At 39.4% G+C, this 72089-nt stretch overlaps 3 protein-coding genes across 11 annotated transcripts in view; 2 read left to right on the top strand and 1 right to left on the bottom strand.

The window, feature by feature from the left end:
• Positions 1-934, top strand: part of LOC131244390 (uncharacterized) — a 1271-nt gene extending 337 nt beyond the window's left edge. The window contains exon 1 of the mRNA XM_058244003.1: positions 1-934. This exon is cut by the window's left edge and continues 337 nt beyond it. Coding sequence (XP_058099986.1) covers positions 1-731 — 731 coding nt within the window. The 3' untranslated portion in view covers positions 732-934.
• Positions 935-21962: 21028 nt separating this feature from the next.
• On the top strand, positions 21963-45291 carry LOC131242646 (E3 ubiquitin-protein ligase RGLG3). Of its 9 annotated transcripts, none has more exons than XM_058241413.1 (12): positions 21963-22099; positions 27312-27501; positions 28578-28662; positions 28783-28923; positions 29006-29119; positions 41271-41368; positions 41456-41535; positions 41614-41719; positions 43449-43576; positions 43674-43809; positions 43888-43944; positions 44667-45291. In XM_058241413.1, the coding sequence occupies exons 2-12, from the start codon at positions 27349-27351 to the stop codon at positions 44748-44750; spliced, it is 1182 nt and encodes a 393-aa protein (XP_058097396.1). In that variant the 5' UTR covers positions 21963-22099; positions 27312-27348; the 3' UTR covers positions 44751-45291. The 9 variants fall into 9 exon arrangements, with proteins under 9 accessions (XP_058097396.1, XP_058097397.1, XP_058097399.1 ...); XM_058241414.1 differs by having other exon boundaries at positions 21994-22094; XM_058241416.1 differs by having other exon boundaries at positions 22036-22094; positions 27403-27501.
• A 13966-nt stretch (positions 45292-59257) lies between these two features.
• Positions 59258-66337, bottom strand: LOC131242645 (probable methyltransferase PMT26). The gene is made up of 9 exons (XM_058241412.1): positions 66132-66337; positions 64022-65109; positions 63751-63900; positions 62748-63018; positions 62556-62666; positions 62268-62442; positions 61902-62174; positions 59885-60079; positions 59258-59757 (listed from the first exon to the last, which is right to left on the bottom strand). The coding sequence occupies exons 2-9, from the start codon at positions 65075-65077 to the stop codon at positions 59535-59537; spliced, it is 2454 nt and encodes an 817-aa protein (XP_058097395.1). The 5' UTR covers positions 65078-65109; positions 66132-66337; the 3' UTR covers positions 59258-59534.
• Positions 66338-72089: the final 5752 nt, after the last annotated feature.

Here is a 72089-nt window from a genome sequence, read left to right as displayed (position 1 = left end):
CATTTTCCAATGAGTTTTTGTGGTCATGCATCAAAGAAAATCCCCACATAATTCAAGTCGATCCAATCCCTCTGGATCTAGGACCCACTAAAGCTTCTATCCGGAACACCCAAGAACGGCAATCTAAAACCGACATTGCAGTAGGAAAACAACCCATTCCTAGACGCACCCAATCACAACCGACCCAGATAGCTCGGCAGAAAAGCTTTAGAGAGGAAAAGGAAAAGGAAAGGAGGTCCCGAGCCTCTCTCCCCAGGCGAAATGTAGGCACACAATCTCCTAGTCGAAGATTCAATGGAGTTACTTATCGAGATCCTTTGAAGAATCCAGTAGAGGAGAGTCGCAACCATGGGGCTAATTATCGTGGTCTTTCTCCGTCTCCTAGTCGAAGATTCAATGGAGCTAATCGGGGTCTCTCTCCATCTCCTAGTCGAAGATTCAACGGTCAAGATCTTCCCAGGAATCCACAAGATGAGACTTGCAAGAATACCATTTCTCGTCGGGGTCTCTCTAAGTCTCCTAGTAGAAAATTAAATGGAGATGCTTGTAAGAGCATCACAAAGGATCAGCTAAAGGAGAACATTCGGCCCACGAGTTGTACGCACCAGATCAAATCTCAAATTGATCAGAGTGTTGTGGAAGATGTGGTATCTGACCAGGAATCCAATTCTCTTCCAATGGAAGACATTGATAACCCACTCATTTCTTTAGATTGCTTCATCTTTCTTTGAAGGGGCGTGTTTGGACATTGGTGTGTTGTGTGTATTGTATTACAGAAGGTTTTGTGATTGTTTGATTGATTAATCAAAATAACAAAAAGATTTGTGATTGCTTATCTAAGAATGGTGTGGTTTTCTTTTGTGGGTCTCGAATGATCTACGGTTCAAATGAAAAATAAGGCATTTCTCTGAATTGCCAATGGCGCATGTGTAGTGGGACCCGTGACAATTGGAAATGTAGGTAGACTGCTGTGGCCGACTTACAATAAAATATGTAGAGAGTTCGTCTGTTTTTGTGTTTAGTTCAGTTCTCTATTTTAAGAACACTGATCCAACCATCAAGACCGTCCATTATATGTACTTTGATCCGTTTGATGAAGAGAGACAGAGAGGATAAGGGGGGGATTTCACATGATGTTCATGGTGGGGCCACCCTAGCCGCCGGCCCATTTCCTCGCATGACCCACCCAAGCCACCTTAAAAAATCTAACGGAAAATACTGCTCTTGAGAATTTAACGGAAAGTGCTCTAATGATGATTACTCAAATGAGGTAGCTTATTGAAAATTTTTTTGAAAAAGCACTAGAATGCCTGGTCTCTAGACCTCGGGCAGATCAGGCTCACACTAACGACAATGAATTAGAAGTGTTTGTGGTTAAAAATGTTATATTTGACTAAAGTCGCCACTAACTAATTAATTTGATTCCACAATTAGGTATACCTTATAGAAACGTTGGGATGGAGAATCCAATGATTCCATGCCCTAAGATGATTCTTTGATCTACGACTGGAATTTTGAGAAGGAATTACAATTACAGAGAGGTAAGGTGTCGGGCACCCACTCTACCCGTACGAACGTATGTTCTCTACTTCATATGATCACTCGAACTTTTGATAATTGGATTAGTTCTTGCGCACTAATGATATAAGGGTGTGTAATATTGTGTCGAATGTAATGCTTATAACAAGCTGTAATTTTGGCTAGTTAAGTCAGTCCAGATTGTTCACTTGCTAAAGCAATGAACCTACTAGTCGAAGTTTTTGATAGACAATATCCAATTAACTTGATGAGTCATGGAGCATATGTTTAAACTGGTCGAGTGTTTAGTGTTATGTACGTGATGTGGTGTATAGGATATAGTGTATGATGTTGTGTTAGATGCAACACATATGACATCCTTTGGTTTGGGCTAGATAAATATACCCTGACTCCTCCACTTGCAAAAGGGATTAATTAATCGATACAAGTTTTTAATGGCCAGAATCTAATTATGTCAACAAGCCACAGAGCATACGTTTAAACTAGGGGTGTACATGAACCGAGCTAGCTCGATTAGCTCACTCGACTCGACTCAAAAAAGCTCGGTTCGAAGCTAAGTTCGAGCCGAGTCGAGCTGATTTTTTGAGCTCGAAAGTGAGTTTGAGCCGAGTTCGAGCAGGCCCCAGCTCGACTCAACTCGGAGTAAACTAGTTTGGTGAATCGGTTACTTTGCCATTGATGTTACTCACCAACTGTTTAATAAAATGCCTCAACAAAATGTGGTTGGTGGCAAGGAAGGTTTGGCTGGTGGTAAGGAAGGTTTGGTTGGTGGCAAGGTGGCAAGGAAGGTTTGGCTGGTGGCAAGGAAGGTATGTACATGAAACAAATACCTTTTTTCTTTTTGGTTTTTTTGGTTTTTATGTTACTTAGAAGGTGTTTGAGAAAATACCTGTAAAACCATTGCCCCTGTTTGTAAAACAGTGGGATTTTGAAGTTGTAGTTCAGGTGTTTGTGGAAATGCCTCAATGGCGAACTCGGCTCAATCTTGGCTCAAACTCAGCCCAAGCTGGCCCGAGCTGCTGACTGAACCGAGCCGAGCTAGCCAGTCAGGGTCGAGGACCGAGTTGAGCCGAGTTCGAGCTGAGGTCAGCCACTATTTGAGCCGAGTCAAGCTAAGGCCAGCTTGACTCGGTTCGACTCGATGTACACCCCTAGTTTAAACTGACTAGGTGAAAGATTTAATTCAATGCAGAAGTGATGAGTAAGGGGGTTGAGAAGTGAATAAGTATTGCACAACGCTAATGCTGTAATTGATGGAAGATTGGATGATTGGATGGACGGTAGTATCACAAGGATTGGGTTAAGCGGCCTTGATCGAGGTCTTGATGGCTTGAGGGTAGGGACCGGGCTGGACTAGGCTTGACTTGGGCTAAACTCTTTCCTATGGCCTCTCCTTGTTGGAGGGATAGAATGGCTAGGCTAATGGTTTAAGGGGTTTCTTAGACTCTTGGGTGATTTTCCAATGCTTGGTTCAGGATGTTTGAAACAGGAAGGGGATGTGGCTATTTATAGCCTCCTAGCCCTATTTTCTGGTAATTCTTGCAAAGTTTGGGGTTAAGAATGGCCTGAATGGTTTAGATTTGATATTGCTATGTGGCAAGATCTCAATGGTTGAATTAAATGGCATGGGTCGTAATTTTGGGTGTAAGAGATGGGCATGGGATTCCATTTACCGAGTTACATGGATGGGGGGGGATCTCCCTCAAGTGTGTGGAGGGTTGGAATGGGACTGTTGATTTGGTTTGCACCTTGGGTTAGTTTTGGGTTTGTTCGGACAAGGTAAGTTAGCTTGATATATAGGCTAAGTAGGTGAGTTGATTGAGTGAGTCGACTCAGTGGGTTGACTCAGTTTTTGGATTTAGACTGGGTTTAGGTCTTGGATTAGGTTTAGGCTTTCCATCCAACTTGATTAGCTTGTCGGCATAGGGTTTGGTGTGTACAGGATATAAATTCTATATTAATTAGGTAGTTTGTTTTGGTAAAATTCTTTATTTTTTATTTACAAAGATGAGACTTACTCAAATTTATTCAAAAGTATTATAAAGATGGACTATATGTTGACCTGGGTCTTGTATAATATTAGTAATAAAATTAAATAGACTTGAGCCTATGCCCGACTTGAACATTAATCCAATTAAGCCCAGGCAAGAAACCCACCTAGATCCGATTTTAAACTGGGTCCAAAATAGAAGAGCTAAACCTCACTTGATTTCTTAATGATACCGAGTCTAACCCACATGTTGACAGCAGGGAGCAGAGTAGGTGCGGCTTTTATCATGGAGCCCACCTCAACATATGTATTCTATATCCATGCCGTCCATCTGTTTTGCCATATCATTTAAGGGCATAATTCCAAAAACGAAGAAGATCCAAATATCAGGTGGACTATAATATAGGAAATTGAGGTGATTGAATGTCCTACCATTAAAAACTTCCTAGGCCCACGTTAATGTTTTTATAGTGTTTATTTGCCATCCAACCTGTTGATAAGGTCATGTAAAACTGGATGAAAAGAAAAAGAAAAAAAAAAAAACAAAAAACAAATATCAGCTTGATCCAAAACTTATGAGGCCCATTAATGGTCAGTCACCATTGTTTCCTATTGTATGGACCACCTGAGAACTGGATCTTCGTATTTTGGGATCACACTAAACGATTTGACAAAATGGATGGATGGTGTAGATATAGAATACATACACCAAGGTGGGTCCTACGGTAATGGCTGCACTGTCTTAGGTGAGGCCAGGGCACCACCAAATCTGCTCCCCTCTCCTTTACTCCCCCAACAGACCTGATAATCGCATATATTATACATTGGCAGGACAAGCACTTGTACTAATCTACCACAGGTTTAGATTTTTTTTAGATTTTACGAGGAGACTGACTATTGACAAAGTGAACTTACATTTACACACGGCAATACGAAGAACTCGTCCTTGTCCACCACTGGTTTAGATTTCAAGAGGAGATGTCCTTGTCTACCACTGGTTTAGATTTCCAGAGTAGATTGGCTATTGACGATGTGAACTTATATATTATACACAAAGCACTCGTCCCCATCTGCCACACAGGTTTTGATTTTAAAAGGATATGACCATTGACGAAGTGAACTTACATATCATACGGTAGCAATATGAATCACTCGTCCTCGTCTGCCACAGGTTAAGATTTTAATAACAGGCTGACCATTGACGAAGTGAACTTATATACCGTACACTGGCAATACAAAGGCACTCGGGTCCACCATAAGTTTAGATCTTAAGAGGAAACTGATCATTGCCGAAGTGAACTTATACATCATACACTAGCGGTACAAAACACTGGAGCTGGGCATCGAGTCGAGTCGGACTGAGTTAGGGCTGACCCGACTAGATCCGGTTTTGAAATAGGCCTGACCCGAACTCGACTCGACTCGATACCGAGTCTAGTATGCCTGAACCGATCCGAATCTGGGTCTAGCCTAGACTAATCCAAACCGAGTCCGACCCGGTAAAAAGTACCAAGTCGGTTTGAGTTGGCACCAATTCAAATTGAGAGATAAGGGAGGGAGGGAGTGGAGAGGAGAGAGAAGAGGAAGAGGAGGGTGGTGATGGTGGTGGGTGGTTGTCGGGCTTAGAAGAGGAAGGTAGGAGGGAGGAGAGAGAGAGAGTGTGTGGTAATGGTGGTAGGTGGTTGTCGGGCTTAGAAGAGGAGGGTGAGAGAGGAAGAGAGAGTTTGGGATCGGGTCGGGGTGCGGTTGGGTGGGCATATAGGGTTAGAGATACTTAAAAAATTAAGATATTTTTATTTTATATATACCTAAATTCAAGTCGAGTCGATTTCAGATCGCGTTGAGTTACTAGGTAGCTCGAACTCAACTCGGTTTAAGTTTGAATTGGGCGAAGCCTACTCGGTTCAGATCGACTCACACATTCAGTTCAGATTGAGTCGAGTCCGAACGAGTCGAGTTAGTCGAGTCGAGTCGTCCCCTACCCAACTCTATAAAACACTCGCCCATGTATACATACCAAGCACTTGTCCTCACCCACTACAAGTTTAGATTTTAAGTGGAGACTGACCATTGAAGAACTGAACTGATATATTATACACCAGCAATATGAAGCACTCGTCCTCACTCACCAAAGTAGGGCTATCAATGGGCCAGGAAGTCCCGACGGGCCTTCGTGCTTGGCCGTACTCGGCCAAGTTTGGGTGGTGTATCAAGCCCGACTGTCGAGCTCGGGATTAAATCAAGAGTCCGATTGTAAATCGGGCCGGACTCGGGCTTAGCTCCCCAAAAGCCTATAAACCTAGCTAGACGCGATGGATCTTTTCTTAACCTAATTTTCTATATTTTCTTTCATTCTCTCCCTCTCTCACACATGAGTCACGCCAAAATATCATTTATCTACAACGATATTCAAGGCTAGGCTCTGGTGGACTCGGGTCAGGCTTTGTGTAAATATCTCGAGCCGGACTATTTTAGCCTATCATGGCCCAGGCTGGATTTGGGATTAGGTTAATAATTGCAGGCTGGCCTTGGACAGAGCTCGACCCGACCCTAACCCAGCCCACTGACAACCTTATACTAAAAGTTTAAAGGGAATTTGACCGTACTAGCCTCAATGTATGGTCAATTTCCCTAAAGAGATTCAACCTTTCAAATATTCCGAGGGTGGCCTTTCGACAAGCTTCTAAAAATTACTTGAACCAAAATGCCCTTGTCCTTAGTTCAGTAGTTGTAGGATTTTTCAGTGAATAAGAAGTTATGTCATATTTGATGTCAAGAAAGTGGTGTATATACCATTTTTGGGGCATGGCAAGGCCCAACTTGTGTGGCCTACATTGATGTATGTGTATAATCCATGCCGCCTATCCTTCTTGCCATGTCATTTTAGGCCTAGGACCCAAATATAAGCCTGATCCAAAGATAGTGTGGGCCACTTAATAGAAAATAATGTTGATAGTGTCACCCATTGTTGATACTTTCCGGGCTCACCGTGATGTTTGTTAGAAGTTGACACTGAACAAGGTAAGACTTTTTGGGCCCATGGTGAGCTGGCCAACAAGGTGAATGGAACGAATCACCCCATTGTGGGCCTTAGGTTATTATACCAATGGTTATCCTTTCATTTGATAGTAAAGGAAGTGAACATGTAACAACTACGACCCATATAATATGAAAACCATGACCCATATAACATGAAAACTACAACCTATGAAAATCACGACCTATATAACATGACAACCACGACCCATGACAACTACAATCCATGACAATCGCGACCCATATAACATGACAACCACGACCTTTGCAGCATTACAACCACGACCCATATAACACGATAACCTCGACCCTTGCCACATTATAATGACCCATATAACATGACAACAACGACCTTGACCATTACTCAATTACAACCACAACCTTAATTTGTAGCTTTTGATCTATTTTTTAGTAGTGTATGCAGTGAAGAAGTAGCAATCCATCCCTTAACACATTACAACCACGACAACCCCGACCCATATAAATTGAAAACCTACCATTGAAAACCTTTTAGGGGCCATAAAATTTTTGGATATAACTCTTTTTTGGCCCATGAAGTTAAATTAAATTCTAACTCCAATGGACGGATTGTTACTTGTTCACTCCGTACACTACTAAAAATGGATCAAAGGCTACATATTAAGGTTGTGGTTGTAATGGAGTAAGCGTCAAGGTGGTGGTTGTTATGTTATAAAGGTCGTGGTTGTCATGTTATATGGGTCATGGTTGTCATAGGTCGTAGTTGTTATGGGTCATGGTTGTCATGCTATATGGGTCGTAATTGTCATGGGTCGTAGTTGTCATGTTATATGGGTCGTGGTTGTAATGTGGCAAGGGTCGTAGTTGTCATGTTATATGGGTCATAGTTGTCATGGGTTGTGGTTGTAATGTGACAAGGGTCATGATTGTCATAGGTCGTAGTTGTCATGTTATATGGGTCGTGATTGTCATGTTATATGGGGTCGCAGTTGTTATATGTTCATTTCATTTACTATCAAATGAAATGATAGTCATTGGTCCAGTAGCCTAAGGCCCACAATGGAGTGATCCGTTCCGTCCACTTTGTCAGCTAACTCACCGTGGGACCAAAAAGCCCCACCTTGTGCAGTGTCCGCTTCTAAGAAAAATCACAGTGAGCCTGTAACAACCCATTTTTTTGTGGGAACCAACCCCACCGTCCGCTTATGTGTGGCCCACCTGAGTTTTGGATCAGCCTCATTTTTGACCTTATATCCTCTCATGGCCAGGCCGAGATGATGGACGAAGTAGATTTATATCATCGTTAGTGGGACCCACCATATCTAAAAATAATAATAAAATAAAAATAAAAATTTTATCTTCCACACGTCTCCACCGCCTAACCCACCTTCTCCATTCTTCCTTCCTTTTCGTACGGTAATGGGCACCGAACCCTCCCACGAAACGAAACTACCCACATTCCTCATTCTTCCGCCTCATTCTTCACATCCATTAAAAAGGAAAGAAAAATATAAATAAAGATTCAATCATATCGAAAAGGGAGAGAGAGAAAACCCGGTACATCAAGAGAGAGAAAGAAAGAGAGAGAGCTCTGCAGATCAAGAGAGAGAGAGAGAGTAAAGCGAGGCCGAATCATCAGACTTTTAATGTAGGTGATATTATCTTGAAGTTTATTATTTTCAGTTAATTATTATGCTTATTTATTCTAAAATTTTGATAGGAATATTATTGTCAGTTGATTATTATGTAAGAAATCTTACTCATTTATGAATTTCTATTTTATATATTTCTGATATTTAATGTTGAAATAATTTATATATATATATAAAATAAAATAAATTTAAAGAATAAAATAAACAATTTATCTGAGTTTATATTTTAATTTAGAAATTTTATATATAAAAATTATTTGTTATATTAAAATTAAAATGAGTTATTTCTAAATTTTAAAATTCATTTATATAAAGGTAAATTATTAAAAATAGAACATGTTTAATTAAGTTATGAATTTTTTTAGTCAGATATAATATAGTTGTAACGCCCTGAAAATCGAGAGTCGAGCAAATGCTCAACCCCGAGTTCTAACGCATCACTTATGCAACATAGATAATGATGATTAAATGTTGTGTATTAAACATGAGTGAGATTATACCAAATCAACATATCATACTCCAGAGGCGATTAAATTAAGCAAGCGGAAGACTGCGATAGATAATAAAGTGTAGAAGTGGATATAAACCCCAGAGTATGATCATGTCACCAGGCTGAATAATTACATGTATAGTTCCAAAATATACAAAATGATAAAATGTAATGTCATCTAATCCATATCCCTGTAGTCCCGGTGATGCAACTTCAGGTCTACATAGACCCGCCAAAGAGTTGCAAGTAGGAGAACTCCTCCTCGTCGTCGCAGAAGGCCGACTCCAACTCGTAAGCCTTGCCATCATCTGAAACTACAACAGAGTCTGGTTGATGTTTTAAAACACCATCCCAGAGTGGGAGTGAGTGATTAACTCAGTGGAGCTATAAGGCAAAGGTTAACATGTTATCAATTCAGTCAAGCAGTAATGATAAAGTAGTACAACAAGCATTCCTAAGTACTCTAGTTAATACAAGGATGATATGTATTAATGATGCATACCCTCGCTTGTACTCCCTCTACGACATCATCTCACGGTCGCGCATGCTAAACTTCCACTGTGCTCAACACCCACACCAAAGGCACATGCAATGCGGTGCATGGTTGTGTTAGCCAAGTTCTTAATTAGACCTATTCATACAGCAGATTTGAAAATTTAAGGTACCTCCTTTTATATCATTTACCCAAACAATGATCCATCTAGGGTCGTCAATCCTAGTTAATCACATACGATAGGCAAGTTCGCGATTTTACACTATAAGTTATTATAAAAGGCTCGTCACCTCAGCGTAGGCTTAATTCACACTTAAAGTCACTACGAGGGGCTCGTCACCCGATCGTAGGCCTATTTTATACTCGAGGTCACTACGGGAAAGGCTCGTCACCTTAATGTAGGCCAACATCTCGAATACAGTGTCTCATACCACCGTATTCGGCTCACGAGTTCGGTTTGCTCACTGGATACTACAAGGAGGCTTGTCACCCCAGCATAGGCCGACAGCTCGATCACAGTGTCTCATACCATCATGCCTGGCTCATGAGTCTTAGCGGATCGTAGTACCAAGGTTAAACGAATTTTTCAATGGTAAGTGGTACCTTAAATTCAAACAGTAACGTCCATACATGTTGAACATATATTAGGTTAATCGGGTTACTTAACAAGCTCGACCGGTACGAGCGTAAGTTGAATTAATCGACATGGAGCGACACACACTCCTTATGGCTTAACCACTGTCGATAATCACCCTACAACTCGGATTCATCGAACATATCCATCGTGGCGAAACTAGTTCGGCCACTGATCGTAAACCATTACCGATTGCCTGGACAAAGTATTAGTCCCAATGTACTCAAACATAATAGGCATTCATATGTGATAGTCCAAGCAGCATGTGACAACCAATTTAAACATAAATCTCATTTAAGCCTTTCAACAAACACATAGTGCACATGTTATTATACATAAATATTTCATCCATAAATCACATAATAGTAAGAGAGGTTACATAAAGGAAACTGTAGCTATAGATAAGGTAATTAAGAATCCTATCTCAACACCCTCATTAAATACATTTCAACAAACATTTTCTCATTTAGGCATTTTATCAAACACTTATATTACACATATCAACATACATGTAATAAATTAGTTATAACGTATATTATAGCAAATCCTTTCAAAGAGAGTTGCCACACGTACAACAATCATGTATTCCCAAACAACAATCATGGAAAGCACAAATCATAATTTCATATTCATACAAACATTTCAACAAACACATGGAATGCATTAATTTCAACATAGTTTACATATATATATGTAATACGTGGAAAACATCGCATCTAGGCATATGTGATAGCAATCAAGTCATTCATAAATCATTAACTGACATTGAAAGCCTTGAAAACCATAACCTATTGTTTATAGTCTGCACCTTCCGTCGATAAACTCGTATCGAACTTAGTTCGAACACTACGCTTTTGTCTATGGCACAACGACTACCTAAATCGTGAAATAGGTTAGCTATTTCACTGATTTACCTATCTGGATACATAAAGTAGATTAGGGTTAGGATTCCTTACCCAAAAGTGGAGTCGAAATAGCCAGTATAGTGACACGAAAGAGGTGATTCAGCACGTGGAGTGGCGGGAACGAATCCCAACAACTATCTCTCACTCTCTCTCTCTTCTCCTCACTCTTTCCTTCTCTTTTCTCTCTTCTCTCTTCTAGGGTTAGAAAATTCATATGGAATGAGAGAGGGGTAGGTTAAGGCCCTTATATAGGCCCAAAACTGATGTCAATGGCCTTAGGGCCATGGTATACTTAGGTTATAGCCAAAAGTTGTCTGTTTCGGGATAACGGAGCTCATCTGGAGGTCCATTTCCTACATATGGTCCCGAGAAAGTTCCTTGGCAATGGATCTATGCCAGGTTAAAGTTTCGATCCGATCAGGTTTGTAGATTGACTGCGGAGGACCAGTTTCAGTTTCACGGTCATCGTCACTCGATCAGGATCACGAGTACACTGACATGTGTAGGGAATTTTCCCTGATCTAAGGGTGTAGTTGGGTCAGAATCTGACGGTCTAAAACCTTAAATTGGCTTGCAAGCGAACGGCCCAATTCACTTAAGCTTGAGTCTATTTCTTGAAGATATTCGCGTTTCTCACATACTTCGCTCCGGGCTCAAGTTGTGCGTTTCTGGATACTATTTGGACTTGATTTTCAAGATGGTTGTCAAGCCCAGTAAGGAGGTCATAATCGTATAGTTTCGCGTTAATCGGGCTTTCGACGCGCGATTCAGGTCCGATACGAAATTTCAAGACGCTTCTGAAAGTAACTGAGTTTTGAGATTGATCCTACGTTTTTAAAAGATGTAAAGTTAGCGATTCTGCTGGTTTTGGGTCTTGCAGTTCGTATAGAAAGTGATTCGAGCTAATTCGCTGATTAATTCAGTTTAGTACTTAATTAATTTTCATCTAATTTCTACATGATTCGATCCTTAGCGATTTCGGCCTGAGGTGGTACTCGGGTCTTTGTACGGATTTTTCTGAAACTTTACAATAGTATATGCAGATAGATTTTATTATTTTATATTAGAATTGTTGAATTTAACTCCAAATTATTTTTAGTAAAAAAATAGAATTAATAACTTAAATTAATTTGTAAATTTTAAGCTTTGTTTAATATATGTATTTAATTTTATAAGTAATAATTAATTAAATTAAATTAATCTAGATCGAGTGAAATTTCAAATTTTAAAGTGATTTGTTAATTTAATTTAAAAGAAAGTGGTTACAATTAAATTGTTAACAAGCAGTTAAATGAAAATTTTAATTTTTAAAGTTTGAGAATTAATATTAATTATACTAATTGGGAATTAAAATTTATTAATATTATTATTATTATTGTTGTTGTTGTTGTAAGAATTAAATTAATGTAAATCTAAATTTAAAATGACTTTGAAGGCTTTAAAAATAATTAATTATAATTTAAAATTTTAGTTATTTGGTAAGTATTATGAACTCTGACTTGTATGATTTCTTAAATTAATTAAGTCGAAATTTAATATGATATTAATTCAAACTTCTAATTATTATTCTAATTTAAACTCTAGTTTAAGTTATAAAAATAAAATAATAATAGTAATAATAATAATTTAAATATAAGGTACAACTAAACTTTTATAAATTAATAAATAGGAATTTAAATTTCGAATAAAATAAATTATTTACATTGCAAATAAGTAAATAAATTCAAATTTCAAATTTTGAGACAAAATTGGTATTTCAGCATTTTCAGAGTTCTTGTAAATTTTCCAGCACTATTATAAAAATCAACTTGATATTTTAACAAATTTCATAAACTAAATTTTAATAACATCGAATTTATGCACCTCGTATTGCATTATAGTGTAGAAATTTGATTTATTAAATTATTATTTATTTATTTTTGTTGATTTTAGAATTGTTCGTGTTATTCATGCTTTTCTATTGATTATTTAATTGTGAGAAAAATATATATGTAGTTGTATCAGCAAGTAGGGTGATTGTGTCCTTTGAGTGAGAGACCATAAAGCCAGCAAGTAGGGCATTCGTGTCCCTTAGGTAAAAGACCCTAGAACCCACTGAACCCTTTGAAGACTCCTTTGTGTACGGCGTATGAGTATAATTGTGTGTGTAGATATACGTCAGAGGTATAACTGGAGCAGTAGTCTGATTAGCTAATATATAAATGGGTCCATACCATGAGGTACCAGTGCGTGGGCGTTAATGCAACGTGACCATCTACTTGGATACACTGTTGTAAGAAATGATATAAATGTTATGAGTATTCATGGAAAATATCACATGCATCGCATTTTTACAATTCTGTTGCTTAAATTCATTATCTGTATTCTATTTTTCCTTATTATTTTAAAAAATTGATTTTATCTGAATATGTTAAATTTTGAGGAAGAAATGACCCTACTGGGCTGTTATGCTCACCCAACTATAAAAAAATGCACAGGCGCAGAGCTGGAATACTACGAGCAGGCGAGCCTCTATCATTAGTTTTATTTTCTAGAAAATTAAGTTTAGTTTTAATTCAATTCAGTTTTTTGTTATTTAGGTTTAGTTTATGTTCAAATTTCGATGTAGAAAGGGAAAATTATCAAGAGAGTTGAATTTAATAAACATTTCAGCAGTATGTTCTTTTAGATGACGTTGAATATTTATTGAATTTGATTGAAGCATGTGGATTGTAATAAATATCATTATATTATAACTCACAAACCTTGGGATTCGGGTCCCGAAGACCTTATTTGGGTACTCGAATTTCGGGACGTGACAATTTTTATATTATAAAAATAAATTATCTTTTTATTCTGTAAATTTATTTTATAATATTAAATTTTTATATTAAAAATAAATTTATAAAAATAATAAATTCTGAAAAGTATCAACAGTGAGTGACACTATCAACATTTTTTTCTATCATGTGACCCACACTAGATCTAAATTAGGCTAATATTTGGGCCCTAGCCCTGAAATGACATGGCAAGAAGGATGAGTAGCATGGATTATACACATACATCAGTGTGGGCCCCATAAGTTAGGCCTTGTCCAAGCCCAAAAAAGGGTTCCGTACACCTCACTTTCTTGACATTAAATACGAAGTAACTTCTTATTCACTGAAGAACCGTACAACTACTGAACCAAGGACAATGACATTTTGGTCCAAGTTATTTTCGAAAGCTTGTCAGAAGGCTACCCTCAGAATATTTGAAAGATTGAATCTCTTTAGAAAATTTAACCATACATTGAGGCTAGTACAGTAAAATTCCCAAGTTTAAATTTTAAGAGAAGACTGACCATTGACTAATTGAACTTTGAAGGCTTTCCTAATTCACTCACTGGAGGAAAGAATGACGAGGTGATTCGGTGAACGCGTGATTACAGGCCACACTTGGGACAGATCCATGCAATCCATTAGAGGGGCCCACAATTAACTCGCGCCCTCCAGAAGAAACAGACTACTCCGTCATTAGGTGGGCCACATCCGTAAATTGAATATAGAACGTTGATCCATAGGACCAGGATTGAACGATCCTCATAACTTTTTCTGACGCTCGCTATCTTTGGTGGGCCAATCTGATCAGCCCAAGGCATGACCCAAAATTCACTAAACTGTAGGGTCGAGGATACTGCAAATATCCTACCTCGTTCATAATTATAGCTTCGCCTGCTAACTTGGAAATCCTGTGGGAGAATATAGCAGTGCTTAAGAAGTCTTGATCATGAAGATCAACGGCTCGTGTTACATTTATCAAGCGGTCAGTACATATTGAATGTGAATTGGCGAGTTCTTTCCAACTATCAAACCATTTGGCACAGGCATGGCCCAGGGTGCATAGCCCAATTTTTATCTTTATATTATATATATAGAGTAATATGCATACGCAATTAGGTGGACGTACAGCCAGATTTTCGGGGGCATCTCATTTTCGAAAGCGGATTGGCTGATGTACCCCACACCACCGGCCTCGCTGGTGTACGTGTCGTCCGAAGACGAGGGCTGACACTCAACCGTTAAAAGGAGATCAAAGTTATATAGGCCCAAAAATGATGTATTTATTATATCCACAACATTCATTTATATGGAGAGATCATTTTAGAGTATTATCCAAAAAATTATCATATACAAAGCTCAAGTGAACACACCACAAATAGCAGTGGTTAGAATGATTCTCACCGTTAAAACCTATGTATGGCCCACGTAACGTTTATTTTCCATAAAAATCTGTTCATGAGGTCACACAGACCTAGATGAGGACCCTCAAATGCTTTCAATGATAGATGTTCGAGTCTCCACTGGTTTTTGCAGTGGTCCACTTTATATCTTGATCTGTCTTAATTTTTTGGATCAAGCCTTAAAACGAGCTCACCAAATGGACCGATGGTTTGGATATAACACATGCCTCCCATTGAGACCCACATAACTTGGTGACGTAAATACACCAGCAAATTCGGTAGTGTACGGTACACCAGCCAATCCGCTTCCCTCATTTTCATAGACGCGGATTAGATACTGACACGTTGAGGAGAGACTCGTTACTACTCGTTACTAAAAAGATGTCACCAACTTCTCTGAGCCACCATGATGCATGTTTTGTATCCATTTGGAGAGATCATAGCAGGACATAATCAAGAGAATGCGTAAGATCCAAAGCTAAAGTGGAACCCACCACCCAAAACAGTTGGGAGAGTGACCATCACAATTGAAAAGTGTTGAGGGTCATGAAAGTTTTCAATCAATCCGATATTTGTGTTTTCCCCTCTTCCAGGTCCGTTTTAACACATGAACCGGCTGGATCTTAAAATAAACATCATGTTGGACCTTAGGAAGGTTTCAACGGTGGGCATCACTCTCTACACTGTTTTTTGTGGTGGGTCCACTTCCACCTTTGATCTGCCTCATTCTTCGTATCATGCCCTAATATGATCTCTCCATATGGATAGACAGTGTGGATACAAAACATACATCATGGTGGGACAACATAAGTTGGTGACGTCACTTCGGTAGCCAGTCTCACTACGCAACCTGTCATTACCTAATCCGCGTCCCATTTTCGTGATATTGTGCAAAGATTAATGTGGCCCCACACGCCAACTCAGTTGAACATACAAGTAATTGCGTGTCGCTCACACACAAATATATATTCAGTGGTCCATCTGATACACGGATCAGATGTTCCATAGACTTCTAAGTTTGGCATGTACGGTGCGTGTTGATTTAACTAACACACGAGGACAGAGGAAGCGTGCGCGAATGGAGTAATATATTGAGACGTGTAAAATGCGCCACTTCCACGTTAAGTTTCTGCGCCGCCCGTTGACTGGAAAAGCAAACAACTCATAAAAAGAAATTATACGGTACGAGCCCTGTATCTTTAAGAAATTGTACACGTATTTCTAATCCTGACATGTGGAACTCATGAGTAGTGGGACCCATCACGATTGGACATGTTGGTAGATGGCTGTGGACGACTTACAACAAAAGAAATTACATGGTCAGCCTAGACGTGGACGGAAACGGATTGACTACTCCCCTGCCACCAGCCAATGGCTGGTGGTCGGTACTGTGTGGGCCCCACCATGATATATGTGTTTCATCAATGCCGTTCATCTATTTTTCTAGATCATTTTATAGTATTATAACAAAATTGAGGTATATTCCAATCTCAAATGGACTACATTATAGAAAACAGTGTTGAATGAACGTCAACCATTAAAAACTTTTTGGGGCCTATAAAAGTATTGGATCAAGCTGATATTTGTTTTTTCCCTTAATATGGGTCTTTATGATCTAATCAACAGATTGGATGTAAAATAAACAGTACAATGGGCCTTAGTAGGATTTAAATGATGGATATCCAATCACTATTGTTTTCCTGTGGTGGGGTCCACTTTAGACTTATATCCCTCTCATTTTTGGAATAAAGAACTAAAATCATCGTAACAAATGGATGAACGGAATGGATGAAATTACATACGTCATGGTGGGGCCCGCAGATCACCGACCACCAGCCATGGGGCTGGTGTCAGGGGAAGTAGCCAATCCGTTCCCGACGTGGACTGGTGGACTTCTAGGCTTATTAAATGTAGAGAGTTCGACCGTTTGTGTTTAATTCTCTATTTTAGGAACGCTGATCAAATAATCAAGACCGTCCACTTTATTTTGGAAAAGTGACTCATCCAAGATATGAACCGCTTATGAGCCATGTGAAAATTAAAATGAGGTAATCAACGCCTAACCAACCTTATGTGCCGTTTGGTGATATGAAAGATAAGGTTTGAAAATTAATTTAATTGTTAAAAGCTTAATGTGCTGAATTTTAGAACTTAAAAAGGGCTAAAAAAACCAGATTGACCATTTGTCAAAAAATAATAATAATAATTTAAAAATAAGTATTATTTTTTTAGAAAAACTTGTTTGGTAAACACAAATTATAAATACCTAAAAATGAACAATTTATCATATTTGCATGTATCATCCCAATTTCTAGTACCTTAGCAAATGATTTGAATCTTTTATATCTGCGACATGCAATAACATGAGTTGATTGTGTAGGTAGGTAAGTAGATGATACTTTAAAATGAGTTGGCAAAAGGAATGGACAACATAAATAAAATACATACATCATGGCGGGCTGCCCCATAGCACCTAACATGGTTACCCACCTAATATGCTTCCACACCGGCTTGATGGCTATGGAAGGTTTGGTCATTTAACCATCCATTTTACATGTGACTCATCTATCAACTTGATTATACTTCATTTGATGAGTCTCCCACAATTGTGTGGGGACATTGACTCAGGTGAGCACACTTTATGTCCCATGGTACATTAGCATCTTGATAGGAGGGCTTGCCTATATACATTCTAGCTTATTTCATGAGAAACTTTCAAGTCTAAGTGTTTAATTTGAACCTTTTGCCATGACACCAACTGGTTATGTAATAAGGCTCCCTTAAATGGAGAATGCCTAAAATAATTCTCAAGTTTAATTTTAACTTCAAGATTGTGGTCATGGTGACCATTCATGATCAAAACAAAAAAGCCAAAATACTAATAGGTTGAAATAATTTAATTAAAAGCTTTTATTTATTTTCTTTTCTCCGTGTAAAACCAGACTAATCACAATGGACAAGAAGATGAATTGGTTTGAAAGTAAGGCTTGTTTTAGAGCTTGTATGTGGAATGTGTTGAAATTCAAATCATAATTACATTGAAATCAAGGTAATTTAAAGTTGATGTGTTTCACAATTTGTAATTGAAATGCACTAGAATTTAAACTTTTTTTTTTCTTGAGCTTTTTATATGGAATGCATTGAAATTCTTTAGCATATTCACTGGGCATGATTTTATTTAGATAAATTAACTTTAATCTCCCAAATTAGTATGTATATGATATTGATCAGAATGATATAAATAAGTTCATTTAAATATATACTGGGCTATAAACATATGTATCACAAACAAACAACTCATCAATGTTTTTTAATTGTTCATTTAGATGGCTAGTGCTTAGATAATTGAATCATTCCATTGATATGATTGTAGTGTTACAACTGATAATTGAATTATTTTAGAGTATCATAGCGTGACACATGTATAACATGTTAATAGTTTAGCAACACCTTTGATACATGTGCAAATTCTATTACCATTAAAAAGAGAATTAAAAAGACATTTTACTTTGATTATACTTTAAAATAATAATAATAAAAAACTTGAAATTTTAAAACATTTCAAATATATTTAATTCCATTTACCCTAAATACACGGCGTCAAAAGATGGATTTGGGGTAAAATCCCCCAAATCCTCCACAGTTCTATCATATTTTTTATTTATAAAAGGAAGTTCCATGGAATGCATTCTCAAATATTACATTATGATGTATGGGAAATTATATCTATTGGATGTGGACTTTTGCATAATGTTAGTAACAAAATTAAATGGACTTGTGCTTTGACCTAACTTGAACACAATTTCAATTAAGCCCAAGATGGTAAACTTGCCCATACTCGATTTTAAATTGGGTACAAATTAACATACTTAAAATTCTTCTAAACTTTTTAGGGTTTGTTAGGCACCATAGATTTGAGGGGGTTTCAAATCCCTTGATTGTTTGGAAGCATAAGGTAACCGGTGGTTTCAAATCCCCTCAAAGAAGAGTTTGAAATCTAGGGGTTTCAAATTCTCTCACAGGGGAGTTTGAAATCCACAATTAGAGCTTAGATTACACCTAAAATCATTTTAATATTTGCAGGTATAATATATATGTCACTACACTATTATTATGTTGGGCACATGACCCACTAATGATGATTAACACCGTCCAAATATTATTAATGTAAATCAGCATCGTCCAAAAATTGTCCATGTAAATCAACGATTAAAAATCGTTAGTTAGTCACACAAATATGACCTTCTGCTTGTGGCCCATTTGAGACTTGAAATTTCAACATTTTCGGGACAAAGCATATATTTCAGCAGGCTTATCACAACCATTGTATCAAAAATTACATACACCACTGATTAGAAATGTTTAAGTTGATTTAGTAATTAAATTCAAACTCTTATAAATATAACATGCATGCTATTCTTTTATTAAAGTTGATTCACAGTCCACGGTACCAGGCACTGGGAGGATTTCAAATGCGGGGGTTTCAAAGCCAAGGGTTCCAAATCCACGCTCCTATACCGGCCCTTATGCGCTTCCTATACCATTTTGCCCGTTCTTTTGGGGGACCTGTCTCCATCACTCCTTGAACGTGTGATGCACGTGCCATGTTCAATAGTCGCGTACACTGGCCTCGCAAAGCATTCGTGGCCGTTTACCACAGGTTTAGATTTTAAAAGGAGACTGACCGTTGACGAAGTGATGTTAAGGGATCTGTCGTTTCACGGGAGAAAAGAGTGGAAGAGGCGATTCGGTGTGGACGCGTGCCAACGGGCCACGCATGGGAGAGATCCATGCAATCCATTAGATGGGCCCACGATGAGCACGCCCCGAGACTGGTCCGTAGATAAGTGGGCCACATGCGTGCATTGAATATAGATCGCTGATCCATAGGTCTAGAATTTCTTGATCCAGTAACTTTTTCTTAAGTTCGATATCTTTGGTGTGCCAATCTGATGAGCCCAACGCATGACCCAAAGGGATGAACGGCGTAGATAAATCCAATACATTACGGCGGGCCCTACTAAGCCCTTCCTGGACCAAGTCCGTGTACGAGTCCTGGCGGGCATTCAGACGGAGATTTGGATCCTAGGAATTTTTTAATGGTAGCACATTCAATCTCCACTCTTTCCTATAGCGTGGTTCATTTGAGATTTGGATCTTCTTTTTTTTTTTTTTGATAATGTGCTAAAATGATCTGAAAAAGAGATTGACGGCGTGGATGTAAAATAAATACATCCAGTTGGGCCCCACGGTAAGAGCCGCGCACCGTCTTGGTTGAGGCTGCGGCCACACCTATTTCGCTCCCGAGAGAGATTATGACTTCAGTGCGACTGGGATGGCCAAAAAGCCAAGCAACACGTAAAGAGACTCGACGTGGCCTGCATCTTAGCAAATTGTATACGTATTTCCAAACCTGACAAGTGGAGCACATGGTTCAGTAATCCAGACCGAGGTTTGATGTGGCCCACCGTAGATTGATAGGAACGAAACATATCATAATTACTACAACAATAACCTGGTCTACCAATCGACGGTTAAGAACAGAAATACACAACGGTATACATTCAACTGAAAATTGTAAATATTATTGGTAATTTTTCTTCGGTTCATGCCCATCGAGAATAGAAATCAACAGAGCAACGGTCCAGATTACGATCCATTGGCCCCACTCGTGAGAATCGAAACCCCTTGTATGCTGGCCAAATATGCGCGCTACGTATTAGTGGTTGTTACCCTAACCGTGTGGGGCACATTGATATGTCTTTATGTCTATCAACGCCTTCATCTAGTTTTCCATGACATTTTAGTACGAAATCCTAAATATTAAGAAGATCCAGATCTCAAGTGGACCGTACAACTGGAAACAGTGATGAACAACCATTAAAAAAGTTGTGGGCCACCAAAGTTTTTGATCAATATGATATTTATATTTTCCATTCATATAGATCATATTTAAATTATCAATCGAGTTAGATGTCAAATAAACATTGCTATAACCTTACCATTGGTTCTTTGGAATTTTAACTAGTAAGACACTCAATGACTACTGTTTCCTGTGGTATGGTCCACCTCAAATTTTGATCTTCTTGTTTTTTGCAGTCACCATCTGAAATGCAATAAGAGATGGATAGACGCCGTGGATATACAACACATCATCAAGGTAGGCCCCACGGTAGGGGTAACACCTACCCACCGAGGTGTTGCATAGAGGTGTACATAAGCTGTGGGACTTGACTTGGCTGCTGACTCCAACTTGTACTAGTCTTTGCTCGGTCCTCCTCGAGCATGGCCCACTGCCTCGGCTCATTGCAATTAGCAGCTTGGGCCAGCTCAAGCCAAGTTAAGTTCACCCGTACAACATTTTTATAAATACATGAATTGCACTTTCAAAACTTTACGACACGTAAAACAACAATGGTAGTTTTGTAGATATCCCATCAAAAACATTGTAAACAATATAAAATTAATGAAAAATATTTCTTTTATATACATACTTTTTTTGCCATGTGAGCAACATCAATACCTAAATAACCAAGCCACTGAAGTGTTTCAATCCAAGTTCGGTTCCTGCAACTTAAGCTTGGGCAAGTTCGAATTCAATTTGAAATTAAGCTTAAAAAATCTACTCGTCTAGGCTTGAACACAGTTTTAAACTGAGTGGAATCTAGCTTTTTCGAGTCGAGTCAAGCCAGCTAACCGAGCTCTGTCGGTTCATGCACAGCCCTAATGTTACACGTGTAACACGAATCCGCGCCCAGCAAACCTTACACCGCCTGCGCACCGTCCTATGGCCAGTTGCGTGCGTCAGGGACAATTTAATGATTGCAACTCATCCAATCCCAAGTCATTCTAGACCGTCCAAATCACTAGGTTCACTGTGGATAAACCATGTCAGACAATTCCAGCTAGTCGTCCAATCTGTCCCATTAACAGATGAGCCTCTTTATGAAATTATCCATTTGATAGCTGCTGATTGTGTGGACAAGATCATCTGATTGCTGTTATCTTCATCCCACACCTCAACCCAAAGCGGGGCCCAATAGATTCCTGTGTGATAAACTCACAAAGTCGCAAATCATTTCCAGTCCAACACGTGACAGCTGGAAAAATAAAAACAGCACCTGTCGAATGAACTTGAATCACAGGCTTTCAGCATATCGGATCCGATACACGAGGTGAGGTGAGAAAGCCTCTGGAACCCCTCTTTTTTTTTTTCGTTTTCTCCGTTTTTCATCACCATCCTTTCACTCCTTTCAATCCTCTCTGATACCTGTAAATGAATGCATAGATTTTCTCTTGCTTTCAATCGAATGGCTCTGAATCTTCTACGGAAGTTACAGATTTCTTACTGATACGCTCTGTCCATACTCAACTCAACGATCCCCATGGTTTGTCAATCCGGACGGTTCATCTGATGGGCCTCAATGGTGGATGGGAGTCGCCCAAGATATCTTCTAGGGCAGAAGATTGCAACCCCTCCCAAGTGTCATGGAAATCGATAGTTAGGATATTCCAATCTGGGCGGCTTTTTGGGCATCCCCCGTACATGGTGGGTACCACTGCCATCAGGTTGACAGCGTAGATCACCAAACCGGGGGTATATTGAAGCTCGCATGGGCTGGGCGTGGACCCGACTGGTGAAGCCCACGATAATTGTGGGTTGGATCCTGGCTTTCTGAGGAAGGCCTAACTAAGGTTCAATGCATTGGCGGCGTCCCATGGTACGAATGCGGAACATGGGGGATTTTGCGTGGCAAGCCCTTCCGGTCAACTGGCCCGACCCGCATAAATGGGTAGCCGGGTCGGGCTTGGGTTGGAAATGCGACCCGTTTAAGTAAATGGGTTGGGGCAGAGAACCTGACCAAACCCAAAACCTGAAACAAACAAAGAAGAAAACTGTGGATGATTTTTATTTTATTTTATTCAATGTACACATATTTGCCATCTGGGCTACGTTGTGCATATGATTTGTTGGGGTTTGATAAACTAAAAAAGAAGCTCTGAAAATTAATTTAAGTGCTGAACTGTAATTTTGAAATAATTTTAGGGATATTTTAGTTAAAAGTGAATTTTTTTTTTTTTTTTTAATGTATCACCACTTTGAAGGGATGGAAGATGGAAAAAAGACCCGTATTTTCAGTGAAAATTAATTTAAGTACTTAATAAGTTGGATTTTTCAAACAATCTGAATCATTGAAAATCACTGAAAATATTATATTTCATCGAATAAGTGCTGAAAATAAGTTCTACGGCCTATAAGTGTGATATTCTATTCTTAAAACTGAGTTGGGTCATGGTCGGTTGGGTTGGGTCTAGATCAATAAATTTTCAGTGGGTTGGGTCAAATCAGATGGTGATGGGTCATGGGTCAGGTTTGGGCAAGAATTCTTTGCCCATTTAATAAATGGGTTGGGCTTGGGCTGACCCTGTCTAGTCTGAACCCGATACAATGTGACCCCTATCGGGGTGTATAATGAAAAAGCCCATGTATTTTCTTGTAAAAGGTAATGAATTTTTATTAAAGAAGAAAAGAATTCCCAAAATGCTATAAGAACATGTCCCAGGGTAAGAGCCCCACCAAGAAGGAAAAATACACTCAACGAAAGCCTTTAAACAAGAAGCCCACTCCATGACATCTAAATTCGCCCTTCTAAAGACTATGAAGTTGACCCACTATGGTTCTGAAAACACCGATGGTACCTTTCTCCCCATAGAGTAAAAATACCAGCCAACAAGGCAAGCTTCACACCACCCTACATTTCTTTTATACCATGCCCCCATGCCATCCAAGAAGTAGGTCCTTGATGGTCCTCGACATCATTCCAACTATCTTTGATATTATTGATAATATCATCGATATTATTTGTATCTCCAGCTCAACGATACTAATAACACTATTAGTATAAAAAATTCTAGGTATTAGCGATGTATTAGTAAGTATCGCCAATGTTTTCAACTGTGTAAATTCTATGTGTCACTTGTATCACCAATGTATCGGCGATATTGCTAATATCACCAATATATCGATCGCTAGAAATTTGTTTATTAAAAGAATCCATCACAATTTTTTAATGAGTACACATTTGTATGTGCATACATGGACGATGGATGATTGGATGGTTGGTTGGATGGATGTGTGTGTGTGTGTGTGTGTGTGTGTGTGTGTGGATGGTTGGATGGATAGATGATGGATGGATCATGTGTGTGTTTGTATCCATGCACATACATGGAGGTTCAAGCCTCCTATTTAGGTAGTTAGCTTATTTAGGTAATTCGCTAACAAAATCAATCAACTAGCTATGAATAGTCTAATAGTCAAATATTTTTAATGCATCATTATCTCATTTATCTCTTTTCCATATTTGTAATAAGTCATTGGTTGTGAATGCCATTATGTGTTTTCCTTATACGTACGTTTTAAAAGCTTATACAAGGGCATGTGACGAGTAGTATGAAGGAACCTTTGAATTGAATTAAAATTTTGGAATTATTCTCTTCTATTTGTTTTGAGTACTCGTGCTTAGATTGAAAATGTGTACACTTGGGCGAATCTTTCCCATTAGTCGGCTACACCAGTTTGGTATCGGAGCCAGGTTCCAACCTTTGGGTTGAAGTCCTAGATTAACAATAATCTCGATATTATTGTTTTCAGGTTCTTTAGTCATAAAATTCTGACTCATTTCATTTATTTTCTTCATTGCATCCATTTCTCTTACACCATTCACCTTTTTTATTTTCTTTTACAAAGCCCAAAGTCCAATTGACGAGGGGAGACTCTGCTGAAAAATTTTCAACCATCTACCTCCATAATCCAGCCCATTAAAACCCTAAAAAATGAGTCACGTTCCAGCCTACTAAAACTGCCAAAATCAGCCCTATTCCAACCCATTAACACTCCCAAATCAGCACCATTTCAGAATCAGCCATCTTCCAACCCATTAAAACCTCCAAAATCAGCCTGATTCCAACCCATTAGAAGCAAAATAAAAATCAGCCATATTCTGGTCCAAATCCAGCTTATTTCATTCCATTGAAGTCTATAATCTCAACCCATTAGCAATCTTCTGTTCTAAATAAAAAACCACCACATATTTTGTCCATTACTTTCCGACGTCACAATGTCTACCCGTGATGGTAACATCTATCAAGGGAGGCTTACCAATCAACAATGAGATAATTGCATCACCTAGCTATTCACAAGGGTAGCTAGCCTGGAAACCGTTGTTGACCAACTACGTGGAGAACAACATGGTGAGCAATCTGATCCTATCGGAGATCCTGATGGTGATCCAAATCCACAGCAAGGGTTCCACCCAGAACCTTCTATGAATCAAAATGGTACAGATCCCCAGGAGTAAATAGACTTCACAAAATTGTCACAACTCATTGTCATTTGTGGATCACAAACATGTCAATTCAAAATGTCTAAATTGTGGGTTTTGTTGTGAATGGAGTATACACCAAAGATCGTAATAACAAGATGAAATTGCGATTTATTTATTATAAGGAAAAAAGTTATCACTTCCCATAGTTAATGTTGCAAAAATATGGACTGGCCTGGGATTGTACTTGTTTTAATAATTTTTACTGGGTTGGGCTTGAGCCTTGCAATTAATGCCCATCATGGGCTTGGGCTGGGTCGAGCTTGCCTGAATTAGGTGGACTGGGTATATGTTGGCCTTCCTAGGCCTAGCCCCATGGACACATGCAGATGCCCCAAAATATCTTCTTCATTGGAAATCCTAACAATCCAGTATTTTACCTTTTTTTTTTTTTTTTTTCCCGGCCATTTCTCTACTTTCTTTTTTTAACCATTTGTTGATATCCAAGTGTTAGGATCTTCCATTTTGGGAGAATGATTTTTGGACATTTGCCCATCCACAGAGTGCTCATCAGATCAAAGGTTTGGATCTCTAAACTAGTGGGTTCACTTTTAGACACTATATCCTGATGCGTCGGGAATCTCTACCACCTCTCAAGACAAAGGCAGTGGATTATTACCCCACGCTTAAGACCCTTTGTAAGGACCCTTCAGTTCCTGGTAACAGAAACATCAAGCTATAGGCAACCATCCCCTTCCGCAATTCCCCATTTGATGAGGAATTGAGTAAGGGTGGACTTTATTACCCCAGCCCACAGAAGAATTGAGTAAGGGCTAACTGAATTCCTCTTCATAGAAAGCTAGGCGGAGTGAAGGGCTTGCCGGTGAAGAGATTTAAGTAAAAAGGAAATTTATATTATAATAATTCATGAGGTGCCCTCCCGGAATCAGTCGAGGACCATCAAACGATCCTCCAAACGTGCTTGATCGGATCATGGATCATCTTACAATCTATTTGAACCTGTTCACATTATGAAAATCAAAACGCTCATCTTGCATTGGATTGGGAGTTCATAACATTATCTTTCATTATCTATTTTCACCAACAAAAGTTCACCTCCCAATTATGTCTATCATTTTGTGACCATCTCCGTTTTGTTCCTTCCAAAAAGTGTCTGATGACTGAAAGAACATCATCATTTTTTTGATGAATTTTTGTTGATCGTGCAAACTTTATTATCCTGCAGCAATTTCTTCATCATTTGTTCCGTCCTAGATGGGGATTTGAGGCATGGGATCTCCAGGATTGAACACTCTCTACAAAGAGAGCCGTGATGAATATCTATCAAACCATCACAAATTGTTCCATCTCAACTAGATTACCCTAGACCTGCATGACTTTCACCTGAGTGGAATCTCAAATCGCATGCAAGCTAAGCGCCCGGTGACTCCTGCCTAACATATTTACTAATAATGGATAAAATAACCTTGCAAGAGTCCTAAGTAGACCATAGTTACCTGAACAAGAAATGGATGCAGGAAATGATGCAACAAAGGATGTGCCAGTCCTTTCATTTTACTATAGTTGTTATGGTATTTAGACAGAAGCATGAAACGGATTCGTGAAATGGAGAGCAAGATACATTGTAATTGTGAGGGGAAATGAGTTTCCCAGCAACTACTGAAGTTAGCAACACGCCCATTCACTCATGATTACCTAGCCTGACCAAAAAGTAGATCTACCCTGATTGCTTATTTGAAGCTTTGGTTGATGCATGGGAATTTCTTCCCATGAAAATGTTGATATATTAGGGCGGTGTGTTGTCTCTAAGGCAACCCTATGAAATTTGAAAATACATGGCTGTTATGATATCACTGTTTCTTTTTTCTTTACTAAAGGGTTATAGCATATATCTCAGTGGAATTTATTTATTTTTTTGGGTAATATTTGATGCCTTCGGTAATTGTGGTGCATTTAGAAATTAGAAATGGCACGTAAAGTGATCTACCATTATGACTGTGGTAGGCTCCCTCACGGAATTTACTCTTCTTCTTGCTGTGTTTTCAACAGGGTCTTTATATAATCTTGGAATATTTTACTTCTAGATATGGGAAACAAAAAATTTGGAATACATTCCTCACCCATCAAGTATGTGCAGCAGCCCCCTTTCCAAGTTGGGAGTTCCATGGACCCTAGCTATCAGTATCAGAGTATGCGGCATTCACGATACATTGCTGATAATTTCAGCTCCCTTGATGAGGTGCTTTAAAATGACTGCATTTGTTTAGATGTTTTTAGTCATTTTAGTGGAAGCTCTTGAATTCCTGGAAGAAGCTTGTTGATATTGCTACTTGATTTTTTGGAGGCTTAAAATTTCTCTTTACATAACGATTATTAAATTCAGATTAACCTATCATCTTTTAGTCAATAATTGAAGCAGAACAGGAACAACAACAAAGCAGTGAGGAAAAATGGGGCAGTCATGTATTACAGAATGTATTGTGAATACAAGAAAAAATGGATCAGGAACTCGTTGAAGTCGCCTTATTATGCAGGGAGGTCCATCTGCACAAGCCACCTGACAATATTACTTGAATCACCTTCACACAAGATACAGAAAGAAAGAGGACAAACCATCATCATCCTCTACACCTTATCCTAACTAATTGGGGTTGGCTACTCGAACCCTGTAATATCATTCTACTATATCTCGCTATCAAAGTTATGGCAAAAGTTTCACACTGGCTGCCAACTTGAAACATCCCTCCTTTATCTGGGCTTGGGATAGGCAATGAGAGTACAAAACTCCTGCAAGTGCTAAGGTTGATTAAAGAGAACAAATAACAAACCCCCCGATTGTTTTCTCCAATTCCATGTGATTGTTCATTGCATTTGTTCTCTTATTGAATTATTGTGAGCATGATGATTTTGATTTAAAAAAAAAAAAAACTAGGTAAAAAAACAAAAGAAAAGAAACAAAAAAAACAAAGGCGAGTATGAGAGGGTGGTGGCATCTCTAACTTTCTAGACGACATAGCGGAGAGATTTACAAGAAAGGTTAAAAAGTAAAAAGACTTTACACCATCTTAAAACAAAGGAAGAGCGGTCATTCATAAATCTCTTTGTATAGAGAATCTGTCTCAAATAAATCCCCCTGTACAATTTTTCATTCCTGCCTCTCTTCTTTTTTTTTTCTTTTTTTTCATTCCTGCCTGTTGAAATGTTCTTGCTGGTAACTAAATATCCATGTTTGCTGCTGCCATGTTCTTGTCACCCTCTTTTATGTCTCATACCATTATGTTTATAACAATACGCTTTTCATACTTCTTTTTCCAGGTTATTTCTGCATTAAGAGAATCTGGACTTGAGTCATCAAACCTAATTCTTGCTATAGACTTCACAAAAAGCAATGAATGGACAGGTGATATGACTGCTTTCTAAGTACCTTCAATACCATTGCCTTTATGACTAAACTTTTGAACCTTAGGCAGATGCTTTCTTGTTAGTTGAGGAAGAAAACATCACCCTTTAATGATTGTAGGTAGGCATTCATTTAACAGGAAAAGTCTGCATGCGATTGGTGGCACACCCAATCCATACGAGCAAGCGATTTCTATAATTGGGCGTACGCTCTCTGCTTTTGATGAGGACAACATGATACCTTGTTTTGGATTTGGTGATGGTAAGCTGCCTTCTTTAACTTTACTAATCTCAGTGATTATGGGATGGCATTTTGAGCTGGTTGCATGTCTCTTCTTTTGTAGCGTCTACACATGATCAGTATGTGTTCAGTTTTTATCCCGATCACCGATATTGCCGTGGTTTCGAGGAGGCACTTGCACGATACAGAGAGATCATTCCACATCTGAAGTTGTCAGGTTTGTAAAATTTCTCTTTCCCATTTAATTGTTTATGCAATTTCACTACATCAGTTTGGAGGCGCTTCAAAAGGTGTGACAAGATAACTTTGTTTCATTAATTTACAATTCTCATTTAAATGGCTGCAGTATTGTCATTATATCTCTTTTTTCCAGTTTACTCCCCCCCCCCCCTGACACCCTATGTGAAGACATTAGCGAACTGCTCCTTCGACAAGAGATGAGAGGTACTAATGATGCTAGCAGCATGTGTTTGGTGCGCTCATGGAATATTGGATTAGAGGCAATGTGAATCATTGCCTGGTTGTCACAAAAGCAGGGTACAGTAGACATAATAGGAATGCCCAGATCAACAAGAAAGCAGGGAACCAAACTACTACACCTCTGCTAAAGGACAAGCTACTACTGAGTATTTCTTACTCTTCAAGGAGACAAGATTGCCCCTAACAAATGTACAAAATCCAGTCGTGGAATGACAATCAGTAGAATAACCCTAATAAACATCACGATACACCTGAATATTGAGATGTCCATGATCAACATATAGAAGACCTTTTCCTAGGGCAGCCTTGATGTAGCAAAGGATGCAATGAATGACATCAATATGATGTTCACATGGAGCCTACATAAACTAACTAACAACGGTCATAGTGTAGGCAATGTCCGGTTGAGTAATGGAGAGAAAATGAGTTTACGTGCTAAATGTTGTGATGGGGACATCAGAGGACCTACTTGGGTGTACCAGAGACGGAGGCAATGACCTACATCAGCGCAACTCTCTGTGGATGGGAGACGAGTTCCAGATGGAGCTCACCGGGCCATTTTGAAGATCCCACATGCATTGGACGTGCATTAAGAAGACCCCACTCTGGAATGATGCATGTGGGTTGCTTAAGAGATTATTTTAGTCATATAATTTTTATTTCGTGTCGATCCGATTGTTGGATCTTGTCGATTAGGCCATCGGGCCACCAAATCTTCCAGATCTGGGCCCCTTGGACTCTGATCTTGCTTCCTTTATGTTATATATATATATATATATTATTTTTAGGATTTATTTGATGATTGAGATTGATAACAAGTGTTTTAATTTCCTTATTTTGGATGATGTGCCATTTCACTTAAGTGAGCGGCATAATTGTAATTATGTTGATATTTTATTATAAAAGCTTGGGGGGAGTGGACGCCCAACCATGGTGGAGAAATTGAAAAGAAAAAAAAAAAAGTGAGAGAAACTCTCTTGTGTGAATGAATTCTCCTCGTTTTTTTTTTTTTTTAAAATAATTGTGAGAAACTCTCTTTTCCAATTGAATTGTGGAAGGGTAGAGGCTTGTTCGGTAGTAGATTCCCCAAGATGCATTCTTCCTCTTTCTCTTCTCCAACAAGGTATTATTCTTCTTCTCTTTTTTTTTTTTTCTTTTTTTTTTTTCCTCATTTCCCTTCCCTTACAACCTTCATAAATCTACCAAAACCCGAACCCCATCCGTCCTTTTTTCTTCTTTTCATACCCATCCGCACATGGACACGCCCGCATGCACGCACACGCCCCTCCGTCCGTACGGCCTTCACGTATGGGCCCCATTTAGCTTCTTTTCCCCCCTTGATTTCCTTTCAAACCCACCAATCCCTAGATCCTATAAATCCCTATATACCCAATTCCTAAATCTCCATCCATGAATCCAAACTAGAATTTTGAGAACTTGAATTTTTTTGTGAAACTTTCTCCAAACTAGAATTTTGCTTGCATCAATGTCTATTCATGTGGTTGTTGCACTACCCACGCTGGATTAGAAGTCCCTATTGATAAGTGACTCGCACTTGAGTTATTTTATATTTTCGTACATCTCGTTGTGATAACCCAGGACCTTTGTGTTACAAATCTGAAATTTTCGAATCTATTTTGTGGATATGTTTGATTTTACATATTCATTGCTGAAATTAACGCGTAATTGATCTCTCATCTTGCATCCTAGGTTAGTTTCCATCGTCCTACATCAAATTTGGTATGAGAGCCTAGGTTTAGCGTAGGGTAGGTGTTCGACGAAATTCCTATACCCATAGTAGAGCATATAAATCTCATATAGCTTACTAAATTTTCTGATTTGGCTTGCTGAATTTTCTGCTTAGGTATTTTTAAAATCCTATATTGCTAGAAATTTCAAATTTAGTGACTTTAAAACACCTCGTTGCTGAATTTTCAGTTTTAGCCTTATTATAATCATTCTAGGGTTGTCCATAGGGTTTAAGGTACTTAGGATCATTATACATAAAATACATGTGCATCATATAGTATCACATTGAGCGTCATCAAGTTTTATTTTTGCATCGCATTCATCATATAGTATAGATACAACTAGGTTGTGTTGTATTTGATGTCTTAAATCTAATCAGAATCTATGCAGATTTTTCGCGCAACTGCGAAAGTGCAAGATTTGTTTCCGATTTCGTTTATGATTATTTTCGATTTTGTTTGGGATTCTTCCTAAATATATGGGTGTAAACGGGATTGGGAGGTATTATTCTAAGGGATTCTAAGGCTTTCTAAAAGGGTTCTAGGGTTTGCAAAGGGTGTAGCAAGGGTGAGATTCAAGCTTGTTTGAATCAGGTAAGTCTTTTCTCTTCGTAATTTCTGCCTTCATAGTGAATATCTGTCGCTTTGTGCTGTGGTTTTTTCCTAAAAGGGTTTTCCACGTTAAATCTTTGCGTTCTCTTATGTTTGCTTGGTGCTCTTGGATTGCTATCCTAGATCCATCTTTGTGTGATTCCGCAGTCCAAAACCCAACAAGTGGTATCAAAGAAATCGTTGGGGCACAGATCTGAATCTGTAGGATTAACAATAATGTGAAACACCAAGTTTGATATTGAGAAATACTCATACAAAAAATATTTTTGAGATATGGAAGATTAAGATGATAAGTCTATTAACTAAGCAAGGCGAAGTTAAGGCTCTTGAGGAGCGGAAATCGATTATGAAAGATGAAGAATGGGAGACTCTTGATAGTAATGCTTTAGCCTCCATTCGTTTATGTCTCATGGATGAGGTTCTCTATAATGTTTTGAGGGAGAAAACTGCGGTTAAGTTCTGGGCGAAGTTAGAGGACATCTATGCAAAAAAAAAAAAAAATCCTCTGAAAATCGCATACACTTGAAGCTATAATGGTATAACTTCAAGATGGCAGAGGGTGGAGATTTGGAGGCCCACATCAGCAACTTTAATAAATTGGTTTGCAAATTGCTGGATATGGAGGAAGTGATCAAAGATGAGGAACAAGCATCTATATTGTTGAATTCTCTTCCGGCATCGTATGAGTCATTCAAAGATGATATGTGCACCACAAATAAAACCTTGAGTGTCGATCCCGTTATCTTAGCCCTTTAAGGGAAGGCCATGAGAAAGCTAAACAACAACATGGGGACATCTTTTGATGCACTGTTTACGAGAGGCAAGAATTATGAGCGAGGTACAGGATTTTCAAGACCTAGATTCAAATCAAATGGCAAGGGCAAAGGAAAACTAAAGTACTGGAACTGTGGGATGATTGGACACATGAAGAAGGATTGTACCAATCTTAAAGTGAAGAAAGAAAATTCTACAGCTTCTTCCGAGGAGGCCAATGTTGTCACATCTGATGAAGAGACAAGTGGTGGTGATGTGCTATTTCTGTCCATGATCAAACACTTGCACAACAATCATGGAGATGAGTGGATCCTCGACACAGGAATGTCACATCACATGACTCCTCATCGGAGTTGGTTTGCCAGTTATAAGGAATGCGATGGTGGACAGGTCTTTATGGGCAATGTCAATGCCTGTAATGTTATGGCTATTGGTACTGTGAGCATCAAAATGTTTGATGGGATAGAGCGTACCTTGACTGATGTCAGGCACATTCCTGATATGAAGAAAAGTCTGATTTCTCTCAGTGCACTCGAGGCTATAGGGTACAAGTTCACTAGAATTGATAGTGTCCTTAAAGTTTCAAAAGGGGCACTCATGGTTATGAGAGCGCAAAGGTACGGAAACCTTTATAAGTTGATTAGGAGCACTTCAGCAGGTGGAGCGGCAATGGCTTTTGCAGATTCCACGTCCCTACGTATGTGGCATGCTCATCTAGGCTACATGAGCAAGCGGGGCATGAAGGTACTATCTGATCATTGTTTGATTCCAGTTTTTAAAAATTCTGATTTAGATATATGCGAGCATTGTATATATGGTAAACAATCTACATTATCTTTTAAAACTGAAAAACATGTAAGGAAGTACTTGATTATGTATACTCTGACGTATATGGGCCATCGCTAGAGGTTTCCATTAGGGGTTCATCATGGTTTGTTTCATTTATTGACGATTACTCCAGGAAAGTTGGAGTTTACTTCATGAAACGTAAATCCGAAGTTTTAACCGTATTCAAACAATGGAAGGCAATGGTGGAAAAACAGTCAGGGCCAAAAATAAAGGTTATAAGGACTGACAATAGTGGAGAATTCACTTGCAATGAGTTTAATAAATATTGCAAGGATGAAGGGATCATTAGGCATAACACAGTGCGCCACATGCCCGAACAAAACGATGTGACTTAGCGAATGAATCGGACTCTCTTAGAGAGGGCCCGATGCATGTTATGTTGCGTTGGGCAAGGACCCATGGACAGAGGCCATCAACATAGCCTGCTATTTGGTGAACCAGTCTCCTTCTACAGCAATTGAATGTAAAATACCAGAGGAAGTATGGAGTGGTCATAAGCTGGACTACTCAAATTTGTGCATATTTTGTTGTAAGGCTTACTCTCATGTATCGTCAGTTGAGAGAGAAGCTAAACCATAGAGCCAAAAAGTATATTTTTATTGGCTATGGTGTTGGTGTGAAACGTTACAGTTTATTCGACAAGGTCATCACTAGCCGTGACGTCAAATTCGATGAAAGCTCTCTATTCCCCAAAAATGATCAGGATGAGCAAAATGAACTAGAAAGGTTGATTGTAGACGTCTAGATTGACACAGATAATACTCAGGCAAAGACAGATGCGCAGACAAAGGTACGGGAGCAGGTGGAGCAGCCACTTGTGAGAAGAAACCCACCACATGATCGCAAGTTACCGGTAAAATACAGGGACGACTCTAATATTGCATATACCCTTGTTACAGATGAAGGGAACTCATCTACTATTCAGGAGGCTCTCAGTAAGCCTGATGCAGAAAAGTGGAAGGCAGCTATGTACGATGAGATAGACTCGTTGCACACAAACAACACATGGGAGCTGGTGGAGCTTCTAGTGGGCAGAAAAGCGATCGGATGCAAGTGGTTATTCAAAAGGGAATATGATAGATACAAAGCGAGGTTGATAGCGAAGAGATATGTTTAAAGAGAAGGAATCGACTTCACAAAGATGTTCGCGCCGGTGGTTAAGCAAGTATCCATCAGATTCTTGTTAGCGCTGGTTGTCTAATACGATCTCGAGCTGGAACAGATGGATGTCAAGAATGCATTCCTGCATGAAGAGTTGGAAGAGCAGATGTATATGAAGCAACCAGAGAGCTACGAAATTAAAGGGGCAGAGAAAAAAAGTTTGCAGATTAATGAGGTCGTTGTATGACCTGAAACGGTCGCTTAGGCAATGGTATAAGAAATTTGATTCTTTCATGTTGAGTTAGAAATTTACTCGGAGTGAATACGATCATTGTGTCTATTAGAAGACATTGAATGATGACAAATTCATCATCCTAGTATCGTATGTTGATGATATTTTGATCGCTAGTCATGTTATGTCTGAAATTAACATACTGAAGACTCGGTTATCAGGGACATTCGCGATGAAAGATCTGGGGGCTACAAAGAGGGTTCTCGGCATAAATATTCATAGAGACAGGAAGAGGAGTAGGCTTTGGTTATCACAGACAGAATATCTTGAAAAGGTGCTGATCAAGTATAAGATGGACTAGGCAAAGCCAGTGAGCGTTCCTCGCGCGGCTCATTTCAAGCTTTCCTCAGAACAATGTCTTAAATTAAATGAGGAAAAGTAAGTTATGTCTCATGTGCCTTATTCGAATACGGCTGGCAGTTTAATGTATGCCATGGTCTGTACAAGATCAAATATTTCACAGGCAGTCGATGTTGTGAGCATATACATGTCAAACCTTGGCAAGCAACATTGGGAAGCAGTGAAATGGCTACTTTGATACATTCGAGGTACAAAAGACTATGTCTTAACTTTTGAGAAGATGGGCAAAGTTAGTAGGGTATGTGGATTCAGACTATGCAGGCAGTGTGGATTCCAGAAAGTCAACTTCAGGATACCCGGTTGTACTAGCGGGTAGAGCAATTAGTTGGATGTCAAAACTTCAGTCCGTGATGGCACTTTCCGCGACCGAAACAAAGTATATGGCAGTAACGGAAGCGTTTAAGGAAGGTGTTTGGTTAAGGGGCATGATAAATCAGTTGGGACTTCAGCAGGAGGCTGTGCCAGTTCATTGTGATAGTGAGAGCGGCATCAATTTAGATAAAAATTCTGTTTATCACTCTTGTACTAAACACATTGATGTTCGTCACCATTTTATCTGACAGGTGCTTGAGGAAGGAGGCGTAACTCTGGAGAAGATTCACACCAAGGTTGTTCCTACTGAGAAGTTCAAGTTCTATGCAACTTCTCTAGGCTTGGCGATGGTGTAAAAGGAAGACGGAGTGTGCACGAGAAGCATTGATGAAGCTATGATGTGAGGCAGAGATAAGAGAATAGGACAAGAAGCTACATGTTTGAAGATTGAAGACATGGTGGAGATTGTTGCATTTGATGTCTTAAATCTAATCAGATTCTGCGCAGATTTTTCGCGCAACCGCGAAAGCGCGGGATTTGCTTCCGATTTCGTTTATGATTCTTTTCAATTTTGTTTGGGATTCTTCCTAAAACTATTTATATGAGTGTAAACGGGATTGTGAGGTATTATTCTAAGGGATTCTAAGGCTTTCTAAAAGGGTTCTAGGGTTTGCAAAGGGTGTAACAAAGGTGAGATTCAAGCTTGTTTGAATCGGGTAAGTTTTTTCTCTTTGTAATTTCTGCTTTCATAGTGAAGATCTATCGCTTTGTGCCGTGGTTTTTTCCTGAAAGGGTTTTCCACGTTAAATCTTTGTGTTCTCTCGTGTTTGCTTGGTGCTCTTGGATTGCTATCCTAGATCCATCTCTGTGTGATTCCGTAGTCCAAATCCTAACAGGTTGTATTTCATTAGGGTCGTTTAGTGTATGCAAACATGTAATTGATCTCTCATCTTGCATCCTAGGTTAGTTTCCATCGTCCTACATTGCCCAACATCAATCAAAGGAGAAAACTCTTTGTTGAACTGTGGTTGACTTGCCCCGATTAGTGTCTCAACCAGGTGAGACCATAATGTGCTGGTAGTTGTCAAAATATCAAGGGCACACTTTCATTGAGAGATAAAAATGTCACTTGTTGATCAAGCAAGTTTGATCCCTGAAAAGTAGCATAATGGTCCCAGGTCTTTAATCTCAAATTGATCAGTAAGATTTTTTGGTAACCAATACTAGATTAGTAGCATTATTGCTGGTCAACACACCATCATCAACATAGGCGACCAGGACTATGATGTTGGGGCCTTGTTTGTTGACGAAGACAGAATGATCAAATGCACACCTTTGAAATCCAATTTGAAGGAGAGCGGAACTAAATCTCTCAAACCAAGCCCTCGGGGATTGTTTGAGACCGCAAAGAGCTTTCTTTAGACGTCACACTTTCCCTTTAGAGCCGATAGGATGGAACCCGGGATGTAGGCACTTGTAAATCTCTTCACGCATATCACCATCAAGGAATGCATTTAAAAAGTCTAACTAATGAAGTGGCCAATATTTGTGCGCAACAATGGAGAGGATTTACACGAGCTGAGTTGAGTTTGGCAATAGGAGAAAACATATCATGAATCATGATAGTCCACTCCTAACTTTTAAGTGAGCTCTTTTGCAATGTGACGGGCCTTATACCAAGCTATAGATCCATCAGGATTGTGCTTTAGGTATAAACTCGTTTGCACCCAACCATGTGCCTTCCTTTGGGAAGATTAACCAACTCCCATGTACTTTGCTTCTCAAGAGCTTACATCTCATCAAGCACAACAACCTTCCACTAGGAATCCTCTTTGATTACTTTGATACCATGTAGTTTGGGAAAATTAGGATTAGGTCCTAATACTGTGTAGTTGGGAAAATTAGGGTTGGGTAGCACCCCCCCCCCCACCCCCCCCCCCCCAAAAAAAATAAAAAAAGAAAAAAAGAAGAAGAAGAACTCTGTTTATTAGATTTTCAGTTTATCTTTTCTTTCAATGTCTAATAAACATTATTTCCGAAATGGTTTCAACATATTTTGCCAAAAGAGTAGCACATTCGCTATAAACATTGATCCAAGTAATGATAGGTCATTATTTACAACTAGCCATCTGGCTATGATTGGGCTTAAGTTGATGGCTGGGTCCATCAAGTTGGTTGAATGAGACATCACGAGCTCGTTATTTTGACATCACTCTAGAATAGTGTTTGTCTACAACCGATGGCTGCTGAGTCGAGCCAACCAGCAACCACCATCTTGCCTCATAATTGGAGGCAATTTGATTTTGCCCAATAGATATGGTTTGTCCCAATTAGGTGGGTCGGTAATCTTTATTATATTAATTGAGAATCCTGGAAAAGTACATGGTCCCAAGCGAGCTTCTGCAGTGCTTTTAGTTGCAGAAGTATGTGAATCATTTGACTAATTACCTGCATATAATCATGCAAACAGAGTTTTCACTCTAATTTCTTACTTACAGCCAGTGTTTCAAATAGCGCTCGTAGCGTACGCTACATAGCGTAGCATAGCCATAGCACTACGTAGCGTAGCTAAATAGCATAAATCCCTGTGGAATTGCAAAGAAATAACAAAGAAAAAAAGAGAAAGGAGAGAGAGGCAACGTTTTTAGAAGAGAAGGTGCACTACCACCACGTGCACTGCTGCCCATATTAGTAAGGAGCGCAGCATTGTCAGACAACCATTAAGTAGTAGGGTAGTGACAGGGAGGGTGGGTGTGGAAACACGAAGATCCCGAGCAAATACATCGGAGAGGAATGGAACATGTTCATGCCCCGGAATCTGGGCTTTGACGGGCTCCAAATAGGGGCTAACACTAGCAAGAAATAATGCTACTAAAATCTCCTTGCGTTGACGTTGTTGTTGTGCCAGGTCTTGAGTGAACGGATTATGAAGATTCCACTCATCAGCCAATCCACGAAAGCGTGCACAATGCTCATGCAAATTATCTCCTTGCTTAATCATTTGAAATTCTCTGAAGATATCATAGAGTCTCTGGATGTTTTTTTTTTTCCTGTAGAATAGAGTAGTCTGAGACTATCCCATATTTCTTTTGCACTATCCCTATACCTGACATCATGATGGACCGGCTCTTCCATGCTGTGAAAGAGCCAACTCATCACTTGAAAGTCGTCTCCTTTCCATTTGGAAAAGGCATCAGATTGTTTACTGAGACCACCCTCAGTAAGATGAGTATATTTCCGTTTTGACTGTAGAAAAAACTGTAACTGAGCGGGCCCGAGGTAAATAATTATCTACCCCATGCAGTTTGACAGATGCAATCTGCAGGCTTTTGTATTTTTCTTCAACCTTAGAAACCATCAGCAATCTAACAAAGACAATCTAAGATATTAAGAATGGAGGAACAAATATTACCAATCAGCATATCAGTAATCATCCAGCAAGAGTTCTAGCGACCAAAGGTGCTGGCCCACCAATGATCAAGGGCACGAGCAAATCAGATTCGATTAGTCCGAGAAATTTATCGAACAAGGTAAGGAGTGCAGCATATGAACGTGAGATCTGACCATCAGCAAACAAGTGGACCTCAAACTACAGCAGTTGCAATACAGATGTCCAATCAAATCTGACTGCGTGTTGTCCTTGGCCATGTAATACACATCCAAACTAATGTATGAATAGATGCACCAGATCCAAAGATGGGCCAATAATATTGTCCTTATAATACATGTCTCTATTAACTCCCAGATCTATTTTTGGTATTAACGTTGTTCTTCAGCCACACCATCTACCAAGAAAAAAAGGCCATAATGCTGACCAAAGCATCATAATCAAAGCAATTACAATGCTGATCTAAGAAGTGATGAGAGCGACGACGCTTGTAAAAATATGACAGCAATGATTCCAGCAAACTGATGGGCCACTTACCATACACAGATCTTCAAAGGAAAGATGATGAACAAACCCTGCATCACTAGTTGTGCAACAAACGGTGGGGCCATATAGCGGGGCACTGATGATCCGCACCAAAAATGGATGATGTAGCAGACGTCGCCAATACCATATATAGCGGCGCTTCCCAGCGATGATGAAGACAACAGTGTAGCAGCCAGTTTTTTTCTCTCTCATTTTTTTTTCTCTCATTAAAAAAAAAAAAAACTACTAGATTTGTTTCTAACAATGATCATATCCTGTGACTATGGTAGCAACACTGCAATCTCCTGAAAATTTTCGGATCAAACTGATCCCTGAGAAGAAGAAGATGCGACAACTTCTTGTGCCATTAACAGCCACCAGCGGTGCAGAACCCAACTGGTTTGGCCAAAAAAATGGAGGAGATGAAGGCCTTTATTCAATCAAACTAGCAATCAAGAAATGCTCCAAGGGATAGGGATGCTGGAGAGGGAATCCAAGCTACTATTGGTGATGAAAAATAAAAAATCAGAGATGATGTCACTTGAAACCGTGGAATTGCAAAGAAAGAAAAAGAGGAAAGTGAGGGAGAGGCAGCATTTTTAGAAGAGAGGGTATGGGAGAAGATTGTTTTCTGCCCCAACCCTAATTCTCTTCAATACATGATATTAACGTGTCTAAATTGTGTGGTACATGTTGGGCCTAATGGGCTTCCAACATGGGCCAGCCTTATACAATAATGCTACCTATTCTACTACTGTCTACAATCCCCTGTAGCATACGCTACAGGGGTCATAGTATACGCTACAGCTACGTAGCATGTAGCGTTCGTAGCATGTGCTAGTGTTTTTTGAAAAGTGATGAGAACATTTATTTTTATTTTATTTTTTATTTTTTTAGTTTTGTTTGTTAAAAATAGTTTAGAACTCATATTATAAAAAATAATAATTAATAAATAAATAACCTTAAAAGGTAAAGTTAAAACCAAACATTTCTTTGTTTACTTTCACTTAAAATGGTGGTGATCCTTTGTTAAAGTTGGTGTGAAACTCACGCTAAAGAACCTTTAAAACTAAACTAAAAAGAAAAAGGGTTTCAAAAGAGGGTTTTCGAAAACGCCTCTTTGTATAGATGACATCTGTATTGTACTTAATACTCTCGACTTGTGGATTTTTTATTTCTTTTCATTCTTGTGAGTTGTTACTTGTGGTTTCAATTAGACATTATTAATTAAAGTGATTTGCCTAGAAAGTTGTTGATGTGCTAATTGTTTGATTTGGTTTATGACTTTATATGTGGATTAGCTTTTGATAAATAATCATTAATAAGTTACTAGAATATTCTTATACTTGAAAAAATGAATAATCTTTTAGGCATTTTTATATTTTTTGCTTTTTTCTTACTATTTATCATATTTTTCCAATATTTAAATTAAAAAACAGAGATATCGTGTAGCTTATGCTACACGCTACAGAGGGTTGAACGCTACAAAACATGCTACCACTATTTAAAACACTGCTTACAGAAGTGAATTGCCTGCTTGAGAAACAACCCATATTGATGACATAAACATCTCGTCTCTAGGAACCTGTCTTCTAACATCAACAAAATATACATCTTCCATGCCAAGGTATTCAATAACGGTAACGGTGGCTGTAACAGCCATTGGCGTAATGGCGTCACCCTTATGATACATGCCGTAACAGCCATTACAGCCTTTTTTTCTTTTTTGGAAAAAAAAAAAAAAACCTATATCAGCCCCGTAATGGCCGCTACATGCAAATTTTTTGTAATGGTTGCCACTGTTACCATTATGCAACGGCGGTTATGCCACTGTTTTTTAATACCTTTCTCAATGCCTATAATCACAACAGTCTATCATCTCTGTTATCTCCCATCATTATCTATTTTTCATGGGCCAAATGTCCAGGTCCAACATCATTTGCTCCAGTTATCACAGCATCGATTGACATTGTGGAGAGAAGCAATTGGCAATATCATGTCCTTGTAATCATTGCTGATGGGCAGGTTTGGAAAGTCCGTTTTATATCATGGCTTTCTTTTAACTTCCACATATTGCCTTTGATATTTTTCTATTTCAATGATTACACATAGGTTACCAGGAACCTTGATGTACGGCCTGGAAATTTTAGTCCGCAAGAACAAGCGACCATAAATTCTATAGTTGCAGCTAGGTAAAGCATTCATATTGGTTTGACTTCTGTAAGACTGTAGTCTCCTTGATGACTTCTTAAATCATCTATTTCACACAGTCAATTTCCTCTCTCGATCATTTTGGTCGGCGTGGGTGATGGCCCATGGGATGCAATGCAGCATTTTGATGATAACCTTCCCCAAAGAGCATTTGATAACTTCCAGGTAATATACGTTCAGTAGTGCATCCTCTTTTAATTATTATGTGAGCGCTGTAACAAGTTTGAGCTCCTATTTTAAGTTCTTTCATCACTAATACCTTGTGATTTATTCCTACAACATGTTGTTAATTTATTATTATTATTTTTTTTTTTATACCATGGGTGTTAGTTTCTAAGGGCTCTCTGGTGCGGTATTTTCTGGTTATTTTACATATGTTTCAATCTATGATTCTCTATCAAGTCCAACCTTGAAACTTTTCAGATATTGATTTTGGGTCAGAAGAGTATCTCGCCTACTCCAAACTTCTTGGGTCACCCAATGTAACCTTTTAAGTGTCAGGAACTGTGGTATTTTAGAAAAAAGTATTCTTCTTCTTCTTCTTCTTCCTCTCTCTCTCTCACTCTCTCTTCTTCTTGTTCTTCTTCTTCTTCCTCTCTCTCTCTCTCAATCTCTTCTTTCCCCCTTTCCCTCGTTTTTTCTTTTCTTTCTTTCCCTCTGTTTTTCTTTTCGTTTCCCTCTCTCCTTTTTTCTTTTTATTTCCAGCAGTTGTAGGTACGTGTCACGCAAAGACGAGCACTGACACTCCTCAAGCTCCGAGTTGTACGAACAGTTCAAAGGAGATCAAAGTTATATGGGCTCCACGGTGATGTATTTATCACATCTACACCGTTCATCTATTTTCAGAGATCATTTTAGAGCACCAGCCAAAAAATAAATTATATCCAGCGATCATGTGGACCACGCCAAAAATAGCAGCAGAGATAATGATTTTCACAATTAATTCGTAGGGCGCACGGTAATGTTTATTGGCCCCCCGTAATGTATATATTTTACCCATATCGTCCATCCATTTTGCCACGTCATTTTAAGTCAGGATTCAAAAAATTAATAATATCCAAATCTCATCATAGAAAATAATGATGATAGAATGCTCACCATTAAAAATTCTTAAACCCTTAAGTTTATTTTCAATCCAATTGGTTCATAAGTCAGTATAATCTAAAACTTTTCTAGCCCCCAATCAAGGTCACAATATAGCAAAAAAATATTGCTTTAGCCCAAGAGCTCGTTAGAGATATATACAATAAAATCCTTGACAAGAATGTTGTGTTGAAATTTGACATGGAATATGCCTACCACCAGGTCGATTGGAATTTTTTCAAAGTTCTCACCAGGTAGATAGATCCACTGGAGAAGTTTTGGGCAAACTCTTGTTTCTCAGTTCTCATCAACGGAGTGGCAGTACCAGCTCAACTCGGCAATTTATAAATGAATCATATTTGGAATGCTTAGAATATTTCGGATTTAATCCAATTTTTCATATTCTGGCAAAAAAAAATTTGCATACGGGCCGACATGTATCACGTTATGGTATCCGATCGGTTTCCATCAACCATAAGTGTGGTAATGCTGTTGATTCTCGAACCAAGAGGACCCACCCATCTTGATGTAATTCATAGAAACCTTTGCACATCAGCACATCACAGCCCTTAGAAATGCTGGGCTGGTGTGGTCATCCTCATTTATATGTGTCAAAGGGGCAATATTTTGTATTGATGGGAAGACATTGCAGTATCACATGACAAGCATTTTATTAGGATTTTTTTCCTTGGAAACAACCTTATTCATTTAGTTCCATTATTATATACCATTTTTCCTCATGCTGCATATCGATACATTGATAACCCGCAAATGCAACTTTCTTGCTTTGTGAACAATTGCGCTGGTGCAGTTTGTAAATTTCACAAAAATCATGTCCGAGAATAAGGATATGTCGAAGAAGGAAACGGCATTTGCACTTTCTGCACTCATGGAAATCCCATTCCAGTACAGGGCCACCCAAACTCTCCAGTTTCAGGGGTATGCCCTATGAGCCCTTTGAACATATTTATGGGTTGTTACTTGTCTACTTCATGATTTGAAGAATACTTGAACCCCAATTCCTCTAATCCCACAGAAAACGAAGAGGAATGTTGCCGGGCCCAGGGCCCCGTCCTCCTCCACATGAAGTGATCGATCATGATAATGCAGGCAGCACAATTCCACACATGACAAACTTTGAGTCAACCTCACATAATACTTCCACAGAGCAGGTATTTGTCTGTTCTCCATAATATAATTTCTGTCCTTTGTTTGGTACATGGCATTGACAAACTTCCATTCCCTTCAAGGTTTGCCCCATTTGCTTGACGAATCCAAAGGACATGGCGTTCGGATGTGGCCACTTGGTAAGAATCTCTTTGAGCCTATGCCAACTCAAATGCAACTTATAAGCATAGCGCTCCTATAAATATTGATGTAGGCACACAAATAAATATGTATGATTCAAGGAAATGATATGGAATCACTCGTGTGTGCCAAAATCATGTGTTGGACATCTGACTGGTCTGGTCATTGCTGTGGATTGTCCCTGACGGGTGACCATGTCGAAACCCCATCAATGAGCTAGCCTTAGTCGTCATATTGATGGCCTACAAAATAGACAGTCTGCATTGCTTATGACAAAGAAGAGTCCAGTCATCATCTCAGATTGCGTAGCTGATGACCCACTTTTGATTGCCTAGGCTATCCACAATCACTTTTGTTTGACAATCCCAACCATCGGTCTGGTTAGTGTCCTGCAAAGCAAGTAGTTATTAGAGAAGGGGGTAATATCAGATGGCTAGGATTGTTTGTGGCGCATGCAGAGTTGGCTGGACCAGATGGACTATTCAAATTGAAGTTTTGGATCTCAAGTCCAATGCATGTTACATTTGTCTGCTATAATATGGTGCACACAAGTTATTCAATGTACACATTCCACCTTTTGAACAAAGGTGGGTCATTTCCCATTATTCACACATGGCCTTAATCGCTACATCCTATACATCACTATTTTGATGAACTCATCACTTGGGAGTGCTCAACAACAGAACAGAAACTGACAACAATAACCATTTTCTGTCTTAAGACTTGCAAGGACTGTGCTGCCTCATTATCAACATGCCCCATCTGCCGGAAGCCCATAACGACGCGCTTAAGACTCTATTCCTAGAAATTAAAGTTTCTCAGTCAGTCACTCAAGGTAAGGCAGGTGTTGAGCCTGTGCTAGAAAGAACTTTGTTCGTGCATGTGTACATTTCTCATATTGTTGTATAACAAATATGAGTTTGCTAATCCCATATTGCCCATCCATGCCCACATGGCACAAGGATGCGGCTGTGATGGGACCCAATCTGGACCATGTTTGGTGTGTAGATAGGCTGCCTTGTACAATCCTGTACCATTAGCAAGGCCTCTATAAATCTGACTGCTGCTATTTCACAAAAAAAATGTCGCAGTCTGTATCAATTAATAAAAGTGGGTAGTTGACTATCTGCCATCTGGAATCAGCTGTATGCGAAGGGGAATTTCTGGCTTCTGTATTGAATTCATATGCATGCAATGGGATTGTTGGGTTGTGTTGTGTTAGTCACCAGATTTTCAATGCGATTGCTGGGTTTTGTGTTGTATTGGTCACTGGATTTTCAATGCAATGTACTGTTGATCTCCTACCTCGTTTTTTCAATGAGATAGTATATTTCTGTTTAGGCTAATCCTGTGATGTTTTACCTTCACTTTGAAAATAGTGACTTCCCACATGCAGCATTCATGTACATCTATCCAGACCACCCAAACTGTAAGAAATATCCTGGATGGATCACATCCCTAAAGGGGCTGAGGCCCCTGATGGGATAGCCCTGATGATGGGGTGAAGCTGGTTTGGATAGTCACAATTCAGTCTAGTTTTGGAAAACTTGCAGGTTGCTCTCATCAAGAAATCTTAACCATTCATTCATACTTGAAAGACAATGTTGAGTGTAAGAACTCTTGTAAGGACAGACAGATGGTTGCTATCATCTTACATTTTGTTTCACGTTTTGAAACTGGTTTGGATGGTCACAATTCAGTATGGTTTTGTAAAACTTGCGGGTCCTCTCATCAAGAAATCTTAACCATTCAATTAATGCTTTAAAGACAACGTTGAGTGTACGAACTCTTTGAGGACAGAGATGATAGCATTGGGTTGCTATCATCTTACGGTTTATTCATAGATTTGGATAGGCGCAGATTGTCTGCAACGGCAGGATGCAAAAGTGTCATTTGTGCCTATCAAATGCAGGTCCTGCAATGAAAATCAAAGATTCCTCTAGGTTGATGGTTTTGGCCTTTTAGCTACTGGACCACTTCTGACAGGGTGCATCTGATGCTTTTTCAGTGGAGGCTATGTCAGCGTTTGGACTACCTGAGATTTATGTCACGTGGAGGGTGGAAGAGTTACCATCATTTATTTGAATTGTGATGAACTATAAGTAGGTCTCCAACCATAAAGGCTTCACCTCTTTAATGAACAATCTTGTCCATCAATCTTTACAAGCCATTGACTGGACGCTTTGGATCGTCTGATGCTAATAAAGAGCAGATTGGATCTAATGGACGGTCAGATAGGTGATGTGGATGCAAACAGATCAATCGACTATGTGCATGGTGAGGTTCCGATGCATAGCCCACTGGAACATTAATCAAGTGCATTTTACTCTTTGGTTTAAACTCCTTCCCATATCCTTTAATAATATTAGTTTAGGGTACGCGTTTGGTTGCAACGAATAGCGTGAAAGCCCATGATATGAACTAAGCGCGTGGAACTTCTGCCGTAGCTCTTGGGTGCGGTTTCGGTGCATCCCCGGGTATATTGTGGTGTTTAAGACCCTTGACTGTGGATCCCACCGTGATGTATGTGACTATATCCTTGCCGTCTATATTAATTGAAAACTCATTTTAGGGCACAATCTAAAAAATGAAGCAGATCCAAATCTCAAATGAACTATAGTATAAGAAAAAGTTGTTTTATCCTATTTCTTTTCCGTCGAAGGCCAATTAGAAAGGGATACATGTAATTTTACAAGAGTTGCATGGTGTTTTGGAGACCTGTAGAGATATTCGAATGAAATTTTACGATAATATAGTTGGTGTCTATTGAGCGATGCAACGTCATCCACAAAGCAATAGTGGCCAAGTAAAACATGGTCGAATTGATGAGAAAGCCTGAGACGATTATTGAGACAGATGGCAAGCTTAAAAATATCTGGAAAGTTAGTGGTACTGAAATGGTTATGATAATCGTCAGAACATCGGAAGCATCTAGATGGTCGATTCAAAGGCTATATATAGTAAAAGAATTCAGCTGAAAGAGGCGTCTCATACTTAGGGTTGTATACGAACCGAGTTAGCTCGGTTAACTCGTTCGACTCGACTCGACTCGAAAAAGCTTGATTCAACTCGGTTCGAAATTGAGTTCAAGCTGATTTTTTGAGCTTGAAAAAATTTCGAACCAAGTTCGAGCTTGCCCGAGCTCGACTCGACTCGGATCGAACCCCAGCTCGAATCGAACTCGGATTGAACCCAGTTCGGTGACTCGGTTACTTTGATATTGATGTTGCTCACTAAGTGTTCGTTGAAATGACTCGACAAAGTGTCGACCAGTGGCAAGGAAGGTATGTATATAAAACAAATACATTTTTTCCTGATTTTGAGTTGAGCTGTGCCAAGCTCTACTTGGTTCAACTCGTGTACACCTCTACTCATACTAACCGAATCAAATCAAAATTATCTTTTATTTTGTCCTCCTTAGCATTATCCGCTTTGTGCTCCTTAGCATTATCCATTGTTTACATTCCTTAGTGTAATTGGTACCAATAATCAAGTAGCTATAATTCGAGTCTACACATACATGTTAGACTCAATTCAAGTATCAAGTAAGCTCTTTGTTCAAAAAGGCGCTCTGCAACTGTTCTTCATGGCAGACGGTAGGGATTTTTTATTTTTATTTTTATTTTTTTTATCGGTAGTGAAAAAGTCATTTGGTATGAAAGGCACAAGTGCAACCCATTTTTGGATGACGAACCCACCCTTTGATGATCACCTAATTATCTTAAACAATGGTGCAAGTGGCTACCAATTTTATTCAATCCCGATTACATGCGGTTGATTCTAATGTATCTGCTTATTTTGGCACTTATAGTTTTGGTTGTTCGGTTTGAATTGAGTTACACATTTAAGTCTGGCATGCCCAAGCAAATCACATTACCTAAATTGAAAGTAAGAGCTAACAACAGTGGTAATTGACCATTAAAAACTTTCCATGGGCTACAAAACCTTTCATCAAGATGATATTTCTGTGGTCTCTTCATCTGGGTCTTTGTGACCTTCTCAACAGGTTGGTTGGCAAATAAATATTCCAGTGTACTCCATGAAATAGTTAATGGTGGGGATTCAATCATAACTGTTTTTGGTGGTGTGGTCCATGTAAGATTTGGGTCTGCTTCATTTTTTATGTCATGCCCTAAAATGAGCTATCAAAATGGCTGGACGGTGTGGATTTAAGGAAAATACATCACCGTTAGCCCCACAGTCAGGGGTCACACCGATCCGCATTGGTAGCTACTGTGGTTATATGTGCTGAAGAAATGCAGGCAAGACTCCTCTGATAGCCTAGCACCATTCAGAAATGTTGGTGACCCTTCATAGTGGACATGATATGATTGAATGACTGGCCCACACGGTCCAAATCTCTAGACCAGTTGTAGATAGAGCATAGATTAATCTGATTTTCCCTTTTGAATTTGGCCCACACTATTTTAGTTTTAACCATTCATTTGATAGCCATCGATTGGATGGGTGTGATTTTAGAGATATTCCCTATCCACAATGAGCTGATAATTTGGATGGTTTGGACAGTTGTACATGAGTATCGCATATGAAAGAAGGCCAATCACCACCATTTTAAAAAAGTGGTTGGTGGGGAATTATAACAGGAGTGTAGGCCATCATATGCACCACACTTAAAAGAGGACGCGAATTGCCTTTTATCACCTCGCCAACAGGAAGTTCCCGTAGGCAGAAGCTATGTGGGGCTCACCTCGATGTCTGTGGGACATCCACTCCGTCCATCAGTTCTGCAAGCTCATCTTAGAAGTTCCCCCCTGATGCCTATATGGAGCCTACAGAAGTTTTGGATCAAGCTGATATTTGTCTACGTGACCTTATGAACAAGTTGGATGGTGATTAACCATCACGGTGAGCCTTAGGAAGGTTTCAACGGTGGTTGTCATCGTCACCGTTGCTTCCTGTGATGTGGTCCACTTGAGCCTTGGATCCGACTCATTTTTTTGGCCTGTACTATCAAATGATGTGCCAAAATGGATGGACGGTGTGAAACATGTACATTACGGTGGGCCCCACGGAGTCCTGACATCAGCTATTGGGGTCAGCATGCAATCCTCATCCCAACACTGAGGTGGGCCAAACCAAGGGGAACGGGGTAAGTAAAATCATGACTAAAACCTCTAAAGTAACGCAATGTGGCTCACATGAGTTTTGAAATGTCGTATTTTTTGGGCAGTCTCTTCAGCCTGGTGGGGCACTTCAGATGGGTGGATTGGATGGCATATAAACATCATAGTGGACCCATACATATTTAAGAAGATTTCAACGGTGGATGTTCCCATCCCAACTTTGCCTTGGGTAGGCCCGCATTTTTTGGAGTGGAATGACATCCAATCCGTCTATCTCATTTGCGCCCCTCATGTTGCCCTTGGCTGCTCACATGGGAACAGGTACGTTTGCTAATCACGATCCAGACAATCCATTCCTCCGCACAACTACTGACAATAATGAAAGAGAAAAAAAAAAAAGAATAGGTCCAATCATAACCTTCAAAAATCTATTCAACAGGCCCCACTCTGGATTCCCTATTAACCTAAGGAAGCACTTTGGGTATGGCTGTACATCAACCGAGTTAGCTCGGTTAGCTCGCTAGACTTGACTGGAAAAAGCTTGATTCAACTCGGTTCAAAATTGAGTTTGAGCTGAGTTGAGCTGATTTTTTGAGCTCGAAAAAGTTTCGAACCAAGTTCAAGCTTGCCTGAGCTCGACTTGACTCGGATTGAACCCAACTCAAATTGAACTCAGTTCGAACCAATTCGGTGACTCGGTTACTTCGATATTGATGTTGCTCACCAAGTATGAAATAACTCAACGAAGTGTCGGCTAGTGGCAACAAAGGTATGTTTCATCAAACAAATACTCTTTTTTTCTTAATTTTGATGTTGCTTACAAGGTACTTGATGAAATACCTGTAGAACTGCTGCTGGTGTTTTATATAAAGTGAGATTTTGAAAATGCAGTCCATGTGTTTGTGAAAATGCTGCACAGACGAACGTGAACTTGCTCGAACTAACCCGAGCTACTGACCGAACCGAGCTGAGCTGCCCAGTCACGCTCGAGGACCAACTCGAGCCGAGTTCAAGCTGAGGTCAGCTAGTAACCGAGCCGAGCCGAGCCGAGCCGAGCCGAGCTATGCTTAGATCAACTCGTGTATACCTCTAACTTTGGGTGATGCTAACCATCCCATTTATAGCTAGTAAAAAATCCATGGTTATTACAAATGACCAATATTCAAAGGGTTAAGGTGGTCCCATCGGTGTGATTTTTTACACCATGGCCTGCCAATGGTGGCATGGAATGGATGCTAGGTCCAGGTTGTTGATTGGCTATGGAAAATGACAATTAAAGCACTTTGAAGAAAAGGTGACCACATTGTTGCAACTGGTTTTGATTTTCGACCATTAGAATGACATCGTGCCAAAATTGAAATTGCAGCTCAATTCAAGCCAAACAACTATGACCACAAGCACTAAGACAGGCAAACACATAGTGTATGACTAACACTTGATGAGATTAGCTATCCATTCAGCCACTAGCTCAATGTATAAAATAGGATAAAGTGATATTCAGAAGGTAGAGTTCATCTTCTGACGATATGTTACACATTTGTCTTTCGTATGAAAGGACTTTTCTATGCAGATAAAAGAAAAGTGAGAAATGGATTTTACAGTCAATCATGAAGAACAATTGCAAAACACCTCTTCTAATACAGAACTGAATCCAGCATCCAGCGTATGAGTGTAGACTAAAACTACAGCTAAAGTTAGCAATTACTTGATTAACACTACGGATTATACTATGGAATGTAAACAATAAGCTGAAAGTGAAGAATTACACTAAGAAATATAATATACTTTGAAGGAAAAGTAAAATGATTACACTAGGAATTGTAATTGACTGGTAATTGAAAGGATAATCGAAAGATTGATTTGATTTGATTGAGTTGGCATGAGATGAAATTTTCTTGCTGAATCCCTCTATTATTTATAGCATCAATCCAACCATCTAAATTCTTTCCATGTTCTGATGGTTGCCATAACTACTCAATACTAGGTTTTTTGGATACTTCTCAAGTTATAATAATTGTTACAATCATTCATCACTATACAATCTTCCGGAGACTTCCTTGCAACCTATCTGAGTAACTAATTCAAGCTTCCTTGCTAACTGAACCATATTTTACTTGGCCACTCGATCGAGCTCATATATGACCATCGGCCACTTAGTTTGCATTCTATATAATTATTGGTCGCTTGATCGACCTCCTGAATAGTTATCAGCCACTTGATCAACCTCTTCGATGACTATCAGTAGCCTGATCAAGTTCATGGATGAATACCGGTTGCTTGATCAACTGCATGATTTGCTTTTAAATTCGTACCAACTACTCTAGGTCTCATCATCTTGTTAACTATGATTTTGTAAAAAGCACGTGTCCTTTCCAACATACGCTAACATTTCCTCAGCATTTCTAGCCATTGGATTGTGAACATATCCCCGGACCTTTCTCCAAAACATTTTTTTACCATTGAATATAGCAGTGCAGTGCACTGCTATGATGATGGGTCAGTAGATATAAACTTCAATGGTTACTTTGGCTCTTCCGATAGGTGGCCCACTATAGGGAATTTGACGTGAACGTCTGAGTTTTGATCTAAAGTTTTGATACAAGGAATCATGTCAAGAACCCATCAACGCCGTTCATTTAGTTGTAATGGCAGGATGAGTGACACTTTTTTTGTTTGGTGTACCCCACTATTAATGAGCTACAGCCCGAATATCGCACGGATCAGAGCCAGACTGTTAATTACCAAAATGGTTAAAGGGTACTGATTAAAGTCTCTTGATCCAGTATTCATAGTTTCATCTGATTGATATGATTTTTGGGAAGTAACCCATCCCCAATGCGGCCCATATACCAGGAGGTGTAGATATTCAACGATCCAATCACATGTACACCAATGGTTGGAACTGACCCATTGTTGTAAACCTGGCTCACATCCAAGAGACCATCAGAACTTAATCCTAATTAATGAAAAATAAACAAATAAACAACTGCAATAGTTATTCATGTTTTTTTTTTTTTCCTCTTCTCAAGCCCAACTCAAATGCCCTAAAAGAATACATTTGTATACATTTCAATTATCCGTGATTAGATTACAAAAAAAGCCAATAATTTCCAAACTCTCCGCCCGGGTTTCATTACAACCATAATCATAATAACAAGAAGACTACAAAGAAATAGCCCATCATCAGAGAGAACTGATAGTTAGACATTATCTACAGTAAGTGGCACATGAACCATCCATGGAATTCAACCTCGCCACGAAGGGAACCGCCGCTCAACTTTCAAGCTCTTTGAAGACGATGTGGACACCGAATTCGTGCCTTTGGATGGAGCGGAAGGAGGCGAAGGAAGAAGCTTAGGCAGCATTTGGCCCCAGTATTCGTATGGTGACCGCGACGTGGCCTCCGAAAGAACAAAAAATGTGATGAGGACTAAGAGAACACCCCTTTGCCAGCATAACCACACCATTCTCCTTCTCTAGTGTTTGAAGATTGATACAACACAAAGTCTCTCTCTCTCTCTCTCTCTCTCTCTCTCTTTAATTTCTGACAATGCCTTACATAGGCATTTGAGAATGTGGTGGTATGGGCAGATAGATTGGGCATATGAAAGCTGCCAACTTGTTTTTCAAAGGGAAAGAGTCTGTCACTGTTCAAAGTGGCAGACAAGAGGCTTATATTGTATTAGGATTAGATTATTTTGATTAAGGGGAATTTGGTTATTCAACTGCCAGCGCCGTTCGCTGGTCTAATCAGTGCTCTCGGACTTGATTGTTTGGATTTTAAATTTTTTTATATTTGGATTATGAAAATTGTTGATTTTGTTTTGGAAAATGTGAGAAAATTCACTGTGAAAACAGTAAGTAGAGATTAACAAAGATTAAAAGAGATTGATTTGTAGTTGAAAATTGCAATAGTACATTAAATGAAATGCATTGGGTTCAGTTTGAAGATGTGGGTCGATCGATTTGGACTGTCCGTTTGGTGTGGCATGGTCCTTGTGGACCACCATGAAGAAATTGCACTGATTGGATGATAATATACATGCTCTAAGTTTCAGTGGAATGAATTTTATTTGGACTGTCACAAAGCAACTCAATGGTTTGTTATTTTACAATGCAATCAGAGCGATGGGGGCATGGGGCATTTCTTTTATTAATTAAAGAGGAATTTTTATGATGCATTGCCCACGTCTTCACCCAATGTACATGGGTTTTTTAATCTGTCAAGTGGGGCCCATGGTTTTGTAATCCAGACTGTTCCATTGAGTCACACCGCGGATATAAAATGCCCCAAAAAATCTCCCAGATTGTACATTTCCAGAGATCATCTTAACCGTCTATTAATCTATATGCCACAAATGAAATTAATAATATCATCCTATCAAGGAGGATTTTTAGGTATAGTCCATCAACAGTGGAACACAGCAATATTAATGGTTCCGATTATCGAACGGTGGACCCCACTCTTTACAAATAAAGGCCTGTGTATAATGTGCAAGGATGCGGGCATTAATCATATAGTTCCTCCTTCCCAATTAAAAATGGATATAAGGGAGCTATTTGATACTCTGGTAGACTACGACCCTTGACGTGCCGGAACTCCAAACTTGTACACGTGGCATGTACTGCATCAAAGTAAACTGACTAAATTGTGGAAGCCACAGTCAGTAAGTCATATTCCTACACTCAGATTATGTGAACTATCCTATCCTCTGATTCATGGACACAGAAAAGTTTAAACATTACCGTTGGATATTTTCATCTCTCACCGTCCAATAAGATTTCCAACAATCGGATGGTCAGGTAATCAAACAGGAGTAATTATTGGTTCCCGATACATCTAAACTGGGACCCATAAGTTGGACAGTTTAACTTGGGATGATTTGCATGCCACGTATGCAACTTCTAAGTAATTTCTAAGAGACTGTGTATCATCCGTCACACTGCCCGAGTATGAAAGTTCTTTTCCATGTATGCAGTGAGAATCTCTAGAAATTCTTGAGATTTGATGTCAGACTTGTGTAAGAAGAGAAGATGATTCAATGCAGTGAAGTGGGGGATTATGATGCCTTTTAAATCGGTAGATATTGAAGAATGTCGGGTAAAGATGTGCATCTCTGTCCACTTGTTTTGGACACGATGAGTTGTTTTGGCCACTTTTTGTGCCCCTCTTAAAGTGGTGGACCACCACATTGATTAATAAATGGTTAAGGAAATATATAATATTAAGCCAATCATAGCCTCACTTTTTCGATCAGATGTCAAATTGGTGTACCCCATCTTCCCTTGATCCAGATTGTTCATTGGTGGACCCCATTAATGTTTCAAATAAATCTCATACGTTAGAAAATATTATAAGACCTATTGATTTGTGTATGTGTGTGTATGTGCTAAACTATTTGTGTTGGTTAAACAGGCCATTTGAAATGGATTTACATTGGATTTGGACTTGACGAATTCCGAAGTATGCCGTTTGGAAGTGAAATTCTCAAATTCATGAATTTGAGGAGCACTTGTTACGAATGGTTGTACATGAGTTTTTTTTTTTTTTTTTCTCTTTAATGAGTCTCATTTTGAGAATTGGTGAAGTCTTTAATTTTTTCAAAAAATTGAATTTATCTTGAATCTGTGAATTTATGAAAGTGTGAATTTGAAAAATCCACCAATGTGTGGGCAGAACATATGCACATTGGCATATTTGGAGCAATTGAATATGGACAAATCACGTGTGGCACATTAGTGTGAGTGGGGCATTTCGCACATGTATAGCAAAACAAAAGAAAGGTGGTACATATGGCATATTAGTACATGTGGGTGCAAGAGAAGATGAATTGTAACACATGTGACATATTAATATACATAACATGCTTTGCACAAAGGGTCTAAGAGAAGATGGATGGTGACATATGTGGCATAGTGGCACGTGTGGGTGCATAAGGAGAGATGAACAATGGTTGATATGGCACATGTGAAGCAATTGAAAATAGATAGCGACACATTTTAGTTCAGGGGTTAAGAAACTAATTTTCATTAAATAATAGGAAAATACTTTTCTTAGGAGCAACAATAATGTTTGTTTTTCGATAAAGATAGAAAGTATTAGGGCTGACGAGCAATGAAAAGTTAATTTCATAGGAAATAATGTATCATTTTCTTTCTACGAATCTAAATAAAATCCCAAGGGGAAAAAAAAAAAATCCAGATGGGGAGATTTAAATCCATAAATTTCTCAAACCCTTGCTCGAAACAGCCCCTAAAACTAAAAGGACACGAGAAGGATTCCAAATGAAAGTCAAGGGTAATTAGTTGAGTAGGGTGAAGTTCCCTCATCTGTCCCGCCGAGGTCTGTCCAAGCTCGAGCTTGTAGTAAATCCTAGATCTGAGCCCAGCCGAGGCCCGTGACAGGCTGAAACGAACAACCTCGTGCCCAGTCTGTGGTGATTAGAGATGGCCTGAACCTGAGCTTCGACACTGGCATTTCGTGCAAGTCGTCACGCGAGCCCATTCATGCATGATTAAATAGGTTTAAGTTATAGGCCTGGGACTAGCCGTTGCGGGTAGTATTCAGTCAAAGCCCAGCCCAAAGTGGGCAAGGCCTGAAGCCTGATAGACTAGCATGCCATATTGACATCCCAGAGGGTTTCCATTAGATATTGTTACAAAATAAGTGGGGGACTACAGTCATTTGATCTGGTTCATGCTAGTTGATCCAAACTATTCACCTGAAGTGGATGCCCGTTTCTTCAAAAATCTAAATATCAAATAGTTAACGTAAAACTAACCAAATTATCAAAGAGTTAAACTAACCAAATCAGAGAGTTTCTTTTGGGTCACATCCATCTGTGCCGAGGCCCATCATATGAACAATTTGGATCGTGACCCAGATCCAATGGCTATTCTCAACGTCCCACAAGAATGCAGGATAGTAGCAAACCTCTAAAAGGGTTCTAGTCCCCTCTCCAACTGACGTAGAGTGGATCACGGACACTTTCATGGCAAAGATGGACTAGAGAAGGCCTGATCGGAGGCAGAAATGATCAGGACCGTCAGAACCTTAAAACTGTCTCACAAGCCGGAAGGAGTTTTTGGACATATCATATATGATTTTGGGCAGGAGAAACTACTTTAGCCAACCAACCCCACTACGCGGGGTTGCCCAAGCCAGATTTGCAAGATTCCATAAGATTGACGGTCAAAAGTCCATTTTATTTTTGCTTTTACTGTAAATAGTAAGTCTTAATTTGATTATAACTTACTATCTTCGATTTGTTGCTTAATATGAAAAGTGCTTAGAAAAATGACGAGAATAAGCTAAATTGAACACTAACTATTTTAGGCCAAATATCATGAAGTCTAGTAGGAATGGTGGCTGTCTATAAATAGTAAGTCACGTTTTTAGGGTGTTTGAGTCTAAAACTCCATCCTACATTTGAGTTCACTATTTAAATGATTGTAATATTGTTTTTTTTTTTTTTGTTTTTTATCATCAATTAATTTATTTTAAATTTATTAAAAATTATTTCTATTTTCATCTCCCGTATGTTTAGGGAATCTTTGCAAGGAGCCCAAAGATAACCGTGGATTCAGAGTACTTATCCCCTGATCAACGTCATCACGTCCCTCCTATGTCACCAGCCCACGTATGACAAACACTTCACTCCGTCCACACGTGGGGCCTGTAGTTCGGTAATCAGAACCGATGATTTAATGGGTCCATCGGGGATGGGAGACACCCTGCAAATCTGGCAGGATGAATGATTCTAAAACCTTTCAATGTTTATCCTTTATCCGTTGAATAACAGACGGTGTATTTTCTCTTCATGATATATCTGTAGCCACCATATGGAGGGGTTTACATTAGGGGGTGCACATCGAACCCGTAGAACCAAATCGGAACTGACCAAACGGTCCGATTTGGTCCAGTTCTGAGTGCACTGGTTTCGATTCTAGTTTCAAAAATCAAAGAACCGATTACATCGGTTCGGTTCTCGGTTTGAGGGTATATAGAACCGAACCGAACTGTGAACCAATCCGTAGAACCAAACCGTGGATCCAAACTACTAAACCGAACAATGGAACCAAACTTAGAACCGAACTTAGAACCGAACCAGGAACCCTTTGATTGTTTCTATATTTGACTCATGATTTATGGTTTACAATGCATTATTTGATTGTTTTCATAAATGTATTTTTGCACACCTAATACAATATTTAAACAATTTATCAAATGGATCACAACACAAATGAACATGAGCTAGATTATAAAATAAAACATGCAATTGAGCTGGATTATAAAAAGTTCAGAACAGTGGAACCGATCCAGAACCGAACCAGTTTTAACGGTCCGATTCTGGTTCAGTTCTAGGGTACTAACGGTCCAGTTCCGGTTCCAAATATCCTAGAACCGTTGGGAATGGTTCAGTTCTAGTTTTACCCCAGAATCGGACCGAACCGACCTGTGTGCACCCCTAGTTTACATCTTCCAATCTGAGAGGATTCAGATCTCGATATCTCATGGCTACTCTTACCCCACTCAGAATGGTTACCGGACAAGGACGAGGTTAGCTACACCTCCCGTAGAACTGATTATGTCGTAATCAGCCTTCAGCCGTCGTGGCGATGCAGTACCAATGCATGCTAGCCGTAGCTACGTGGAGTTTGAGATTTTCTTTGGAGTTCGAAGCGGTCCAGCTACGCCTCTCACAGCAAATGAGACAAATCCTCTTTCATGTAACTTGGTCAATTTTAGTTAAATGAGCAAGGATTGGGGTCCTTCACATCCCAAGGATGTGCTCTTCCCACTGTAGTCAGCTAGTTCATTTTTTTTTCCGTGTTGTTGCTACAATGGGCCTCATATTTAGGGCAATACTGCAAGGTTGTTGCTGAGCATACACATCTAATGCTTGGGTTAGACTCCTATGTTAGTTTTGAACAATTTAAAAAATTGAGGTGATTCATTTTCCACCTGTAGGATGATGCTAGAGCTTTAGTCTCTTCGCAGGGGAAGACATGAGATGTCGATACATCGAATCAAACAGGTTTGCCATAACTTGGATGGGATTACTGTTGGCAGAAACGCTTTTTTTTTTTCCTCCATCCTACACAGATGTTATTTGGTAAGACAAGAACTTTAATACCCTGCCAGGGTGCGATGGATGACAGGCATTCACTTTAAGAAGTTACTCAAAAATTCCATGGTCTGCATACAAGTAATTCAAATCTAACTGTCCAACTTATAGCTTAGATGTATGATGAACCAAAAATTACATTCATTTGATAGATGTCCGATTGGTGGTTGGCATTTAATGGACAGTTGAAAAAATAAAAAATATCTGAGGTCCTGTTCTCACAATCAAGTTCATGAATCTGAGGTTAGGATTATTCAAACAATATAATATTGGGCTCTGAATTAGGGGTAGTCATCATCATCATCTAAACCTCATCCCACCTAACAAGTGACAGTGGGTTCGACAATTTAACCAGTTCAACTTGAGGTAATTTATGAGTGACCGAGCATCAAGCATCATACACAGCCTGAGTATCATATAACTCAACTGGTAACACGTACAAAATTCAAACCATGCACATGCCATTCCTTGCTGTGGAAGTATTATGCTCCAAATATCAACCCACCCAAAAAGCAGGTGGGCTGCGCTAGCATTGCGCGTGTTCACTACCTGGCCAACAAACAATGACCTGTGGACACAACAGAATGAGTTTTAAATCGATTTGTGAGGCCCCTAGGATCCTCTAATTGATACAGATTTTTCAGATATGACCCACTGATGATCAGTTCAGATATGGTACATGTTCGCAATTTGTACCCACATCCAGTCATGGACAAGAAAGACCCACTGATGATCAGTTCAGATATGGTACATATTCGCAGTTTGTACCCACATCTAGTCATGGACAAGTAAGACCAAAAAGAAAAGAAAAAAAGTGATGGACATTCTAATTTAATGGGATGATGACAGAAGGAACTAATGTGTATACTTGAAGAGCAAACATGTCCAATACGTTACCCTGCTGAGCGCAACAGCTCCTGAATGGTGGTTCACAGCAGGACGACCCACACCCAAACAAATAGCTGATATCATGTTGGTGGCCCACCATGGAGCAGCATTCACATAAGACATAACACTTAACAGATGCATGTAGCAAGGAACCTCCCTAAATATGACAGAGTTTCGCAAGGGAAACAAAGGCCATGATATGGATTCTACACTTGCAAGAATTGATGGATTTCCCATTAGTCTAAGAATGCATCTATATATGATTTTACAAACAAAATTCAGGCCCCCCATCCCCTCTCAAGAAATACATTTTTGATAAAGGAAATGAAGATTAAGAAAGAGGTAAAGCAGTGAAATGAACAACATAACAGAAATAATACATGGACAGGCAGGAGAGCACTCACAGTATTACCTGAAACTAAACTCGCCAACAGAACAACAGAGTAGCCTAAGCTTTTGCATAGGCATCGGAATGTGCGGAAACTAGGCCTAGGACGACATGCTTGTCTCTACCTCTTGCGGCCGCCACATGGTCTTCTGCACACACAGCAACCCTTCCTTGTCCTTGGAGTAAGTCAGGCGGATCTCCCACTGCATTGATCTCGCCATGTTTTCTACCTCGCTGATGACATCAACACTGTCGCGTACAATCAGCTTTCCTTCCGGTCTCAGTATCCGATCGACTTCAGCAATCACAGCCACTAAGTTACACCTGTAGCAGGGAGAGAAAACATTGCCAAAACTATCATGTATTTGCCCAAAAATACAATTGAGTACTTGAAAAGCTTAGCTTCGACTAGATGCAATTTATGCCAAGGATCCCAATGACAAACACAAACCTCTGCTTGACTTTGGAGAAGAGATGATCTGCATGGAGAAGGTCATATGTTCTAGGATATGTGCTGAATGACTCACACCAGTCATGGTACATCCCAAACAGACCCCGTTCAAAAATTATGGGAAGCGTGTCTGCTGAATCAATTGAGACTATGTTCATGACCCACACCTTCATGTCTCTCAAGGCTGCAGCAAAACTGTGAAGTAGCCATGGAAAAGCACAGTTAGGATAAAGACGAAAGAAACATTAGAAATCCTAGATTGTCTTTATAGATATAATCAGAACAAGACACAGTAAATAGAACATTTCACAGATGTCACGTACTCCACATCATTATAGAATTACATTTCATTCTTATTGAATTGAACTAGGTGAGGCATCATCAAGTCCAGGGATCCCGAACATTTAGCTCAATAACAACAGTCCATGGATATCATGCAATTGCAGTGGGTGAAAGAGCATTTGCAGTGGGACCCACCTGTGAAGCAGAAACATCTACAATCAATGCCATGCCATTGTTGTGGATGATGAGAGAGTCCAAGCAATGTGTTCCTTCTCAAAGGAAAATGTGTATGTCAAGACTCAAGTCAAGAGTAACTACCCCACTCAAAGGGAGGGGACGTGCTTCCAGATTCTACATTGATATGAAATGCATACTCAAACAAACATGTGTGTAAACAGTGCATACCATGTTCAAAACACGAGGAAATGTGTCATTTCCACATCAACGCAGGAGAAGAAACAGGTAACTAATCTAAATCCATGTGCTCCTCAAAGAAAGACAGGGGCCCTTCCCATAATCCCATGTGTACTCTTCGAAAGGAGAAGAGAGATCCATACATGGTACACACTTCAAGCCTACTCAACTCTAAGAAATTCAGGTAAACCCAAAAGGAGGTCGTTTATGCATTATCCCCTCGAAAAGAATCATCATTCATCACCATAGGGAATAAGTTCCTATAAAGCTACTATCCCACGAATGTTCAAGATATGGTAGTCTTAAGGAGGAAACAGAGATCCTCTCAGTTTTTTTTAAAAAAAAATGTAACAGACTGAAGAGCCAGTGGTGTCTCAAGTTGTAATTTGTGTACCTCCTATATATCCTGTTAGCATTGCACAAATACAAAAGGGCTTGAATTATTGATGGTTTCTGGCAGTGGGGCCATGGTTCCGTGTCAACAGTTTATACAGTCTTGTTGCAAGAAGGGTCCTGCCTATCGTTTTGTCCTGGCACCGTGCTGTAATGAAAACCATTGCAAAAAGCAGACACTTTTCTCCAAAAAAAGACAATATGCTGATGTGTAGCCATGGTCCTCACTGTCAAAAACTGCCAAAAATTCCAATCCTTTCAGATTTGCACAACACAGAAAGCCTAAGGCCCTGTTTGGTTGCCACTTAAAAATGAATTCATCTCATTTTGGTTAACAGTGATTGTGTATTAGAGATTTTGGTAAGGGTTAATAATCTTGAACCTTGATAACCCATAATTCATACAAACTATGATCTCTAATGCATAAACTACCGTTGACTAAAATGGGATGAAATTATTTTTTAAGTGGCAGCCAAATGGCCTAAATAACATTGGGAAGCCATTTATGTATCACAAAACATGCAAGAACATGAATTTCAGATTCATGTTTACAATAACATGAAAATTAATTAAGGACTCAGAGAATAATAAAAAATGTTACAAAGATCAGTGATGAACACCAATATGGTCATTTATTATGGATGTATCATTTTGCAACAGAAAATAATAATGATGAAAGAGTTTCAGTTGACTGAGAGAACTCAGAGAAATGTGAAGCTAAACTAACAGAACAGCAGCTTCAGCCCCCCAATTTATCCAAATTCCAAAATAATAACCAAATCTCATGCCCCATGTCTAAATGTTCGCATACGACATAAATATTAAACCACCTAATGCATGCTTAATTTCCAAATATCATATATCAAGAAAATAAGAGCTAACACAGCCCAATATCACTATACTAGGATAGAAAGATTTCTCTGCTTACCCTCCATAGACAGATCTCATGTCCATGACATTCCTCACTGTAGACCAGTTGATTCCCATCCCATTCATATATGACTTGCTAACAACACGCTTCCAATGCTGGTAGTCTGATAGGAAGTCCTCAGGGGCTGCTTTGCCATAAACTCCAACCTGAGAATTGCCTAACCAATAAGGTGGTTTCTCCAACCTTAGTGGCCATTGCTCTGGCCATTGTGACCCACGCTCTCCTGCACCTACAGGAACCCGGTGCATGCATGCCTCCAAGGGAACATTCCTACAAAGCCACACCATGTGCGCCAACTTTTACTCTCCAAGAGAAATAACCGATGAAAAAGAATCTAATCTACCCTATAAAGCACGAACATACCAGGCAGCGTTCGGATCATCATTTTCTTTGCAAAGGGGAGGGTTATTCTCCGTTCTTTTCTCGTAGCATTCATTAGAAGAAGGCTTCTTAAAAATCGCTACACCCACTTCGTTCAACTCGTCATTTTTAATTGTCACCAGATCCCAGCACATTGATTTTGTCAGTGCAGTCATGGCTGCCAATTGCCATAAAAAACAAAGTATAAGGAACCATCCATGGCATGAACTAGCATGAACTTTCTCATGCCCACATACACACAGGCAAAGATAAGCAAGGAAGTAACCCTACCATTCCATATCCCTGCATCTTCTGGCCCTTTTCGGTAAACTGGAGTAGCAGACCACACAAAGTAACCCCCAGGTCGCAATACACGATTTAACTCCAAGAGAAGTTTACCACCTGCAAGTTCAACACAAATTTTGGGTTAAAAAGAGGAGAGAGAATGCTCTACTAAAACAAAATTGAAAGAAAAGGATTTACCTTCAATGTGCCAGGGGACCCGACAGCGTGCACAATGAACAATATCAAAGACCTTGCCAGGAAAGGGAAGTCTCTTGGTGCCCATCACAGCAGATATAGCCGGGATCCCCCTTTCAAGTGCAAACTGGACTTGAGCTTCATGCTCATCCTTGGGAGCAAAGGACATGGTAAGAACGTCTCTATCGAAGAGATATCCTCCAAAACTTGCCACCCCACAACCAACATCCAATACCACACGGCTTCGTCTCCCCCAAGCTATATCAGGCAAAGCCTGCAGGAACAATTACACATATACATGTTACACATACTAGGCTAGAATTCATCCAATCAAAAATGCCTTGCAAGGATTAAAGAATAATAATAATAAACCTAAAGCAGTCAGTAAGTGCAGTTGAAAGTGGATAAGAAACTATGCAACACAGAAAAATCATCACTGTGTACATGTTTCTGCTGGTGAATAAAAATTAGGAAGCCTGCTATTTTTGTTTGACCAAAGGTGAGGTATGAGCAAGCACAAGCAATGATACTTTTCCAACAGAAAAAAATAAAAATGCATGCATGCACTGTGGAGCAATACATGCACAATCAGGATTAAATTGAATGGAACTACACTAAATTGTATTATGAGCATATCCATAGGCATTTTACCACTTGAGCATATGAAGATCAGTTTCTTCTCTTTTAAGTTTGACATATGTATCTTTGAAGTGCAAAACAATTGTTGATGACATGACAATAAGACATGATAAATTTACAGACAACAACAGTCATAAAAAGCATTAAAAAAATGATCTCACATGATGCAAAACAGCTGCTGATGACATCACAATAAGACATGATAAATTTACAGACAGCAACAGTCATACAAAGCATTAACAAAAAATAAATTTAAAAATAAAAAAAAGATCTCACATGATTCATATGCCGTGGAAAATCAGCAAATAAAATGACTAACAAGATGGAAGTAAGAAAACTTAGGGATAGCAAGGTTAGACAAGAAAACCTCCTGAATGAAGTCAATATAATGCAGAGCACCATTCTTAAATTGGGTGCCACCACCGGGAAAAGTGAGGTACTCGCCAGTAACTTTCACCCAATTCTGGTGCCCCTTCACAACTGCAAGCTTGGTGTGAGGAACATTAAAGTACCATATCTGCAGGCACAACAGAGTTATCAAAATAACAATAATAAAAAGGTCAAAACTGAGAAAACTGAGGATACAGATGGAAGAGATTTTTCATATATGCATGGAAATAAGTACATGAATAGCATACCTTATCCCTGCTGTTGGGCCACTCAATTGACCGTCTGTATCCTTCAGGAACAGGAACAAGGCATGTAGGGCCCTCTTCGGGACAATGCCTCTCTCGATGTTCATAGTGTTTAGTACTATGAAGCTTCTTAATAGCTGCCAAATTGTCAAGGCAAGGGATGTAATCTGCTCCAGCAGTGACATTGCAAAGTTTCCATTTGTACCCACTCTGGCCATTAGACGATGACTGTTGTACTTCCTTCTCATTCTTCGACTCTACAGCTTGAGTCGACCACACCCCATTTTGAGTGCTGGTCTCATTCAGAAGCTCAGATTGCGCCACGTCAGGAAACACCTCATTAGAACTCTGGCCTTTCACTTGTTCCTTGATCTTGTTCTCACCAGAATTTTGTTCTGACCCGTTGCCTTGATTTTGCTCCACCTTCTCCTCTATCTGACCTTGCACTTTTTCACCTGAGCTCTCCTCTGATTCTTTCTTCTCCCCATCAGATTCCTTGTCTTGACCATCTGCATGCCCATTCTCATTTGTTTCACCACCTTCTGTATTTGTTTCTTTGCTTTCCGAATTCACCTCTCCGCCTTCCGTATTATTTTCTCCACTGTCAGCCTTGCCATCCCCATCATTGCCGCTTTCATTCTTAGATGTATCATCTGAACCATTCTTTGTGTCCTCACTCTCCCTTACAGAGTTCTCTTCCTGGTTCTCTTCAACAGTATTTTCAGTCGTCTTCTCAGATAGATTTTGGCTTTGATTTTCTTCAGAACTGGTTCCATCCTGAGCATCGGTGTTAGCATCTCCTTTCGTAGCATCTTCAGGTACATCTCCTGAGCTATCCTCAAATTGGCGAGCCTCAGTCTCAACCACTTGTTCTTTCACCTCTGTTTTGGTCTCCTTTGGAGACATTTCTACACTTTCAGCAGGAACGACGGATGATGATGTCATCATCCATACCCCAACCAAGCAAAGGGCAACGAACACTCCAATAGTCACCGTTGAACAGTATGATGATGATGATGATCTCCTAGGATCACTTCGTTGGTTTTTCCCAAATGCCATTTTTTACATATAATTAAGCCTTAATATTACCTCTGAAAATAAAAGGGAAGAAGAAAATCAATACCAAAAAAATCCAGATCTATATCATTCTCAAGTTAACCAACAGTTTCAACAGATCTAACAAAAACAAAAAAAAAAAAACATGTGTGTGTGTGTGTGTGTGTGTGTGTGTGTGTGTGTGTGTGTATAGATCCATGAACAATGTTAACACATATCCAGGCTACAAGTGGCCGATCTACTGCAGGAGCAAAAACAACCGCCAAAATAAAATAGAAAAAGAAAGAATCATATTAATAACAGAATAGCCTTAGATCTAAGCAGATCAAAATTAATGAAAATATAATAACAGTAATAACACAGAAGCATTGGATCCATCATTAACGACAACCAGCCAAGATCTGCGAAGTAAAATTACAAACTACTCAAATAAAATAGTAATAAAGAATAGCAAAAATTACTATAAAAAAATTCACGTCAAATTCAAACAAGAGAGTAATAAGCAGAGTAAAATAAAGCAGAGAATGAGGAGAAAACCAAAGAAGAATCAGGTTATCTTATTTGTTTATTTTCTAAACAAAACAAAATTATAAATAAAATAAAATAAAATAAATAAATAAATAAAAGATAAGACTTCTCAACACATCTGCATTGAATTCATACCACGACCTAAAAATACCGAAAAATCTAAAACATTTCGGGAAACTTTTAAGAATTTCACACAAAATCCAAATCCACCAGTTTGAACCTTTCCAGATCTGGAATGCATTCACACCATAACGAGTAAAATAACACAAGATTAAAAAGGAGATGGCACATCACGTATAAAACCATAAATTTTCAGGTGAAAATTAAAAATTTCCACATAAGAAGCAAATCATTTACTCCATATTAGAGTACCTCTGGATCGAATACATATAAATCCAGAAATCTCAGCTGGAAAATGAATAAAAACACAAATAAACCAATCAGGTGCGGCGAAATTTACAGAATCAGCACCAAATTCAAATAAAAACTAAGGATTCATAGAAAGGAAAGATTAAAACGATGCCAATACCTTTCTTCAGCTGGAGATCGCCCAGATCTGAGAAAAACTAGGGTTTTTTTCCCCGCCCTTTAACTTTCCGAGGAGAAGTTCTTGAGAATTTATAAGGTGAGGTAGAGATATGAAAGTGGATCTGGGGTTTAGAGAGAGAGAGAGAGAGAGAGAGAGAGAGAGAGCTGGACACAGCCAGCGCGTCGTATCAACAAAGGAGAGAAAGAGACACCCCACCCAGTCAGTAAAAACGTCGATCGCCCGCAAATCCACCAGAAGCAAAGCACAAGAAAGATAATGGTAAGTAAGTACCAAAATGACGAAATTACCCTTACATTTTTTCTTTTTATCAAAAAAGTCCAGGATGCTGTCGGCTTCCGACGCGGATTGCGGACTGGGCAACTCAATACGCTAGAGAGTACTGCATAAACTCTGTGGGGCCCACCATGATGTATGTTCCTTATCCACGCCGTCCATCAGTTTTATCAACTCATTTTATGGCATAATCCAAAATTGAAGCATATCTAAAGGTCAAGTGGATCATACCATAGGAAACGGTAGAAACAGTGGGGATAATGACGTCCACCATTAACTAGGGCCCACAGTAATGTTTATTTGTCATCTAACCCCTTCGTAAGGTCATAAAGATATGGATGAAGAGAAAAAATAAATATCATCTTATTCAAAACTTGTGTGGTCCCCAGGAATTTTTCAACGTTAAGGTTTCAATTCCCACTGTTTCCTGTGATGTGTGTCGGATGAGCTTTTGATATGCTTCGATTCTAATGTCTTGCACTAAAATGAGGTGGTAAAACGGATGGACGGATTGGATAAGACATATACATCAAGATGGCCCCACAGAGTTTACTCAATACGCTAGTACGCAATACGCGTCGGTTGTCGGCTTCGCACTCCGTGACATAAGGTAGCAGCCACGTACAAGATCCCAGCCGATCAAAATATAACATGGCTTGATGAGCGGGCTTACGCCAATTTGACGCGGATTGGACAATTCTAGCCTGTCGAGCGTATAAAATTCCTATAATAGAGGTTGGGATTTCAGTGTCATGCTTGGAGTTCGGCCCATCCAGAGCATAAGCAGTGATTGGCGGAGGAGAGTGACGGACATGGCAGTGGATGAGGTGTTACCCTTACTGTGCAGGGCTATCTTGATTAATGTGTCGTACATCCACGCCGTCCATCCGTTTTCCAAACTCATTTGAGTAAGTGATCCCAAAATTTAAATAGATCCAAGTCCAAAGTGGACCATATCACTGGAAAAAGTTGTGAATGACCATCAAAAACTTTCTGTGACCCACAAAAGTTTGGATCAAACCGATCATTGTATTTTCCCTCCGTCCAGGTCTTGTTGACCTTATCAATAGGTTGGATGGCAAATAAACATTACGGTGGGTCCCAGGAAATTTTTAAAGGTGGATATTCAATAACCATTATTTCCTGTGGTGTGGTCCTCCTGAGATTTGGATATGCTTAATTTTTTGGACCAAGTTCTAAAATGTAACGGAAAAATAGATGGATGGCATGGATATAAGACAGATCATCAAGGTAGACCCCACACTAAGGGTAACATCTTCTAAGGTGTTACCCGACAGACGAGAACGGATTGGCTACTCGGTACTCCCCCTGCTACCGGCCTCGTGCCTGATGGTCGGTGCTCCGTGGACCCAACCATGATGTATGTGTTTCATCCATTCCGTTCATCCATTTTTACAGATAATTTTAAGGCTTTAGAGAAGGAAAACAATAGTGATTGGATATCCACCGTTAAAATCCTCCTAATGCCTATTGTACTGTTTATTTGACATCCAATCTATTTATTAGGTCATACAGACCCAGATGAAGGGAAAAAAAACAAAAACAAAGATCATCTTTATCCAAAACTTGTATGGCCCCCAAAAAGTTTTTAATGGTCTACATTCATTCAACACTGTTTCCTGTAATGTGGTCCAATTGAGATTGGGATATACCTCAATTTTGGTCTAATATCATAAAATGATCTAGAAAAATAGATGGACAGCATGGATGAAACACATACATCATGGTGGGGCCCACAGAGCACCGACCATCAGCCATTGGCTGGTGGCAGGGGAGTAGCCAATCCATTTCCGAGATTTTAGGGGCATTGTCTATCACAGTGGGACTCAACGTACCAACGGTCAGGATTTCCTACCAAAGGGTCTCACCTGTGAGAATTGAAAACCCGGTATACTTAAATGTGGGCTGATGGACCGCATATCGTCATAAGTGCCGAGCAACTGCCATCCGGCAATCCGCCTTTGATAACACCACGAAAGCTAATTCCTGCAACTTCTCTTTCAAAATAGTTGTTGTTAGGGACATTTCACCGCGATAGTCACTTTTCTTATGAAGCCAAAATACATCAGAAGTGCTTTCTTGACAGTAGGAGACCTATTTCTCATGAGAAATTACTCTCTCTCAATAGTCGAGCCTGCATGATGGATAGTCCAAGTCCATACGAGTTATACGTGTGATTTGTAATCATAGGTGGACCCTTAAGTCTGTTAGTTTATTTATTTTCTTTGATAAGTATGATTAAGTCGATTTTGAAAATCAATAATCTGATTAAACTGAGGTATAGCTCATGTGAACTACTTAAGATTCCAAGATGTACAATTGTCAAACCAACATAAAAAAGAAATAAGCAAGTCTTAGAGACTACTAGTTGTTCTTAAGTGAAATTAGAAGTTATTTTTAAAAGTTAACCAATCAGTGTTTTATACGTAACCATGTTCTATGTGGAAGTTTACGGGATAGAATGATTTCTTAATGGAACTCCTTAATTGATGTTGCAACAAAATATACCCTAACCATTCTAAGCTAAGGGTGAGGATTGTCCAATCAGAATGGATTAAGATGGGACGGTTATCATGCATCAGTCGCAGCCGAAAATAAAGGTCATTTTCACGCTCATCAGCCTAACAAGAGAAATTATCTAATGTAAATCAGCTACACTGGATCTCCCGGTGTAAAGCTAGGTTGGTGGGCCCACACTTTTGTCAGGTGCTCAGTGCCCCAACATGTGACGACCATGTTACCAGTTGCTCAAGTTGCTTGCCCAGAGTGTCCAGTACACGTGCTTACGTTTCACCCTTTCGATCATATCCAAATAGTCTATAACACTTGTTTTGCTTTGAAAACCCTAGCTCTGTGTCCATTAGGTGCTATGCTTGATTATAGGCCCATGTAATAAAAATCATATCAACAGCCTATCAAAGGCAAAATAATAGGAATAGAATGCCAATCATAGATACGTGTGGGGGGTCTCCATCGTGTGCATTTTTCTTCTAACCCGTTAATCATTAGATGAAGTGAAGAATCAAAAATCGGTTTGATCAAAGGTGTAGCCTTTTTTATTTTTTATTTTTATCAGAAAAAAATTAACCTTTTGTATGCACGGCTGGTAACAAGGGTTTCCACATGATGGAAGGTGTGGAGTTCATAGCTTGGGTGTCTTATGCACTGTTTAAAATTGATGCGGACCATACTCATCCACATCCCTGTTGTGACTTGTCAATTTATACGGCTATAGTAGCTTGAGAAATTATATCAAGATGTGACAGATCCCTCCCTTCCCAACATGCGATAGGGTAGACTTTGGATTGGGACCCTTCAGTAAGTTTATTGTACCATAGATGACCATTGGTTTAGACACCACCCAAGTGGATTAGGCCATTCAATAAATAGAAAGGAAAGAAACTAACGGTTGTTTGGTTATTGAAAAAGTTCCACTAGGATGATTATGCCCATCTTGTAATATATTCATAATTTGTTTACAACAATATTTGAATTTGACTCTAATAAAACCAATGATAAGAAAAAGGGTGTTAAAAATACTAGCTGTCACATGGAAGGATGTTAGTTGTAGCACATTTTTCATCATTTTTCATTATTAAAAAAAAAATGTGAATAAGTGGTAATCTTTTGTATACATACATGACACGTGCCATATTACATTTGTCATGGATGGTACTAATGTAAATGTCCTACGAATGAGATTATTCATCTTCAACCATCTCATATGTACCATATTCTACTCTCTCTCCATGTATATACACACACGCGTGCGCACTACCATGCATCTTTAATTAATCCATACATGTCACAAATGAGCTCATTGCAAACGTACTTAATATGCATATATAACAATCATTTACGCCCGTTGAAGCAAGGTGTTTGATAAATAATAGATAATATATAATGAATTCCTACTTAGAATATTTAAATACCCTTAGTTCTTTGGGTGGATGTGTTTTAATTTTTTTAATCCGAATGTGGCTTTAATGATAATCAAACAAGCCTTAAACTGATAACCAGTTCGCATTAAGGTAGGGTAATGGGATTGCTAGAATTGTCTCATTGAAGTAGTTTTAAAAGATCAGCCATCCATTGTAGGGTCCATTATTGGGTTGATCAAGATGGAACCACTGATGATGCAGCGTGGAGACCAACTTGAAAATGGATAGGAAACTGGAACCACAAGACATCCGAGTGGGCCCCACAGAGAAATCTACTATTGGCATCCTTGGCCCCATTGTTCCTTGTAGTGGGGCCCAACTAGTTTATATGCCATCCAACCCATTGATAAGGTAAGTCCCATCCGAACAATGGAAAACACAAATGTGAGGCTGAACCAAAACTTCCGTAACTCCAGGAAACTTTTAATGGTGACCGTTCAATCCTACTGCTTCTTGTGACCTGGCCCACTTGGTGTTTGGATCTCAAATAAACACCATCTCGGACCTTAGGAAGGTTTCAACGGTGGTCCTCACTCTCCCCACTGTTTTCTATGGTGGGGTCCACTACTGCTTTCGATCTGCATCATTCTTTAGGTCATGTTCTAAAATGATATCTCCAAATGTATGGACGGTGTGGATACATAACATACATTATAGTGGGGCCCACAGAACTCAGTGACGTCACTTCAGTAGCGAGTCTCCATACTCAACCTGTCAGTAGCTAATCCGCTTCCTTATCACATACATCAAGGTGGGCCCACAGCTTTTAGTTACGCGGGCTCCCTGTAACACAGGTTGTAGGAAAATCAATTCGCGTTCGATCGGTGCACGCGCGTGTATCTGATCAGTTCTTTTTCAAATAGTCGGCATGGCATGTAATAAAATAGTAGCTAGACTGTCGGTCACCACCATATCATTTTCTTTCCCAGCTTCCCACACCCAACGAAGGGTATTTCGGGCATAGAACTTAATTGGTTTAAGAAGTCCAAAGAGCTTCAGACCTTTGGTAAGTTGTCAGCGGCCTTTGCATACTGAAAACGGGACACCGATTGCGTCGGCGCGGCTTCGGTGGATCTCTTACTGTGATCCCACCGTCATGCATGTGCCTTACATCCACGCCGTCCATCTGTTTTTGCAGATCATTTTAGGTCATGTTTCCAAAAATGAAGTAAACTCAAATCTTAGATGGACCACACCACAGGAAACAGTGTCATTGAATATTCACCATTAAAAACTTCTTGGGGCCCACCGAAATGTTTATTTACCACCCAACCAGTTTCTAGGATCACAAGGCCTTGGATGAAAGTACCACATAAGTATCAGCTTGATCCAAAACTTATGTGGCCCAGAAGGAGTTTTTAGTAATTAATCACCATCGTTTCCTGTGGTTGTGGTCCACCTGAGATTTGGATCTGCTTCGTTTTTTGCATCACGATTTTAAATGAGTTGTAAAAACGGATGGACGGCGTGGATGTAAGGCACATACATCAATCAAGCTAGCCCCACACTCAGGAATCCACCCACATCTGTGAAGACAAGGTTTGCCAGCTTGTACAAGCGAGACCCGTGGTTCACCGATCCATCTATTAGTCCATTTGGCCCCACCATGGATGGACATTTCCTCAAAGAATATCCTCCAAGGAAAATCATTACCTTTTAGCCCAAAAGAAACTCACGGGATCTATTTCCAGGATTTCATGAT

Source organism: Magnolia sinica, chromosome 4 (genome assembly GCF_029962835.1).
Source record: "Magnolia sinica isolate HGM2019 chromosome 4, MsV1, whole genome shotgun sequence".
Lineage (NCBI taxonomy): Eukaryota > Viridiplantae > Streptophyta > Magnoliopsida > Magnoliales > Magnoliaceae > Magnolia > Magnolia sinica.
Note: the sequence above shows the minus strand (reverse complement) of the source record. Positions and strands in the feature narration are given on the sequence as shown.

Bases quoted from the DNA above. Each gene is read 5' to 3' on its own strand.
- LOC131242645 (XM_058241412.1), bottom strand. From the start codon at position 65,077: ATGGCATTTGGGAAAAACCAACGAAGTGATCCTAGGAGATCATCATCA. The intron at 62,175-62,267 runs GTATGTTCGTGC...GTGGCTTTGTAG, and splicing joins GATGATCCGAACGCTGCCTG to GAATGTTCCCTTGGAGGCAT. The intron at 60,080-61,901 runs GTAAGCAGAGAA...GCTACTTCACAG, and splicing joins ATGAGATCTGTCTATGGAGG to TTTTGCTGCAGCCTTGAGAG.
- LOC131242646 (XM_058241413.1), top strand. From the start codon at position 27,349: ATGGGAAACAAAAAATTTGGAATACATTCCTCACCCATCAAGTATGTG. The intron at 28,663-28,782 runs GTGATATGACTG...TAATGATTGTAG, and splicing joins AAAAAGCAATGAATGGACAG to GTAGGCATTCATTTAACAGG. The intron at 29,120-41,270 runs GTTTGTAAAATT...CCAAATGTCCAG, and splicing joins TCCACATCTGAAGTTGTCAG to GTCCAACATCATTTGCTCCA.